The sequence below is a fragment of the Diceros bicornis genome, chromosome 7 (assembly GCF_020826845.1).
Source record: "Diceros bicornis minor isolate mBicDic1 chromosome 7, mDicBic1.mat.cur, whole genome shotgun sequence".
NCBI classification, from domain to species: Eukaryota; Metazoa; Chordata; class Mammalia; order Perissodactyla; family Rhinocerotidae; genus Diceros; species Diceros bicornis.
Genome location: NC_080746.1, coordinates 66,466,521 through 66,527,725, shown reverse-complemented (window position 1 = coordinate 66,527,725; position 61,205 = coordinate 66,466,521). Strand labels below are relative to the sequence as shown.

General features: G+C 36.8%; 3 protein-coding genes across 4 annotated transcripts; 2 read left to right on the top strand and 1 right to left on the bottom strand.

The window, feature by feature from the left end:
• The first annotated feature begins 5,453 nt into the window (after positions 1 to 5,453).
• On the top strand, positions 5,454 to 22,099 carry LOC131408834 (olfactory receptor 5P76-like). 2 transcript variants are annotated; one of them, XM_058545894.1, is made up of 2 exons: positions 5,454 to 5,593; positions 21,295 to 22,099. In XM_058545894.1, the coding sequence occupies exons 1-2, from the start codon at positions 5,454 to 5,456 to the stop codon at positions 22,097 to 22,099; spliced, it is 945 nt and encodes a 314-aa protein (XP_058401877.1). The 2 variants fall into 2 exon arrangements, with proteins under 2 accessions (XP_058401877.1, XP_058401876.1); XM_058545893.1 differs by lacking the exon at positions 5,454 to 5,593 and having other exon boundaries at positions 21,155 to 22,099.
• Positions 22,100 to 27,623: 5,524 nt separating this feature from the next.
• On the bottom strand, positions 27,624 to 28,589 carry LOC131408830 (olfactory receptor 10Z1-like). Its single transcript, XM_058545890.1, has one exon. The coding sequence runs from the start codon at positions 28,587 to 28,589 to the stop codon at positions 27,624 to 27,626; it is 966 nt and encodes a 321-aa protein (XP_058401873.1).
• Positions 28,590 to 44,041: 15,452 nt separating this feature from the next.
• On the top strand, positions 44,042 to 44,989 carry LOC131409140 (olfactory receptor 5P76-like). Its single transcript, XM_058546298.1, has one exon. It carries the CDS (start codon positions 44,042 to 44,044, stop codon positions 44,987 to 44,989), a length of 948 nt encoding a protein of 315 aa, XP_058402281.1.
• The last annotated feature ends 16,216 nt before the right edge of the window (positions 44,990 to 61,205 follow it).

The window sequence follows — 61,205 nt, the reverse complement described above, 5'->3', positions numbered from 1 at the left end:
CCAATGCCAGTCTCATCATTTTCTATTTTTTCTCAGACAGATTATTTAACATCTCTGTGTTTACCTCATTTTGAACACTGCTAGGTCTTTTTGATGTGTATTAAGCATATATATATATATATATATAGTCTGTCACAGGAAGGTTTGTGTTTCTGAGTGAATTCAGAATGCCATGACATAAAGTTACTTATTATAGGAAGCGGCCCTGTTTATTTCCTACATAGCCACTGCAATTGATCATTATCTTATTATATATTTGTTTATAGTTTACTATCTGCCTTGCCCACTAGAATATAAGCTCCATGGGGGGAGGAACTTTGTCTAGTTCACCATATTGTTTCCACTACCTGGAAGACAGTCTGAGACACTGTTAATGTTTAATATATATCTGTTAAATGAATTAATGAATAGAGAAAACTACTTTTCCCATCTATCAAATTTCTTCATAGTCCACCTCAAGTATCAGTTGCAGACTTTTGGACTATAATCATAGCAGGTGAGTAACACATATATCAGAACTCTCTCACAGTTTTCCCTCTGAAATAGTCATGAAAGGGTGAAAATGGATTTACGAATCCCATTAGCCTGGGGGAGTGATAATTTTGGTCAATGATCTTTAACTTCAGGAGGAATTCCTACTAACTAAACATCTGAGACAGACCAGGGGGGACTCTGCACACAGTGATTTTCTGGCTATGTAAATTGAAATGGCAAAATCAGTGATTTGCATCATTACTTGCATATAAAATTACTTGAGGAACTTGTATTAATCCCAACCCCCAGGCCATTCTCCAAATCAATCAAATTAGAATCCTTGGGATGAGATTCAGATATGAGCATATATTAGTTTTCCAAGTGATTCTGGTGTTCAGTCAAGGTTGAGAACACTGAAGCAGTCATTTTCAAATTTTAGTGTACATCAGAATCATATAGAGGGTTTGCTAAAATACAAAGAATGTTCCTGTTAAAAGGGGATAGGAGCCGGCCCCATGGCACAGTGGTTAAGTTCACGCAGTCTGCTTCAGCAGCCTGGGGTTCACAGGTTCGAATCCCAGGCGCAGACCTACTCACCACTCATCAAGCCATGCTGTGGTGATGTCTGATATACAAAATAGAGGAAGATTCGCATGGATGTTAGCTCAGGAACAATCTTCCTCATGCAAAAAAGAGCAAGATTGGCAGTAGATGTTAGGTCAGGGCCAATCTTCATCACCCAAAAAATAAATAAATAAATAAAACGGGATAGAAGCTAGAGGGGCTCCAGACAACTAACAAGTGTATAAGTAATGGTCCTTGGGGAGGGAAGCTAGGCTTGCTTACTCTTATTTATAGCCTAATATTTCTTCCAAAGGGAGAGATAGCACTGATTGAGGTATATGTCTCGAAACAAGAACAGTTCTTTGGGAAGAGGCAAGGGAAGGCAGTAAAGCCCAGAAGACAAGAAGCTGAGGTACAGTGCCTGGCTAAACATCTTGCACACTTCTCCCTCTAACTGAAAACAGAGAAGGATACCACTACCTTTGTATCTCTCCTTTGTACAAACAGAATCAGTAGGCAGTTGAGCATAAAATCTCTATTTTAAAGGTGTACTTATAATAAATACTCCCAAAATATTTTAGGATTTCAGAATCACTCAAATGCGACAACAAATTCAAAAGACAACAGAACATAAACTCAAAGAAATAGAATTTGTAAAGCTATCATAACACGATGCTACATTAAAATAAATGTAATGCATATCTTTAGCGATTCAGGAGAAAGTACTACACACATTAAACAAACACAGAAGGTCATGAAATATTAACAAGAAGTTATGAAAAAATTCATTAGAGGTTTTAGAAAGGAAATATAAGTATATATCATGGACTTGTTTCAGAGGCTCGACATAAACAGCAATTTCATTGCTTTGATGGCTACATAGTAATCCATAGAATTAAGGCGTCATAATTTTTGAACCATTCCCTTATTAATGCACACTAGACCCTTTGAAATATTTCTACTCTGAACAATAATGTAATGAACATATTTTTATATGTCTATTTATATTCTCAGGTTATTAATATCTCTAGAATAGACTCCTCAAAGTGGAATTTAAAGAATAGCTTTAAAAATTTTAACAAATTTTTCCAGAATATTTCCCCCAAATTTCTAGCAAATCCATAACTTTACCACAATAGATGAGAGTACCCTTTTCTCAGACACTTGCTAGTACCAGATATATACAATCGTTTTATTGTTTACTTACTCTTCTCTAGCCTCATTGGCTCCTTCCACTCATGGATTTTTAAATTACTCTCAGGAATCTGAAGGGAGTAAAAGTTACCTGAAATCCTCTTACCCAAACCTTAACTTGATTTGTTTGCTCACTTCATTCAGTTATGTCATTTATTATCTGTCTCCCAATGCTAGAATACCAGAACGTAAGTTCTATGAGGTAAGGGATAGTTTTTCTAACTTGTTGGAAGGTAGCAAAGTGTCACCAATCCCAAGTAACTTTGAAATCGAGCACCACAAATCCGCTAGATTTCAAAGCCTAGGAATAATCCTCTGTGGCTCAATGCTGCACCATCTATGGCTCCACCCCGTGGTCCTGTAGGTCAGATCTCTGTGAGCACAACTCGTTGCCTCTTTGCCCACAGCTCTTTACCCTGGACTCAAGGCTTCAGTTTCTGGGCCAAAGTTTCTTTCATTGAAGACAGCCTTCCAATTTCTTGAAGGATAACACATATTTAAACTGAGTATTTTTATCAGCCTGCTTCCTGCCTACAGAATTTTAAGAGTCTCACAACTTGCTTTCATTTAGTTCTGTCTCTGTCTCTTTCTAAGTGGCCAGGTTTCTAATGGCATATTATTCTAAAAAATCTTTTGGCTTTCCTATATGTGTTATGGTATTGACAGCAGTACACAAGAGGGTCGTCCTCAAATCTTCCCTGGATAATCCCGTCTCTATTTCTGACTTCTGAGATGGTTGAGGAATTCATGCGTCACATGCCTAAACTCTTCAGCACCGGCAAAGCATTTTCCTACCACACCCTAGGATTTCTCCTTAGTGCATACTTTCCAAACAGTGAATATCACAATTTTAGCAACTTTTGCAATCTAGATAAACTGAGATTTTCCCAAATCATCAAGTCTTGGTTCCTTTTGCTTAACTGTTCTTTCTTAAATTATCTTTGCCTTCTCACATTTTGCTATAACCAATAAGAAGAAATCAGGCTGCACCTTCAGCACTTTGCTTGTAAATCTCCTCAGGTAAATATCCAAGTTCATCACTTACGAGTTCTGCTTTCCACATAACTGTGGGACACAACTCAGCTAGGCCTCTTGCCACTCACTATATAACAAAGACTACATTTTCTCCAGTTTCCAAAGATATGTTTCTTATTTCTTTCTGTGCCCTCCTTAGTAAAGTGGATTAAAAAACATAACTCCCCTATGCTATTTATAAGAAATTCATTTCAAATATATAAATTCGTTGAAAGTTAAAAGATGGAGAAAAATATGGAACGTAAATATTAATTGAAAGAAAGGAGGAGTGGCAAATTTAATGTCAGATAGTGTAGTCTTTAGCACAAGGAAAATTGCTAGAGACAGAGAGAGATATAACAATGATATAATTCGTGAAATGATAAAACTACCAAAATGGAGAACAGAACATGTGTTACAAGAAATAAGGAGGGGTTGGATACGGGAGGGGAGTCACTGTGGCTATAACAGGTCACATGAGCGATCTGTATCTTGACTGTATCACTTTCAATATCCTAGTTGTGATATTGTCCTATAGTTTTGTAAGATAGTACCATTTGGAGAAAGTCAGTAAAGTGTATAGGGATTTTTGTATTATTATTTCTTACAACTGCATATGAATCTATAGTTATCTCAAAATACAAAATTTAATTTAAAAAAAGGTGCTATCATCTAGAACTATATAAAAAACATAAGCTCTTATTTTTTTCCAGAAAGATTTCTATTTTAAAATGAAAATCTGTGTGCTACACTATGTTTATTCTTGTGAGTCCCAAATCAGATGGAACGATTTTAGCAATCCTTCAAATTTTTCATTTAAAAAAACGAATGCACACACACAAAATGTATTTGTGGGCAGGACATATTTACATGAGCATGTATACATGTAACTTTCTCCATCTTGTGGTTTTTCAGCGGAATTTTCACAAACAAGCAATGTACTCAAGGTCTTATATCCCAAAAGACCCCAAATCTCACAAATGTAGCCTTGCTCTCCAGTGACAATTCTTGGGCATTTGTTCTTATTGTTGAGGTACAAACATCTGCAGGTAATAATTTTCCTTTTGTATGGATAAAGAAATGTTTGTTTCTCATTTTTGTATTAAAATTTAAGGTTTGGTTATTCTAAGGAAATAATCACTTCTTGAACATCCACTTCCTTCTGTGAGCCAGGCTTGGTGTTATCACATACATCATTTTATTCAAACCAAGAATCCTATTAGATATATTTTTTTAACAAATAAAGTAATGAAGGTTGAAGAGTTGATGTAAATTGTCTAAGATTCCACAGATAGTCAGTGGCAAAGCTAGAATCTGATCCCAGGCCTGCATGGCTCCAAAGCTCAATACATTTTTGTGTGTGTGTGTGTGAGGAAGATCAGCCCTGAGCTAACATCCATGCCAATCCTCCTCTTTTTGCTGAGGAAGACCAGCCCTGAGCTAACATCTTCAATACATTTTTGCACAACACTTTGCTTCCATACCCTAATGTCACTCATAACAACGCTGAATTTGTGTCATATGAACCTATTTTCTTTAAAATTTTAAGCTTTCCTTCAGTCTTGAGTCCATGCCTAGTTAATAAAGTTCCTAGCTGTGTCCTGAATAAAGATAAAGAAGCTGGCACTTTGAAGTCCAGACACTTAATTACATGCTGCTCATAACATGGCATACTATTGCTCGGTTAATTCACAATACCATTATTCAAGCATTTTTGTTAAGAGTAAAAGCGTGACATGTAGCTGGCTGTGAATATATCTGTGATGCTGGTGTGTGTGTGTGTGTGTGTGTGTGTATTTATGTATGCATGTGTTGCTGGGGTGTGTGTGTGTATTTATGTATGCAAGTGTTCAATCTTCTTGACACTGAATATTTGAAGGAAAAATATTATTCTGAAATTTTAGCTGATCTCCATTGTTCAAGGAACTCCTAAACTAACAATGTGATGCAAATATGAGTTAAGTTTCTTAAGTTAAAACATTTTTTTCTGAGTATTCCTGGCCTTATGTCAATGAACATATATACTATCAAGTTTTACGTGAGGTATGATGTGTAAAAGCATTTCCTAACAAATTTGCGCTCAAGTGTCTATGTTTTTGTAATTTTTATTATATACCCATTGTAAAAATAAGTATATGAATTATAATATTTTCTTCCATTCTTATATCCACTTGTTTTTCTTTCAGTGGGCACCACTCCCAGTATAGATGGGGACTGGAAACCACAAAACTGTTACAGTGTTCATTCTTTTGGAGTTAACAGAGGATACTACAGTTTGTGCCATTTTATTTATTGCGTTTCTAGGAATCTATCTGGTCACTTTAATGGGCAATGTCAGCCTAATCAGGTGAATCAGAAGCAGCCCTCTCTTGTGTCTCCATTCTTTTCTCAGTCCTAAAGATGCACTCTACTGACGGGCAGCACAAAGACTTCTCTACCTGCCTGTCCTACCTCACAGCAGTCACTCTGTCCTATGGGACCATTACATTCATTTATGTGACACCCAAGTCCAGCTATTCAACTAAACAAAACAAAGTGGTGTCTGTGTTCTACATGTGGTGATCCCCATGTTTAACCCTCTCATCTACAGTCTGAGGAACAAGGAGGTTAAAGAGACCATGAGAAAACTGATGGTTAGTACACATTGGTGGTTCTAAAGCAATCTGATTTTAATAATAAACACTGTATGATGAGGACCTTTTCTGCAGATGAATGGAATAAATTTCAGTGTACATTCATAGTATTCTAGACTTACAAATTTCATTGTGTTATTCTCAAGAGAATTTTCAGTTTAAAGAATAAATATGGATTCACTAAGATAGGAACATCTAGCAAAAAAAATTTGCTTTATCCTTACCTCACCCACCATTTCTTACATGTATAAGTACAAATCTTTTCAAATAAGTTCTGTGCTGTTCCAATGCCATCTTTGGAATTAACGGCTGGAAGCATCTGAAGCATTTTGAATGGGAAATAAAGAGTAGTGTTGCCATCCAAAATCTCATCATATTAGAGTTGGTGTCCATGCTGTACAGATGATATAAGGACTGAAATCAGTGATGTCGGTAGTTATGAAGCTTCTGTTGTCTTTTGATCTGAGCCTGACCAACAGGATTCCTCCCACAGTACCTGTGCAGGTGAGCCCTGTGAAACCAACTCAGAAGATATGGGAAAGCTCCATTTAGCTACTGGTTCTTCCCTTTCAGGAATACGTTACACAAAATACATTCAAGAGTCTCCAAAAGAGAGCCTACTAGGGACTAATGGCATGACCTGGCTCCTCTCTAGATGAAGAAATAAGATTTCTTTTTTAGGTTGTTTCAATCTTGCCAAATGTATGCTGCATACTTCTATAATGTATGTTAAACTATTTCTTTCCCTCCTAGTTCTATTGCCTCTGATACTGACATTCTCAGATTTCTTGCACATAATTTCACTGGAACTTCTGGAACAATTCTGAAAATGCTCTCTCTAAACCAGACCTAGTTTCATTTATAGAATTAAAAATTTTTTGTATTATTACAGACCTCTTTGTGTTTCTTCTTCCAGTTGTTTTTTCCTATGTGAATATTTTATTAATAAAAAAGGGATAGTATTTTTAAGATGATTTTTTCCTTTAATAAAAATGTAAGTATCAGATTAATCTTAGTACAAGTTATATTATGTGATTTTTGTATTTAATCATCAGCAATGATTCTACTGCCCAAAGTATTAAGTCCAGAGTGACATCAGCTTCATGGCTGTATGAGGTGTCCCTCCTTTTTGTCCCCTTTTTAAACAATTATGTGGGCATCCATCCACATACAAAAGTGCCTCAGGGGGAGTTGTGAGACCCAGCACCATATACCAAGGGATCTGGGAGGAGTCTCGCCCACCCATGCATCTAGTAATAGGCAGAAAGACCTCAGTATGGGTTGCAAAACCAGCAGGAGACAGTGAACCTGCCTCAACCCCTCTCAGCCGTGATCAGGGAAAACCTGGAGAGTGCTGACTTGGGCAGAAACCCACAGATGAGAGAGATTTTGTAGAAGTCCAGCCTTCCAGAGGGCGACTACAGCATGCTCTTAGAACAAAAATAATGTATGAGTTTGGATGCATTGGAGACTATAAGAGGAACTTTGCCAGTGCCAGCCCTTCCCCAAGGTGTTGCTGGTTGGGGCTGAATTAGCTGCCAACCCATTTAAAAAGAGTTACTTAAGCAGGACCTCCATGACTGGGGGGACAGGAGGAGATCCGGAAACAGGCAGATACGAATATTAAAGGGATGCAGTTGAGCTGACTGTGCTCAGTACTTCAGTAGCAAGTCCACCCATGAGCCTCTGGGAGAACCTCATCTGAGGATCCCATCAGTGGGCCTGTGGGCACCCTCAATACCCCATGTGGTACACCCACTTCTACCCCAATTCTGCAGCTAGCTTCTCGTGTGCTCTCCTGAGTACAACGAGAGCAAGCTCTAGTAAATGATGTGCTCTCAGAAAACCAGAACAGGGTCAGTAGGCAAGGAAGAAACCACAAACTTGAACTGTAGTGCTACCTTCTCGAAAACAAAAGAGAGGTTTTCAGCATCCAGCTTGGTGAGTTGTAATAACCAGAGAAAACATAAAAACTTAAGAATTCTGTCTCAAGAGGGAGCAAAAAGTGTGGAGCAGGTGTGTCCATACAAGGTCAAAGAAAACCCCAGATATAACAGAAACAACAAAGAGTATATCCCAGCTGAAGGCAAGTAGTAAAGATACAGGAGGTGTCTGCTACTTCAAATGTGAAGGCAGCAACATAAAACCACAAGGAACATGAAGAATCAAGGAAATATGTCATCACCAAAAGATAAAAATAATCCTCCAAAAACCAAACTCAATGGCACAGAATATTGTGATCTAACTGATAAAGAATTCAAAAAAGCTGTTTTGAGGAAACTCAACAAGCTACAGGAAAACACAGAAAGACAATTCAATGAAATCAGGAAAAAAAGACATGAAAAAATAAGAAATTTAACAAAGAGATATATATCATATAAAAGAACCTAACACAAATCTGGAGCTGATGAATTTAGTGAATGAAACGAAAAACGCAATAGAGAGCATCTATAACAGAGGCAAGCAAATAGTAGATAGAGTAAGTGATTTAGAGAATAGGAACTTTGAAATATCTCAATCAGAGGAGAACAAATTAAAAAGAATGAAAAAGAGCAAAGAAAGCCTATGTGATTTTTGGACTCCATCAAATGTACAAATGTTAGTTTTCCTGAGTTACAGGGGTGAATTCTGATAAGAAATTTAACAAATTTTACATAAACTAGAGATTCATGTTTTCTTCTGATTGTAAATGGTTTTCCAGGTTCCCTGTATATATGTGAAAACTATTTCCTTAGTTTTTTCTATGAGGCTGTATTAGATCCAGCAAAGGAATCCTTATTGCTTTTGTAAATCACAACTGCATAATTATGAAATCAAATGGTCACACTGACTGGCCAAAGGGAACATGGAGGGAAACACACAAAGAATCAAATTACGAGTTGTTTACAGTGAAATTTACAATTAAATTGCACATGAAACTACAGAAATGTAGGAGCATTATGTATAAATTTTTCATACTCTTTCCTGCTACATTCTCTTGATACAACGAAATCACTGAACTAGTCTTGAGATTAGATCTGGAATTACACTGGACTCTATTTTTTAGTGTGACATGGGATGGGGCAGAATTAGAGAAGGCTGTGTTCAAATCCAAGCTCTGTTTGTATTACATACATTTCTGCAAGTAATTTAATCTCCCTGATAACCATTTTTCTCCTCTGTAACACGGCCCTAAATACACCACCTTGCAGGGTGACGATGCTGTGCATAAGACTTATCAGATAATAAAAGTGCTCAGTACCTGCTAGTCCATTCCCATTTGCTAAAACATCACATGGTTTATAGACAACTTTTCCTACAGGTGCTCAGCAACACCTGCCTGCTCACAAGATGCCTGTTTAACACTGTCCTGCTCTTCTGCTTGGTTGGCTATGCCAAGTCCATCCCTGTTGGCACATTTATCCTTGGTGTGCAGTTTGCAGTCCTATTCTTGGTTTTCAGTTTGCTAGCCTCCTTTCAGTGCTGTTTTCTGTGTGCCAACTATGCCAGGAATAGGAAAACAACAATATTTATGTCTGTCCAATTGTACCCTTAGTATTTTCAGTACCTCCTCTCTGTTAGCCCCAATGCTAGTTGGTTATTAGTGGGTAGAGCACAATGTTCATGTAAATAGAAATATAAAATAAAATTACCACTTTATGCCAAAGAAGAATCACTTCCAACCTCTTAAAAAGAAGAAAAAAATAAGATTTATGAGGAACTCACAGCTCATGTACAGTTTTCTATAGTTCTTTCTATAAAGTCATTTAGGGATGTTTTTAAGGCACATTGTCCTTTCAATGCCTGTGTTGAGTTTACTCTATGTCTGAAATTACAAAGTCTCTTAGAACAATACAGTAGAGTCTTCTCTATTCCTTATGGCTGAAACTGAGTTCCATGTACATTCCAATGAGAGTTTTGTGAACACCTGAGGCCGTTATCCCTTGACACTACTTGGAGTTTTTTCCCTTCCATTATATACCAAGAGGACTGTCCTCTGTGGACCTAGTACAATTCATTGTGGTGTTAACAAAGCATTGTTTTTGTTCTGACATGGCATTGTGATTATTCAGTGATGTTTGTTTATCTGAAAAATAAAATCTAGTAATTCAAGTTCAACTTGTTTAAATACATTTTGTAATGTGGTTGATTCCCTCAGGTATATTTTACTTCCTACTCAATACCATCCATTTTATAGTTCTGAAAATTTGCCACATCCCACAGGTCTTCTGTCCTACATACAGAGCGAGGGAGAGGGCTATTATATGAAGCTGTTGCCCAGGCAATCAGTCAGAAAAAAACGTAGAAAAGAAAATGGACACACAAAATGATTGTGTGACTGCTTTCTCATGAAGTAACTCTTCTGTGGAAGTCCTTCCTGAACAGGAAAATTCATTGTAACTGAAATTCCCAAGTACTGCTCTGTCACTTAAATTTTTTTTCTAATATTTCATTGTGAAATACTAAAAACATAAAATCCTGCTGAAACAATTATACTGTGAACATCTGTATGTCCACTACCTAGATTACTCTGAGTATCTACAATTGTATAATGAATTACTCCAAATCTTAGTGGCTTTAAACAAATATATTCATATAGACAAGTCTCAGTAGGGTTAACAGAGATATTGAATATCTTGTTCACTTTCATGTCTGGTCATTGATGCTGTCTGTCGTCTGAGATCTTAAATGGGTATTTAGCCTTTCAGTGTGGGCATAGTGACTGGGTTCCATAGGTTAGCATTCTACGAGAACCAAGTGGATGCCATATCAACTTTCATGCCCTTGATGGGGAATTTTATTTGTCAACTTGACTGGACTAACAGATGCCCAGCTAGCTGGTAAAGCATGATTTCTGGTTGTGTCTATGAGGGTGTTTCAGGAAAAGATTAGAATTTGAATCAATAGACTGAGTAAAGAAGATCTGCTCTCACCAACGTGGGTGAGCATCATCCAATTCATTCAGGGCCCGAATAGAACACAAAGGCTGAGGAAGGGGGAATTCTCTCTCTTTTTTTTAACTTGGAGGTCCATCTTCTCATGTTCTCAGACATCAGAAGCTCTGTTCATGGGACTTCAGACTCAGGGACTTATGCCACCAGCCCCTCTGTTTCTCAGGCCTTTCGCCTCAGATTAATGAGAGTTACATCACTGGCTCCTTTGGTTCTCATGCCTTCAGACTTGGACTGAATTATACCACTGGCTTTTCTGGTTCTCCAGCTTGTAGACAATAGATGGTGGGACTTCCCATACTCCAAAATCATGTAAGCCAATTCCTATAATAAATCTCCTCTTATATGCATTTCTATATAACCTATTGGTTCTGTTTCTCTGGAGAAGACTAACTAATGCAATGCCTTACCTAACTTGCACTGCATTCTTTTGTTCAGGCCACCTTAAAGCAGTGCTCAGGTTCTAGGAGAGGGAAATAGATTTCATCTTTTGATGGGACAGAGACAAAGTCCTAGAAGAGTGTGTGGGATTGTAATTATTGCTGTTGTCATTTTTGGAAAATACATCATGCCACTCATTAAGATTTTTCTGTATTTGCTTTATCACATATCTCTTTGTATGTTATCCATCCATTACTCTATCTTATTTTATGATCACATCAAAGGAAATTGCAGATATCAGTATACTTCATAAATACTTCTGTACATGTATCAATAACTAGAGTTCAATACTCTTAAGTGTTTTATTCTATGTAATTTTCTGAAAATTTACATAAACTGAAATTCTCAAATCTTGTGTTCGATCATTATGTATTGATAAATACATTAACTTGTGTAACTCAATCACCTCTCATCATCTAGAATATAATCATCATCCCAGGAACTTCCCCCATACCCATCCTTAGTCAGTGCTAGCTCCCACCATAAAGGCATCCATTGCTCTAATTATTTTTTCACCATGACTTAGTTTTTCAGTTTCCAAAATTTCATGTAAGTAGAATCATATAGTATGTTCTTTGTTTTTGTAAGGTTTCTTTTAGTAAGCTCAATGTTTTTAAAATGTATTTATATTGTTGAGTATGTCAATGGTTTATTTCCCTTTATTACTTAATAGTATTTCATTGTGTGAATATAACAGTTTGCTTAACTATACTTCTAAGAAAGAAAACCTGAAATGTTTCCAGTTTGTGAGTATTAATAATAAATCTGGATTAGGGTTGAAATTAATGACATAGAGAATAAAAAAACAATAAGGAAAGTCATTGAAACCAAAAGCTGGTTCTTTGAAAAGATCAACAAAACTGATAAGCCTTTAGCTAAATAGACCAAGAAAAAAAAAGAGAAGAAAGGTAAAACTATGGAGACAGTAAAAAGATCTGTGGATATTAGGAGTGGGGTTGGGGATGAATAGGTGGAGCACAGAAGATTTTTAAGGCACTAAAAATACTCTTTATGATACTATAATGATGGCTATATGTCATTATACATTTGTCCAAACCAATAGAATGTACAACACCACTGTGAACCTTAATGTAAACTATGGACTTCAGGTGATCATGATGTCTCAATGTAGGTTCACTATTTGTAGCAAATGTACCACTCTGGTGGGGGATGTTGATAGTGTTGGAGTCTATGCATGCGTAGTGCCAGAGAGTACATGGGAAATCTCTGTAACTTCCTCCCAATTTTTCTGAAAACTAAACCTGCTCTAAAAAAATAAAGTCTTAAGAAAAAGAGAGAGAAAAGACTCAAAGAGCTAGAATCAGAAATGAAAGAGATGACATTAATACCATCCTACTGAAATAAAAAGATTAGAAAAGAAGACTGAAAAATCGTATGCCAATTGATTAGATAACTTAGATGAAATGGACAAATTCTTAGGAAGTCGCAAGATACCAAAACTGACTCAAGAAGAAATAGACAGTGTGGATCAACTTAAAACAAGTAACGAGACTGAATTAGTAATCTTAAAAAAAAAAAAAAACTACCCATAGAGAAAAGCCCAAGCACAAATGGCTTCACTGCTGAATTCTACTAAACTCTTAAAGAGTTAATACCTATTACTCACAAACTCTTCTAAGAAGTCAGAGGGAATGGAACACTTCCCAACTCATTCTATGAGGCCATTATTACCCTGACACTAAAACCATGCAAAGATATCAGAAAGAAGGAAATTACCCATATGAGTATGTATGCAAAAATCCTCAACATAATACCAGCAAAGTGATTGCAGCAACCTGCAAAATGAATTATGTACATGACTAAACAGGATTTATTCCAGGAAAACAAGGTTGGTTTAACATCTGGCAATTAATTACGTTGATTATATATACACACACACACCACATATATATATATATATATACACACACACATATATATATGTAGTAATAAAAACCATATGATCATCTTAATATAGGTAGAAAAAGCATTCCACAAAATTCAACACCACTCATGCTAAAATCACTCAACAAACTATTAATAGAAAGGAACTTCTTGAGCCTAATAAAAGGCATCTATGAAAGACCCATAGCTAGCATCATACTTAATGGCCAAAGACTGGATGCTTTCCCCTTAATATCAGGAATAAAGAAAGGATGTCTGCTCTTGCCATTTGTATTCAACATTGTTCTCAAAGTTCTACCCAGGGCATTAGGGAGAAAATGAAATAAAAGTCATCCATATTGGTAAGGAAGAAGTACAACTACCTCTACTTGCAGACAACATGATGTTGTATGTAAAAAATAAATACATATAGGAAAATATAGAAATACATGAAAAACTATAAGAACTAATAAACGAGTTCAGCAAGTTTGTAGGATACAAGATAAATATAAAAATAAATTGTATTTCTTTGCACTACCCATAAACATTCCAAAAATGAAATTAAGAAAACAATTTCGTTTACCATAGCACCAAAAAGAGTAAAATATTTGGGAATAAATTTAACAAAAGAAGTGCAAAACTTATACTCTGAAAATTACAAACATTGCTGAAAGAAAGGAAAGAAAACTTAAAAGAAAAAACTCCCATGTTCATGGATCCATAAAATTTAGGTGGTACTATTTCCCAAATAGACCTACATATTTAATACAATCGCCATCAGAATCCCCGCTCACTTCTTTGTAGAAACTGACAAGACGATTTTAAAATTTATATTGAAATGCAAGAGACGCAGAATAGTCAAAACAATCTTGGGAAACAAGAATAAAGTAGGAGCAGTCAAACTTCCCAATTTCAACAGTTACTACAAAGCAACAGTAATCAAGACAGTGTGTACTGGCATAATGATAGACAGATAGAACAATGGAATATAATTGAGAGTTCAAAACAAATCCATGTGTTTATGAGCAACAGATTTTCAACAAAGATGCCAAGAACATTCAATGAGTAAAGAACAGTGCTCTCAATAAATGGTGCTGGGTCAATTGGATATCCACATGTAAAAGAGTAAGTTTGAACTCTTACCTCATACCATATGCAAAAATTAATTCACATGGATCAAAGTCCTAAATGTAAGAGCTAATACTATAAAGCTCTTAGAAGAAAGCATAGGGATGTCTTCATGATCTCGGATTTAGTAATGGATACTTAGTTATGACATCGAAAGCAAGAGCAACAAAAGAAAAAGGGATAAATTAGACTTTATTAAACTTAAAATTTTTGTGCATCAAAAGAAACTATCAAGAAAGTGAAGCAACAACGCACGGGATGGGAAAAAATATTTGCATATCATATATCTGATTAAGGGATTGTATCTAGAATTATAAAGAGCACTGACAATTCAATACAAATAACCCAAGTAAAAGATGGGCAAAAGACTCAAATAGACTTTTTCCAAATTATGTATACAGATGACCAGTAAGTGTATGAAAAGATGCTTATGTCATTAGACATCGTAGAAATGAAATTCAAAACCACATTGATAGTCCACTTCACACCCACTATAACCATGTGGACAATAACCCCAAAATTTCTTGACCTCCCTACACCAGCAATCAACCTGGCCAGAGATTCCAGAAGCCTCTACCAACTCTATCTCCCAAGGGGGAATCAGACAGCTGTGGGTATTGTCTGCTTGCTCTGTGCTGGGGGAGGTGAGGAGGGTATCCACCAGCCCAAGCTGCCGCCTTCATTCTCTTCTGGGCAGCTAGGCTGTACAGGATCTGTCAGAGCTTCAAGACTTTGGGAGACAGATGTTAGCTCTTTGGGAAGCTCTGGAGAAGTTGGGGCACTGGGCTCACGAATCAACTCTTTTCTTCTCCAATGGGAAGCTGCAAGCTGGGATATTTTGTCCTTTCTGCTCTGTACCGGGCAGGCGGAAGAATCAATGGTGTCTACCAATCCAAGCCGCTGTCTTGTTTCTGCCCCCAATGGCTAGACTGTGACTGACCTATCAGAGTGCCAAGACTGGCAAGACAGAAGCCAGGCCTCTGGGGAGACCCCTCAGAAAATTGGGGTGCTGTGTGCCCGAAACAACTCCCTCCCTTCTCTGAGTGAGACTGGGCGCTAGGGGGTCCCTTCCTGATCCTATGGCGCTGTGTCAGGGGCAGCACCTCTGATGACAGGTTGTCCCGAATCTCCCTACCAGCTTCTGGTGAATCTGGTTTTTCGTTTTCCCAGGAAGCAGGAGCCTTTCAATTAGTTTCTAATTTCTAACAAAAGTAATTTGTCTATGAAGTGTTGCCGAATTGATGTGTCGAATTGGTGTGTTTGGGGCGGGGCTGGGGGGGAGTGGTAAAGAGGATCTGTGCTTCCGACTCTGATGTGTTGCTGACATGGCTATGCAGGGTTTTGTTTTGTTTTGTTTTGTTTTTTAACCTTTTCTGAAGTAAAATAAACACATCCATTTAAAGTGTAGATTTGCCTATTGTATACAGTTATGAAACCACAACCACAATCAAGCAGTGATTCCTTTGCCTTCCCATTGATTCCTTCTGCCCCTTTGCAATCCTTCTTCTCTCTGTCCCTGGCCCCAGGCAACTAGTGATTTCCTTTCGGACAATACAGATCAGTCTGCTTTTTTGTAATTTTATAAAATGAGAATGATACAGTGTATGCACACAATTTCATCTGACTTCTTTCTCTCAGCATAATTATTTTGAGATTCCTTCATAATGTATCTGCTGTTTTTTTTTCTTTCTATTGCTGAGTAGCATTAATTATTTAAATATACCAGTTTTTTATCCACTTGCCAGTTGGTGGTCTTTGGGGTTGTTTCCAGTATTGGGCTATTGTGAATGGAGCTGCTATGAACATAGGAGTCATTTCTTTTTCTTTTTCTTTCTCATGTGATGAGAACATTTAAGATTTACTATGTTAACTTACAAATATACAGTACAGTTTTATTACCTATAGTCACCATGCTGTACATTACATCCCCATGACTTATTCATAATATAGTGGAAGTTTGTACCTTTTGACCACATTCACCCTTTCCACCCACCCTCTACCTCTGGCAACATATAAGACATTTCTCTGTAGATATGTATGTCCGTTTGTCTTAGGTAAATGCTTAGGAGTGTAATTGCTAGGAGATATGGTGTATAATTTCTGGGAAATATGACCTTTCCTCATGCATGCATCCAGAGAGAGAGAATGAGCTCTCCGGTGTGTCTTCCCATAAGGGCACTAATCCTGTCAGACCAGAGTCTCCATCCTCATGACCTCATTTAACCCTAATTACCTCCCAAAGCCCCATATACTCCAAATACTGTCACCTTGGGGATTAGGAGTTCCACATACAAATTTTGGGGGTACCCAAACATTCAGTTCACAACAATCAGTATATCCTTTTATTTTTTACTTTTTTGGTTTGTAGTTTTTGTGTAATGTTTGAGAAATCTTTGCCTATCCCAAAATGCAACAATTTTCTCCTATATTTACCTCTAGAAATTTTATTGTTCTATCTTTTGCATTTATGCTATGATACATTTTGATTTAATTTTCATATATGGTGTAAGTAAAATTGGTATTATTTTTTTCCATGTGGATATGCAATTGTTCCAGTAACATTTGTTGAAAACACTTTCTTTCCTCATTGAATTGTCTTTAACATTTTTCTAAAATCAAGTGACAATATACTATATATTTGTGTCTATTTTTGGACTATCTTTTGTGCTCCTTTGAGCTGTATGTCTTTCATTTCACCAGTATAACACTGTCTTGATTATGGCAGGTTTAGGCCAAGTCTTGAAATCATGTATTGCAAATACTTCAACTTTGTTCTTCCTTTCTAAAATTGTTTTTCTTATTCTAGACAGTATTCATATCTATATAAATTTTAGATTTTGTGTATCAAGTCTGCAAAAGTCCTACTGTATTTTCACTGGTATTTCATTTAATATATAGGTTAGTATTTGAAGAATTATCATAGGTATATAGATATCAATGTCCTCATAAAATAGGTGGTCATAAGATATTTTCAATAATTAAAGTACAATAATTAAATGTAAAATGTATATTACATAAAATTTCAACGTTTAACAAAACACAAAATCAAAATATAATTATACTGAAAGAACGGAAGTAGTGGAAGATACACGAGTGTGTGTGTGTGCGTTAATGTGAATGGTGGAGGAGTGCAGAATGTCAATAGGTGAACATATAAAAATTCTGAATCAATAAAGAATGGTATAAGCTATAGAAATCCAAATTTTAAGCTCCAAGGTATTTAATTCAGCCTTGATTAAAATTAAATTACAACCAGAGGACTTAAATTAACAGCTGGAAACTTGAAAGATTAAGAAACTGAATTTTTAAGTAACATAGACTGAGATGAGGATGAACTGAGCTAGCCATTACATCTTGTTTTATAGGTATGAATAAAATGTTGGAAAATATATATGATCATTATTTAAAGAAACTAAAATCATGTTTTTTGGAGGGTAAGGTTTATGTTTATTCTCTACTTTCGTAGAATAAAATTGAGTAGCTTATTTGTAATAAACTTGCACGTGAGATTCCACTTGAGCTCTACTTGTTTAACGCAGTATATCTTTCTAACTTGATACCACCACATTCCATTGTTTGTTAATTGTGAGAAATTAGAGATGCTTAATTTTTATATTATATTTGCAATAGAATACTGAATTAAAATTTATTCTCTTTCTTGATATTTAACCCATTGATATTCTGTTCTGACCTTGTTATAAGAAATTCAAGAAAAATATCAGTAATCCTCTCAGAGTTGGAAAAACCACTGGTTTTCTTCTTGTATTAATTATGTTCAACTCAAATAAAAAGGAAAAATAGCAGAAACCCCAGTTTTCTTGAGTAAAGCATATTATTTTACGGATACTGAGGTGTCTCAATCATGAAATAGTTTAAAGAGTCAAATGTGGTTACCTGCAAGAAGTCAGACTTTAGATCTGTAAAGGATGGAGCAATGGACTGTTGTTTTCTCATATGAGCCATTTTAACCAAATGCGTGATATTCTTTGATAGTGCTAAAAATGACAAAAATGAATATGAAATTCTTTTAATAAATAACTCAGTCTGGCTGTTGTGTGGACAGTCAACCATGCATATAGGAAAATCAATTAGGACAGCTATTGCATTGCTGAGATGGAGAGAAGTAGACATATTTGATAGGAATTTGGAGATAAAATCAACAGGAGATGGTCATTGGTGAACACATGAGAGGAAATTAGAATCCTGAATACTGGCCTGGTGCTCAGGGCCAGACTGTAGGCCCAATCAGTCTTAGGGAATTAGGCAGAGTGTTGAAGGTAGGGAGAGGAAACTGTGAATCAGGGACTAGTTGAGAACCAGTGGTCATCCCTTAACACTTACGTCTTCAAGTTGACTAGACAATAGCAGTAGTGAGGAGTACACATTCTAGGATTCAGCCTGAAATGAATTTTAAACCTGGATTTAATTTAACCAGTTGAGCACATTTTGACAAGTATCTCTAACTAAGCCTCCATTCCCTCTATGTGAAACTAGGATAATAAGAATACTTAGCTCACCCAATTGCTGTGAGGATTAAATGAGAAAATGTCAGTCAAGTGTTAAGTGCAGCGCTTGGCAAAGTGTTAGGCCCGAATGAAAGTTCGTTGGTATTATTAGTGGAAAATCCACCCAGGAGAGCATCAGAAGAATGAGACAGGACTTTCTATAATTAGAATTAGCAAGAGAATTAGATTGTCTTCAGGTTGAAGATAACTCTGTCCACCATCATCTATCTGGTCAAATAAGCCACTAGCCAGTCATCAACCCTTTGAGGCATGTAGAGTAAGCCTGATCAGAAAGTCATCCAAACTACTTTTGACTTCCCAGTTCTCTATCCATACAACTTGAAAATATACATGTATATATGTCTTAAATAATTGTGTTATTTAAAATTCAACTTTACATGGCATTATATCCCATTCCCTAAGACACCTAATTGAGTGCTTACATATATCACATAAAACACTTATGAAATGAACACATGTAGAGTGAAAGAAGCTAAGGTTACTCTTTTATATGTGAACTTTAGTATTCCTTAACCTGAAATATCAAAGTAAACTTAGAACCAATATCTAGCTATGAGATGTTATATTGTACTATACTCCCAATAATTATCACATGAAAGTCACCAACACTTAGACAAAAAGAAAAAAACTGATCACTTGAGAATTGACAGAACCCTTAAAAATTAGTTATGTTTGTGTGAAGTGAACTGCTCAATATTCACTTGAGAATGTGTAAAGATCGCTGGTGATTTTGAATGCACATTTGAATCTCTAGAATCTTCAGAGATTTATCCTCAAAGGCAAACAATAATAAGATAGCATAGCTGCTATATAACAACAATGACTTTGAATTTATTGCTGTAAGATGAATGAATTCTTATTTCAAGAGGTGAGTTTTGGCTTTTGTGAGTTAATCTGATGTGTTGATTTTCATTTACCATTTGAGAAGACTTTATTCTCTAAAGTTGTATCTGTACTCACAGTCATAGTTGAGAAACAGGACAAATGTAATCCAGGGTCAGCTAGCAAGTAACCCTAGCTAAATTAGCCTGAGTTTCTACAGTTTATTTAGTGTGTATAAAGAAGCATAATTCAAGATACGAGGATTCCTCATTTTTACACCCATAAGACCAGAAACTCACATGGTCTTTCACACTATCTATTACTTGGCACTCAGCCTTAATGGTAATAAATTGACTAGCTTTGAGATGCTTTGGGGACTTACTGTTAGTAAACATCTTGTAGAAAGACTTCTTTTGTTTATTGTTCTGAATACTTTAGCTTACAGGCAACCAGATACTTTGGACAAAGTCGAGAATATAAAGTCAGAAAACTTGGAGATGAGGTTCAACCTGGCCACTCGCTGGGTCAACCTGGGTAAACTTAACTTTTTAGACAGGAACTTTATTCAGCTCTATGTTATGTTGAAACCAATATTATTTCATTCTGTAATATTCCAATTACAAAACTTTGTTACATTAGAAAATGATTTGATTTGTTTGAATAAATGTAGTTTACTTATGTCCTAGATATTAATCATATACAACTAAAATTGTATTTCTCCTTTTAAAAATGGTCTTGATTTACTGACAGAAATTGTAAACTTTGTGGTTAACAAGGAAACTCTTTTAAACATCAGCTGTCACAAAGTAGACACGGTAATTTGTTATCCTCCCATTTCCATGAGAATTGACTTCATCATAAGTACTATTTAATTTCACTTATAGCATAGTTACTAAAGAAATTGACTGGATTCAAACTGCTTGTGATTTCACCACTTGCTATGTAAACTTAGGCAAATTATTTAACATTTTATAAATCAGATTTCCAGTCTATAAATAAAATAAAACACTGAGTATTATTTCATATAAATTAAATAGACCCAATATATAAAATTCTTAACATTGCGTCCTCCATTTATTAAGCATTAAATAAATGTTAGCTATTATTGTCTCCATTACATAATCCTATATTTATGCATTTTTTTCTTCTTGTTATACTTAGCATTCCTTTTTGTTATTCTCATAAGTCTTATGTTTTTAATCTTTAGCTTTAAAACCACTTTAAATACATTTTATAGGAATGTAATATAGAGAAAAAAACGTACACATTATTTCAAACAGATTTTCTAGTGCTTTTGCTGAAAATTTATACAATATAGAATATTCATTATACATAAAAGTATAAACTTTTTTCTCTAAAAATGTAAGTAAAATAAAAAACATAAATTTTTTAAACTAACGCCAAAAAAAGCATTCTAAACTAAACCGAATAATTTATTTGTTTATAAGCTCTATGTGTTAACAAAAATGAAACAATCAAATTTATAATTTATTTAATGTAGTCTTTCATCACAGGCTCATTTTGGTAGCAGCTATGCTGTATCATGGATGTCCTGGTGGAGGGGAACCACACTGAAGTGACAGAGTTCATTTTATTGGGCTTAACTGACGACCCGATCCTTCGAGTCATTCTCTTCATGGTCATCCTGTGTATCTACCTGGTGACCATATCTGGCAATCTCAGCACAATCATTCTTATCAGAATCTCTTCTCAGCTCCATCATCCTACGTATTTTTTTCTGAGCCACTTGGCTTTTGCTGACATAGGTTATTCATCTTCCGTCACACCCAATGTGCTTGTAAACTTCCTGGTGGAGAGGAATACCATCTCCTATTTGGGATGTGCTGTTCAGATGGGTTCTGCTGCTTTCTTTGGGACAGTGGAGTGCTTCCTTCTAGCTGTCATGGCATATGATCGCTTTATGGCTATCTGCAGCCCACTGCTTTATTCCACCAAAATGTCTACACAAGTCTGTGTCCAGTTACTCATCGTGGCTTACATAGGTGGTTTTCTCAATGCTTGCTCTTTTACTATTTGCTTCTATTCTTTCCTCTTCTGTGGACCAAATCGAGTCAATCATTTTTTCTGTGATTTTGCTCCTTTAGTTGAACTCTCCTGTTCTGATGTCAATATCCCCACAGTTGTCCTCTCTTTTACCTCTGGCTCCATCCTTGTGGTCACTGTGTTTGTCATAGCCGTCTCCTACATCTACATCCTCATCACCATCCTGAAGATGTGCTCCACTGAGGGGCGCCACAAGGCCTTCTCCACCTGTGCCTCGCACCTCACAGCGGTCACTCTGTTCTATGGGACCATCACATTCATTTATGTGATGCCCAAGTCCAGCTACTCAACTGACCAGAACAAGGTGGTGTCTGTGTTCTACATGGTGGTGATCCCCATGTTGAACCCCCTCATCTACAGTCTCAGGAACAATGAGATTAAGGGGGCTCTGAAGAGAGAGCTTGCTAGAAAAATGTTCTCTTAGTGAAGCCTATTATTTTGTAGAATTTGAGATAATAATATACCATAAATATTATAATAAATGAACAAAGAGTGCCTGTGGTCAAAACATTTATGTCCGTATGTCATTAGCCAGTGTGGAAGCTTTTAGTAAAGGTATGGGGTGGATTTTCTGATATCAAATTGTAAGTCAGAGCCCCATAGTTACTTACATTTTATAAAATTAAACTAAATTTATAATTAGTTTCAAAATGGCTCACATGAAAATATACTTAATCTGCTGAAAATCATTTTAAAATTTTATTCATATCTTTTTAAAAGTTGTTCTCTGCTGTAAGTTAAGGTTATTGTATATCCAAACCTTTAAGACTGTCCATTTTCAATAGCAGCTTATCCTGAAGTGAGCATGATAATTACAGTTATGACTGAGTACATTCTGAGAGGAAATGACCAAATGGAACCAGACAGTAAAATGACTGGAGGCATTGTTCTTGCAGGAAGGTCATCTGCTGACGATAGGCTTTTTGAACCCATAAATTCTGAGCAATGTTCCTGGTATCTGGCTCTAGCCTAGTTAAAAGGGGCCCCACAAAGAACAGGATGAGATGCCCCTGAACAACCTGTGAATTCTTCTGTCAGATCAAAACAGGTGACTTCTCTGTGGGAATGAGCAGAGTTCCCGAACTCCTCAGGGACTGGGTGGAACAAATGCTTGGAGTGACTTGTTTATGGTCAGCCTCGCATTCTGTTAAGGAAGCTTGGGGGAAATGGATGGTGTTTCCTCTGTGAAGCTTAATTTGCCTCTATATCCTGATGACTACTATGTTTATTTTTTATTCCTTGTCCTCTATTGAGTGCTTTACACAAAAATATTTTTGTGTTTTGAATCTCAAGCAGAAATTACCTAAAACTAATTATCTCCTGTCACCCCAAACTTGCTTCTCTCTGATGTTCTGTATCCCAATGAGGCACCATCATTCAATCAATTTGTTGATTCAGAAACCTGAGAGAATTTGTTTGTTTCCCCCCCTCCATATGCCTACATTCAATCACAAAGTCTTGTACATTCTGAGTCCAATATTTATTTCCTATTTCTCTTCATTTTCATTGTCAGTACTTCTGTTTCAAGCTACTAACTCATACATTTATTTTACAATAGTACTCCTGTGATAGCTAATTTTGTGTGTCATCTTGACAAGGGAATGGTGATCAGTTGTTTGGTCAAACAGCAGTCTAGATGTTTCTGTAAAGGTATTTTTTAGATGTGATTAACATTTAAATTAGTAGACTTTGAGCAAAGTAGATTACCCTCCATAATGTGTGTGGCCCTTGTTTAATTTCATAAGTTGAAAACCTTAAGAGAAAAAAATGAGGTCTCCTGAAAAAGAGACATTCTTTCTCCTGGATGCCTTTGGATCAAGACGGTGACATCAAGTCTAATCTTCCACTCACATGCATATAAATTACCTTTGAGTCTTTTGTTCCAACTATGGCAGGCTTGGTAATTTTAATCAATCCCATGGTGAGCACAACTAAAATAAGTGATAAAATGGAATTTCCAGTCTGTTGGAGTGCCCTGTGGAGTTTGGAAATGCCACCACCCACTATTGTGTGAGCCAATTCCATAAAATAAAAGAAAAAATATATACTGTATTTCCTAATGGTTCTGTTTCTCTGGAGAATCTTGACTAATACAACCCTAATCAGCTTTCCTCTTCCCTCTTTTACTCTCTTCTAATTCTTTCTCTATCCACCAACCATTGCCATAAATCTAAATAGTCTAGTCCTTCATTAATGTGCCCCAAGGATCTTAGAACAAAGGCAACAATTCTTAATATGGCTTGCAAATTCCTGAATATGACTTCTCTTTTATTTCTCTCTCTGACCATTCTTCCATCAGTCCTCAACCCCCCAAACTCTTGGAATCAATCATTGGTCTTCTTTTAAATCCTTAAACATGTCCGTATTCTTTGCCACCTCAGGATCCTCTCACACGCAGTACCTCACCTGAATACATTTTGCCCTCACCTGGGTTACACTTCTTGTGCTATAGGTACCAACCTAAATGTTGTTTCCAATCCTCTTGGAAGCCTTCTTGATGCTCTAGACCAAATTAAGGACAGCTGTTATCTCCCCATAGAATCCTGCGTATTTTCTTTGGAATATTCAGTGCATTTGTAGTTACAGAATCAGTATTTGTTTTCTCCACAAAGCTGAAAGCTTCGTAGAGACTACAATATCTTTTGTCTTTCCCCATGCATCTAATTTTCACACAGTTTCTGGAACATAGTAAGCATAAACACATATTTGGAATGAATGATTGAGAAATTAATAAATTAATGGATGGCTGAATGAAGTTTTTGCTCTGGCACGAACCACTGACTGTGCTGTCTTTGAATCTGTTGAGTGTCAGCCTGATTCAAGTGATTGAAAGTTTGTGTCAGACCCTGCTACAACTGTGACAGGCTTTTACACAAACCCATGCTCTCCACAGTTAAGCCACTGCCTCGACACTGTTTAACTCATATTGTCAACTAGAATCCCAGCCTAATTCAGTAAGTTTTGTGATCATCTTCTTCTGAATAATGTCTCCCTTATATATTTGAGTGGTTGGAAAGTTAGAAGAGCTAGAAGCCAAATGTTAGAAACAGTAGTAGTAAGAGCATTAGCAATAGGAGATATAATATGAGATTGCTCACTACATTCCTGGTACTGTTCCCAGTAATTTACAAGTATTGACCCAATGAATCCTCAGCATAACCCTATAAAGTTTGTTTTTAATCCATATTTTTAGAGGATGTAATTGAGGCACATACACATTAAACAAAAGCTTAAGGTCACAAATATCCTCTTCATACTTTGACATCTTTTAGGAGATATACTCTCTGTGGAGGGGCGGAGTGAGGAGCTTTTTGAGAATACTTCACCGTTAGAGGACTTTAATTTGTCTCTGACACATTCCATCCTAGCCAACCCTTTCTTTTCAAAGTAAACCTGGAGACTTCTACAACTGGATATGTCAGGCTAATTTGTATTAGACTAAGTTTCTGGCACAAAATAAGTTGGAAGCTGGATAAATATCTTTAAATGTTTGAAGACGTAGACTTCTGGTTCCATTGAAGATGAAATAGCTCCATTCTTCTACGTCCTCCTTCTTATTACTAACATTGCCGCTAGATGTGACAAAACAAAGAAGCATAGGAAGACTCTGAAAGGAGGAAAAAGGAGGCAGACTCCTAGAAACTTCAGGACCTGAGGAACCACAGAGTGGTGGGTCCTTGTGTTTCCCTGTTGCTTCCATATATCCTGGACAGGGTGATGCAGAAACCTCCAACCCAGAACCTCCAAGAGACACAGACAAAAAGAACTCTAAGAAAAGCCTGTTCCTTCTAGCCAAAGAACTGGGAAAAGGTTGGCCTTAACAGAACAGACAACCTTTTGACCACACCTGCCCTACTCTAGACAAACATCAATGGAAAAATCATACCTGCTTCTTACCCCCAGGTTTCAGTGGGGCCAAGCAGGGAGCTGATCTTCACCCCACCCACTCTCCAATTCCCCAGCCAGGGTAGTGTCAGTGGGTTCCAGAAGGAAAACGAGCCTCCACTGTCACCTGGCAGCAATGAGACTTAATGAGGGAGTGTGAGGTGGGGCTAATGGTACTCTGCTCCCCTGAAATCCTCCTCCCTCTACTGAGTGGGGGCCCAGTGGGAGGCTGAGCTTCCACCTCCACCTGCAACAGCACAGCACTGTGAAACAGTTCTCCACTTCCCCCTTCCCTAGTGGCATTGGGGCCCACCCAACAAGGAGCTGAGCTTTTTTAGAGGCAAGGAGGCATGCAAGTCATGGTCAGGCTGTTGCTGGGAAGAAGACAACAGGGCAGGGAGGGAGCTGATCTTCCATCTCACTCATCTGCAAGGAGGCAGTGTGAGTCAGCACTCCCTTTTCGCAGAGTTGTGTCAATAGTGCTGAGCAGGAAGCTGAACACGCATACTCACTGGTGGGTGCAATGACACCTCAACAGGGGGACTTCCTTCTAAAAAAAATGATTGAATATGATCCAGAGTCTCATAATATAATATCCTAAATGTCTACTTGATATAAACAGCAACAAAAAATAGATTGGAAAAAATGGAACAGAGCTATAGGGATCTCTGGAACAGTAAACAATGAGTTAATATTCACATTTTGGAAGTTGCGGAATGAGAAGATAAAGAAAGGGAGCCTGAATAAATACTAAAACTTCCCAAATTTTGTGAAAGACATAGAACTACAGATTCAGGAGGCCGAGCAAACATCAAACAAGATAAACCCAAAGAAATCCATACCAAGACACATATAATTAAAGTTCTGACAATTAAAAACAAAGAAAAATATTGAAAGTACCCAGAAAGAAATGACTCATTGTTTATTCAAAAAAGCGATATGAAAGATAAGTTTCTCATCTGAAACCATGAAGGACAGAAGGAAGTGGCAATATTTTTCAAGTACTAAAAGAAAAAAAATTTTAAATGTAAATTCTGTATCCGGCAAAAGAGACTTCAGGTATGAAAGAGAAGGAAATTTCAGATATAGGAAAGCTAAAAGAATTTGTTTTCAGCAAATCTATCTTTAAGTAATGACAAAAGGAAGTTCTCTAAACAGAAAGTAAATGATAAAAAGAATACTTGCAACTTCAATATTTAAAAAATACTTAGAATAGAATGAAAATTTTAAAAGACAGCATAAGAAAACATGTGATATGCAGGTAAAGCAGTGCTGAGAGGAGAATTTACAGCACTAAATGCTTACACTACTAAAGAGGGAAGGTCCTAGAATATATAAAAGACTCCTGGAAGAGAAGAATGATGTGGGAGGAATCACTCTACCTGATTTCAAGGCTTACTATATAGCTACAGTCATCAGGACAGTGTGGTGCTTGTGGAAGAACAGACACACAGATCAATGAAGCTCACTGGAGAACCCAGAGAAAGACCTACACTAGTATGCCCAACAGATTTTTCCAAAAGGTACAAAAACAATAGACTGAAAGAAGGAAGGCTTTTCAACTAACAGTGCTGGAGCAATTGGACATCCATGGAGGGCAGATGGTTAAGTTGGTTAAGATGGTTAACTCAACCTTAACCTCACACCTCATATAAGAATTAACTCAAAATAGATCATAGACCTAAATGTAAAATGTGGAACTAAAGACTATAAATTTTTAGAAAAATATAGGATAAAATTGTTAAGATATAGGGTCAGTCAAAAGTTCTTAGAATTGACGCTAAAACTACAATCCATAAAGAGAAAGATTGATCCAACTACTATCATGAAAATGCTGTGTTCCAAAACGTGTTTTGATTCATTTACTGCATGCATATATGTAGATATAAATGCATATATGCATGCACACATACATACACACACATACTAAAAGTATTTTAAAACTGTGTCCTGTTTGTACTAGAAAAATAGTGATGCCAGGACATAGCAGGTAATTATATAACACTTTAATTACTTTGTACTCAAAGTGATGATTTTTATTGAAAATACTCCATGTAAATTTTTTAGATGTTCAGAGCTCTTTTATTTACCATCTGATGGATAAATCTATTTGCATTGTCTAGTACCTTCCTTAAGGCTATCTGCATTTCTTTGTTTCTTAGACTGTAAACAATGGGATTAAGCAGAGGTGTCAGCACTGTATATGTCACAGCCATAAGCATATCTTCATGGAATGAGTCACTGTACTTGGGCCTCGAATAAACAAAGCAAGCAAATCCATAGTGGATGCACACTACAGCTAGGTGAGAGGAGCAAGTTGAGAAGGCCTTATGCTTCCCCTTTGCGGAAGGCATCTTCATAAGTATGGACCCAATGAAGACATAGGAAATCTTAATTAAAATAAAGCTGCCCACCAACACAAAGGCAGAGAGCACAAAAATAGCCATTCCATGATACAAAGTGTAATCACAAGCAAGGGAGACCACAGGTGAGATGTCACAGAAGAAGTGCTGGATGATGTTGGAGTCACAGAAAGACAAGTTGAATACAATGATAACAATACACAGGGAAACCAGGAAGCCAACCATCCAAGATGCCATCATGAGCTGAAAGCAGATCTTGTGGGTCATCTGGATGGCATAATGTAGTGGGTTGCAAATGGCAGTGTAGCGGTCATAGGACATGGCAGCCATGATGAAGCAGTTATTGCCTCCTAAGCCAAAGAAGATAAACATCTGTGTGGCACACTCAGGAAGAGAAATACTCTTGCTGTCTGATAGCAAGTCCACTAACATGCGAGGGAGGATTATTATAGTGGTACAAGTTTCTGAAAAGGACAGGCCACAGAGGAAAAAATACATGGGGGTGTGAAAGTTGTGACTGAGTTTGATGGCCACAATTATGGACACATTTGCAGCTAGGATGGTCACATGGGAGAAGAAAATCACCACAAAGAGGGGACTCTGCAGGTCTGGGAAACTGCAAAATCCCCACAGAAGGAATGTGCTCACTGTGGTATGATTGCCCATCCTCCTAGTGGGCACAGCAACTTTGCAGCAAAGGTGCAGAGGTTCTTGAGGTTAATACTGGATGATTGTAAAAAGATCCTTATGCACTGATGTCACCTAGGCTTAAATCAAGGACACCAAGGCAAGTTTCAGGCAACTCTAATGGGCCTGAGAAAGGGACGTTTAATGCAGCCACTGAAGTCACGTTCAGGAGTCAGAGCAATGAGAATGATCCTAGTATGAGAATCTGCATAAATGACATAGAGTGGGCCCAAATATCTTCTTAGATTCTACTCACAAATGCACTCTTTATCTCATTCTTTTCCAAGCAGGATCTGCATGTAAGAGGAAAAATATGAATAAAATTGCTTTATTCTGACCCACTGGATTTTGTGATGCCACATTTTTCAAATACATTTTGTGATCTAATGGTACCTTGGTACTCTGGAGTGTTTAATAAGCTACTGTTTGAATGAATAAAATAATTCAATCCGTTTAATCATTTAAAATGAATATGCATTTGTTATCAGAGGTTCGGGGATTCGATCAGAGATGTAAAAGACACTTTCCACTCCAAACAAATGGACTGAAGGTATATTTTATTATATAGAGGATAGTAAAGGTGACAGTCTGTAAACAGATCTAGATAGGTCAAGTATTAGAAGGGAAAAAACATCAGCCCGACTGGAAAGGGAAAACACCCACATCGGCTGAAGAGAAAATGACACAAATCAACCAGAAAGAGAAACACCAGGTTGACCGAAAAGAGAACACATCAAATCAATTACTTCATATCAAATCAATTACTTCACATCAGATCAGTTACTCACAACATCCACGCCCCACTGCCGGGAGAGCCCTGTCAATCGACGCGGCTGGGCAAGGATCACACGTCCTGGGCAAGGTGTCCCTTCCACAGGTGGAACTCTCCCCGGGTCTCAGTTTCCAGCAGTTTTTATACCATCAGTAATTTTCAGAGTAAGCAATTACAGAGTTTGCAGAGCAAGCATTTAGTGTTCCCATGCACAAAATGATTATCAGTGGCGTACGTGCACTGAGCCCCCTGGCTAACGTCCCAGCCCAGTAGTTGTGTACGTGCATTGTTCTCTTTGGTTATCGTCCTAGCCCGGCACAGATGGCCAGTCCATCCCATGCTACGACGCTCCAAGAGCCTTGAAATGTTACAACTTGCAACTCTCTCCGTGGGAGAAAGGCCAGTTCCCGGGAAAAGGCCAGTTCCCACCACACAGAAAGCAGCTTTGTATTTCTTTTTGTGCTGGTGGCTGTAGGTCAATGGAGCGGCCAAACATGGCTGTACTCATGTCAAGACAGCATTTTACAAAATTTAGGTAGATCAGTGAAACTTTCCAAATGAACTTTGACTTTTCTTTCAACGTAATCCTCTTTTCATCAGTGAACCACCATGAAGCGGCTCCAAAGGTGATAATTGTGACAATGACTAGACCACATAAATGAATTTAATATGTTGCAACTTCTCCTGTGTTGCCATCCATGGCAGTATTTGAAGCTTGAGATACATAATATCATCAGTTATTAATACATATCAATAATTTTTAAGTTTTTAAGAGCTTCTCATTGAAGTTCTTCTCCAGATGCCTGATATAATATAATAGACTTACTTGGAGTCAAAATGATTTTGGAGGTACTGTCTCATTCTGGAATGACATATTCTGGTCAACTATGTTCTAATCAACTTTTTAGCTTTTAGCTAAACCTCCAGGACATTTTCGAGCAGGTATACCTGTTATGTGGTTTGCTTTGAAGTACAGAGGTGAATAGAATCAAGCCACATTCCTCAGATAAATTTGGCAAATCATATTTCCATTTTGATTGTTCATAAAACGTCTAATCTTGTAGGAGGTGAGGGAAGAAAAGTAATATGAAGACACTTCATAGAATTTTTATTTCAATTTCAGTCTGTTAAAGGAAAGAGAAAAAAATAGCAAGGAATCAGCAGTGGAAAATGAAGGAGCGTGCAAGAGAAAGAGAAAATAAACATTGTAAATTATTCTGTAGTATTCACAAATATTAAAAACAAAAGAAGACAAAAACAAAATAAATGTATTGTTAGTGAAGAGTTGGTATTTTCTATTTGCATTCTACTTATGGGCAAAGAATACAAGAGGAGTCAGGCCAGATAACCAGCACCTACTTAATACCCGTAATGTGCCAGATCATATGCTGGGGTTAGACAGAGCTGTCTCATGTATTCCTCACAAGTCTGTGTGGCAGGAATTTTCATTCTGATTTTATAAAAGATAAAGCGAGGTACAGAGTGGTCAAGTGACTATCAAAGTTGTGAGATTATTCAACACGTATTGACTAAACGCATGTGATGTGCCAGGCTTTTTCTACATGGGAAACACAACACGGAGCCAGACACGTAGGATCTCTGTGATGTGGGAGAGTGACCACCTTTGTTTGTGGAGTCGGGGAGGCCCTCTCTGAGGAGGTGACATACTTAAGTGGAGAATAGAATGGCAATGAGCAACCAACAGGTAAAGATCAGGGGAGAGAACATCACAGGCACAGTTCACAGTGAATACAAAGGCCCTAAGGTGGGAAACTCGTCTACTCAAGAAATTCAACCAAGACCCATATGGCTTGTATTGGAGACCCCTCCACACTCTTTCCTCTTGAAGCTATCCCAGTCTATTTACCTCTAAAGGAAACGTTTTTCCATTCTTATTGCTTCAGCTACCACTTACCTTGTGTGACTCTCCAATTCCTCCTCTACCAAAAAGGAACCTCCAATTTCCTTTGGCACATCTCCACTGCTGGAATGACCTCCAATAATTGGATGTAATATTTTCAGAATAGAACCGGCCATGTTTCCCCACATGTCAGAGTTTCCTCCTGTTCTTCCTATTTGAGTTAGTTAAAGTCATCAGAGAGCCATCTCTCCATTTTTCACTCTTCCCTCATCTTTTTATGCAATAGTCACTTCCAAAATTCCAGATGTCTGTTTGACAACATCCTTGTTCTTTTTTGGTATTCCCTCTGCTATTGTCATCAACCTATCCCACAGGGTAAATATGGTGCCTCCTCCATTTTTATTTTATTCACCACATTGTGACCAGGTGTTAGATTTCTAAAAACAGCATGTATTCAGTCACTGATAGTGTCAGAAATAGTGAATGACTACCCACCGCTTATAGGAGGAAACCCAAACACCCCAGCGTGATATTCGGTGCTCATCACAAACTGATCCCTAGACACTGCTCCTGGCTCAGTCTCCACCACATCTCTCTCCCTACCCTACACTCAAACAATAGTACCCTCTATTTTCCAAGCACATCATGATCCTTCATGCTGCTGTGCCTTTGCATGTGATATTCCCTCTGCCTCAGTTTCCTCTCCTACATTTTTTTCTTTCTTTTTTTTTTTACTTCTTTTCTTTTTTACTTGTTTTTCAGACCCTCACTTGGATTTGACTCTTCATCCTCTGTTTGTCCACATTTTACAGATTCCAGGATCCTAACAAAAAATGTCTCCTGCATTCTTCTCTATTGCTTATCCGGAGATTGCAACAGCCTTGTCTTTCCCTCTTGCTGTCCTATCCTTCACCTACTACCAGCTTTTCTATGTTTAATCTACAATCATGCTACACGTCTTCATTATAGATTTTTAGATACCCTTTGCTTACACACTAGATAATTCTAAAATTTATTGCATGCTTCAGTTATATTATCTCACATATTGTCATAGCTATCCTCAGAGATAAGTGCTATTATTATGACCATGCTTGTAGTGAGGAAACTATGGCTTAGAGAGTTACTTAATTTGCCAAATGTGATACAGCTGCTCAGTGTACATGCACAGTATATCTACAGCAAGGCAATGAGTGTCTGGAGACCTGCTTGCTTGCCTGGTTGATTATAAGGCCTCCCTCGGTGCAAGTGCCCTAGCATGGCATTCAAGGTCTTACCTGTCTAGCCTCATCTCCTGCTGTCAATTTCCTGTATATGGGGAACATCCCACTGTTTCCAAAAAAATGGTATATCCTTCATGACTCCTTTATTTTGCACATGTTGTTTTCTATAACCTGTAGTGTTCTTCTTGCCTTTCTCTGCTTGATAAAAACTTAGCTCTCTTGAATGGACAATTCACATTTCACTTCCCTCAGAAGCCTCCTCAAATCTCCCTGGTAGTGTGAATCATTTCTTCTTCTAGATTCATCTCCCATTTTATTGTGTTGAGATGTGGGTTTTTAAAAATTTGTTTAGCTTGACTCACGTACTAGACAGACCAGAGATTTGTTTTAAAATTTTGTATCCCCCAACTTGCAGCCTGAGCCTAATGAATGTACCATTTTTACTAAGACTAGTTCAAAGTCTGTAGGAAAAAATGGAATCCCATAGTCTCCAGAAAGCCTCCATGGTTATTACTTCAGTATATTTATTAATTACTCTTCAATACATTACTTGCTCGATTTAGTATTTATTTTATTTGGACACGTACTGAAGATAGTTGGTTGCTCTCTAAGTAGATTTTAAGAGTAATGTCACCTAGCAATGTGAAAGCATGGATAGATTCTTTCTACATTCTTGCCTAATTTAATTTACAAAAGATGAACAAACAAATAAAAAATTTTTCAAAACTCCAGCAGTGGTTGCTTAGAGCCTAGGAGAAAGAAATTATCATTTCTGAATTCTAGACATGATCCCTATTTACTGTTGTATTCAGTCACATTTACTAAATATTAGTGGTTGAAAGGGGGAGGAAGAGTATCCTCTACTCACTCTGTGTCCTTTCTGGATGGGCTACAAATTAAATTGACATGAGACTGAATACTAGGAGAAAAATCAAACAAAATTTAATAACGTGTATACATGAGAGAAACTCATAAAACAGAAACTGAGCAACTCATCATTCTGACTAAGCTGCTTGCTTAAGTATTTTAAACTAAAGGCCAGAAGGGTGTTGGGGGCGGTTAGTGATTTGGGATTTTAGAGGGGAAGAAGACAATTCACATGGAGATGGAAATGCAAATGTTTGTCTGTCAGCTCTTTACAGGGCCACCTAGAGAATGTGGCCCGGGAGAGACAGACTTTTTGATAAGATGGGCTTGTTGGTGCCTTTCCTATTGCAGCATCTATTTTACATTATACCACAGCCATCATTTGGTGGTGGCTCCTTCCTGTAACAGGCCTTCTACGTTAAATTCTTTAGGCAGTTTGGGAGGGGAAGCTCAAATGTTATTCAGAGAAAATAATCAAGATAAAGAGCCATGTTTTGGGGTGGCCAATTTTGATCTCCCACACAGTCCTCTACTAAGGGGCATATCACGATGTTCAGGCAAACTTTTTATGAAAATAATACATCTTCACACATATTTACCACAAGTTCTTGGCAAGCCTCTCCAAGAAGAGAAATATCCAGGATATGAGGGTATGTGTACTTTGAGGGTATGTACAAACTTTCTCACTAATTTTTGTTGAGAACTTTTGACTTTTATGATCCTTTTCTTTTCATATATTTGATGGTAAACTCTGTTTTTTTCATACTATTCTAGTGCAGTAGTGATAGAAGATTATGTCAGTATGGCATTCTTTCCACTCCTCTCAATGACCATGGCAGGCACTGGAGAACAAGATGCCTATAAGATTTTTTCAGCCCTCTGTTTGTTTTCCCCAGGCCTTCCCCTCTTTATTCACCTCACTTTTGCCTTGAATTTGCCATCCTATTCTCTGTTTGCATTTCTTCAAAGCTTCATCCCTATTTTTTTTCTGGATTCCATCACTATCAGGAGTAGGGAATTGACAACATTTCTTAATTTCCAGCTTATGTGTGTCCATAGTTTCTTCAATACCTAATAACAAACTATTAACACCTACAATACTTGATTATTAGAAGATATAGAATAGTGTTCATTGTAAAGAGTTAAAACTACTCTAAAATTGCCACCTTCCACAGAAGAAAAATCAACGTCAAGTTGCTTAAAATCATAAAGTAATTAAGCTGGAGGAGGAACTTACAATCTCACATCTCAGGTGTGGCTTTCTCCAGTTCTTCCTGTGATTTCATGGATCTCATAATTCAGGGACAAGTTTTAAGGCAATTTTTCCCTTTAAATGCCTGTGATGAGTCCCCTCTGACATTAGAGTCTCCCTTAACATAAAAGGTTGTGTCTTCTCCATTCCTTAGGATGGAGATCAGTAATATGAAGATTTTAATGAGAGTCCCTGGGCCACTGGAGACTATTATCTTGAGACTACCGCTTTAGAAACCGGCACTCTTGTGCTCTGTGCGTCTATCGCCCAGTGTGATGTCCACAAAAATGTTTTAAAACCCTGATACGCCACAGAGACTTTTTAGTGATATTTGCACTTATTCTCTGAATAACAACTGAAATAATGGAAATTCAACTTGTTAAAAATATCTTGGGATATAGATGATTCCCTCAGGGGTATATTACTTCCTGTACAATATCATTTATTTTATAGTTCTGAAAATTTCAAGTCCCTCAAGATTTCTCTTCCCTATACACAGGGCAAAGGAATGATGTGTCATGAGAATCTATTGCCTGGGGAAACTCTCGGAAGAATGTGAGTAGGAAGAAGATTAACACACAGTATGAGCACTGTGATTTCTTTCTCATGAGACACCTCTGCTGTGGAGGGCCTTACTGAAAAAGAAAATCCTCAATTACTGCACTGCCATTCATGATATCCACAAATGGCTCCTAATTGCCTCTCTCATCAGCTTGGCCTTCAAAGTCTTCCACCATCTGTACTGTCTTCCACCTAATGTGCTATCAAGTCTCATCTCCAATATCTGCTTTCAAAATCTCAATACTTGTGGTAAACCAGTCAATACACTGTCTCCTGATTACATTTTGCACTTTCTCCTTCTGTAGTCTGTTCTGTCTGTCTGAAAATCCCTTTTCTTGAGCTTACCCATCCAAACTCTTGCTGATTCTTCAATTTTGGGGACAAATGCCACCTATCCAAGAAAACCCTTTCTTGAATAATGTATAAAAACCAAAGGAGAAATTACAGTCATTAAGAAGGGATTCTATAAGGAGAGACATTTACTTTGGATAGCCTCAGCTGGATTCCAGAACCTCTATGCTAACAGGTGTAGTGTCACAATCTAGGTAGCTGTACATGACAGTAAATTGAGACTTTGAAAGCTAGGTAAATATTTTTGTGCCTTTCCTAGATCTCTCTTACCAGGCATTGAACACATCGTCAAGCATCTTTGAGAGCTGGCTGCTAATGTTCACAGCCGTACGTTTTTGAGAATTACTCTTCGCTGAAAGGAACATAATTGACTGGAAATATCTGGGCATGCATGCTGTCACTCCCAGGGTGGCCCATGGCCAAAAACTGAATGAAACAGTGGTTTAGAGACAACAATGACCAAAACACCCTATTGCTGCAAGGTGGGACAACATCATGCTCTAGTGCTCCCTGTGGGACCAGACTAAAGTTACACTTCAGCAGAGCCCACATCTTTATCTAACTTTTCCCCATGCTTTATCCTGCTTCTCTCTCATCCTTACAGTTTGCCCTGAGATCACTTCTTACTAAAGCACTTGCTAAATAATTGCTGTCTAAGGCTCTGCTTTTGGAGATTTTGTCATAAGACGGAGTCTCAGTGCATACACGAGAATGAGAGCTACATAAACTTTATTATGCACAATCAAAATTAAAAAAAGCAATGGAGTATAAACATCAGGTTGTGATTTCTTGCCCAGATTCCTTCGCCCTGAGGGACTAGTTATAATCCTTAACCATCATTACCAGTCATATAGTCATATAGACTGAATCTCTGTCTGAGAGTCTGATTGCATTTGTTCCTTATGGTACTAGGTTTTCTGCTTCCTGCTAACTGGCCTTAATTACTAGATATTGGTATTTTCTTCTTAGGCATCTATTCAGAGGACAGGTAGTGAATACTGAGTTCATATCATTGATTTTCTATGGATGCCTGTGATATGATCTGCAAAGACAGACGGGGCGTATGGTGCTGCTGCTCTGTGTCTCTCTACCCTAAATCATCAGTCTATCTTTGCTATTATCTTCATCCACTGCTCTTCCAAATGCAATGTTAAGTCAGTTACAGGGAGGGTAATGGAAATAACAGTTTCATTTCCTGCTATAAAGTGGAGCTTCAGACACTACCACCCCTCCCCTCAATTATGAAGAAATTTATGCACGTTACATCTTCTTCATAATACTGTTAACCATCTTCCTGGAAATGCCAACATCCAACATTAATCAATTCATTCATTCAAAAAATTATACTGACTGTCTCTTATATCCAGACACTCTCCTAGGCTATGGGAAATATGGGTAACAGCCAAAGATGTCTGCCCTCATGGAATTTATCTTCTAGCATCTCCAAAACAGAATGAGAAGAAACTATGGTCTAGCATTAACTTAATGTGTCTAAAAATTAAAAGAGGAAAGAGTATTTCAATACTCTTTTTCTTAATATGTCTAAAAATTAAAAGAGGAAAGAGTATTTCAAGCAGAGTAGTCACCAATTAACCTCTAATCATTTAAACTTCCTCTACTAGCTTTTAGAGAGGGACAGAGAGAGGAAGATGAAAAATAGAGATGTGGAAAACAAGTAGAGAGACAAAGCATAAGTAAATATGGTAGGAGTAGGAATTATTTGTTTGATTTTAAGGCCCATTTTCTTGAATGAAATAATAATTCATATGATTGATGAAGTTGTTCTGGAAGATAAAAAAATAATCTTAACTGACAGTAATGGTCCTTGTTATTCATTTAGATAACTTAAAAAAAAATTTCCATCACCCTTTAAAGATTCCTCATGTCTATTTTCAGTCAATACTTCCCTATGCCTCTGGCCCAGGTAACTGTATTTCTACTTTTTGCCAATGTAGACTAATTTGCTTTTTCTACAGTTTTATAATTTACAAACACATAAAATGTACTCCATTATATGTGGTATTTTTATATGAACATAATTATTTTGAGATTCATTCATGTTCTGTGTATCACTGATTTGTTTATTTTTATTGCTGAGTAGTAGTATTCTATTATATGGATATACCACTTTTTCATCCATTCACTTAGTGGGTTTTGAGGTTACTTCCAGTTTGAGGCTTTTGTGAATAACGCTGTCATCTATGAACGTTCAAGTAGTCTGGGCATGGATGTATGTTTTTACTTGTCTTAGGTAAATACAAAAAAGTGGAGCACGCTGGGTTGTATGGTAGGTGCATGTTTACATTTTTAAGAAACTGCAGACACTTTCCCAAAATGGTTGTATAGTTTTATATTCCCATGTGTGATGTTGAGAATTCCACTTGCTCCAAAACCTTGCTAACATTTGGTATTGCTTTTTAATTTTAGCTATTCTAATGGTTGTATAATGGCATTTTTGGTCATTTTAATTTGTGTTTCTCCAGTGACTCATGGTGTCAAGCATCTTGTCGTGTGTTTATTCATCATTTGTATATCTCTTTTTTTAGTGAAGTATAATTGACATATAATATCCTGTTAGTTTCAGATGTACATCATAGTGATTCAATATTTATATACATTGTGAAATGATCACCACAGTAAGTCTAGTTACTAGCTGTCACCCTACAAAGTTATTACAATATTGACACGTTCCCTATGCTGTACGTTACATCCCCATCACTTATTTGTTTTATTACTGAAAGTTTGTACCTCTTGATCCCCTTCATCTATTTTGCTGGCCCCCTCACCACTCTTTCCGCTGGTAACCACTAGTTTCCTGTATCTATGAGTCTGTTTTCTTTTTGTTTTGTTTGTTTGTTTTGTTTTTTAGATTCTACATATAAGTGAAATCATACAGTGTTTTTCCTTCTCTGTTTGACTGATTTCACTTAGCATAATACCCTCTAGGTCCATTCATGTTGTTCCAAATGACAAAATTTCATTCTTTTTTATGGCTGGGTAACATTCCATTGTATATGTATATATGCAACATCTTCTTTATCCATTCCTCTATTGATGGATACTTAGGTTATTTCCATATCTTGGCTATTGTAAATAATGCCACAATGAAAATAGAGGTGTATATATCTCCCTAAATTAATGGGTTACTTTTTCAGATAAATATCCAGAAGTGAAATTGCTAGATTGTATCATAGTTCTATTTTTAATTTTTTGAGGAACCTCCATACTATTGTCCATAGTGGCTGCGTCAATTTACATTCCCAACAACAGTGTATGAGGGTTCCCTTTTCTCCACATCCTCAACAACACTTGTTATTTTTTGTCTTTTTGATAATGGCTCTTCTAACAGGTGTAAGGTGATATTTCACTGTGGTTTTGATTTCCATTTACCTGATGGTTAGTGATGATGAACATCTTTTCATGTGCCTGTTGACCATCCATATGTCTTCTTTGAAAAAATGTCTATCCAAGTCCTCTGCCCAGTTTTTAATTGGGTTGTTTGTTCGATATCTCCTTTTTGAAGTACGTGTTCAAAACTTTTCCTCATTTAACAAATTAGGCTTGTTGTCTTCTTCTTATTCAATTCTAAGAGTTCTTTATGTATTCTATGTACTAGCCCTTTGTCATGTATTTCTGCTGCAAATATTTTCTCCTTTTTAGTATTCTAGATTTTTTGTTTGAAAAGCAAACATTTTAAATTTTAATGAAGTCCAATATGTCATTTTTATTTGTTATTGTTTGTGTTTATGTGCCCTATTTAAAAAAATGTTTGCCTACTCTAAAATTACAAAGATTTTATCATACATTTAGCTCTAGAAATGTTATAATTTTGTCTTTTGCATTTATATCTATCATAGGTTTTGAGTTAATTTTTGTGTAGGGTATGAAATAAAAGTTATTGTTCATTTTCTTCATAGAATGTGAAGTTTTTCAAGTAATATATGCTGAGAACTCTTTTCCCATTGAATCGCATTTAACATTAGTCCAAAATAAATTGACCAGTATATATGTGGATGTATTGAATACAATAGTGGATCTATTTTTGGTCTATATTTTCTCTTCCTTTGATAGATATGTCTATGATTTTACCACTGCCAAACTGCCTTAATTACTTTAGTTTTATGATAATTCTTGCAGTCATTTAGTGTTAATTCTACAAATTTTTTGTTTTTGTTTTTTTAAAAAGCTTTGACTATTTTGTCTAGTTTGCAAATCCACATATAAATCAGCTTGTATATTTATATAAAAGTCCTTTTAGAATTTTTATCCATATTGCTTTGAATCTATAGATCACTTTTTGGAGAACTGGTCCTTTAATGATGATGGGTCTTTCAATTCATGTACATGGTATATCTCACTTCATTTATTTATGTCTTTATTTCTCTCAGCAGTGTTCTATAATTTTTAATGAAGTATTACATAAATTTCCATAACTTTACTCCTAAATATTTATATTTTTTGGCATATTATAAGTGCTTTTTTCTGTTTTACTCTTTCCATTGTTTGCTGCTATATTTATATGTAAATATAAAACTGTTTTGTGTATTATCTTTTTATCCTGCAATCTTACTAAATAAGTTATAGTATACGTTTTGTAGATTTCTTAGAATTTTCTACATGAATGTACTTATCTATGGGTGGAGACAGTTTTACTTCCTCTTGTTTCAACTTCATTATTTTTATTACTTTTGCTTGCCTTATTTCAATACCTGGAACATCCAATATAATGTAACTTCCATAGAAGTGGTGATGATGGCCCACTTTGCCTTTTTAAGATATTTAGATGAAAGTCATTTAATATTTTACCATTAAGAATGATGCTAGCTAAAAGTTTTTCATTGATGATCTCTATCAGTTTCTGTTGTTTGTGTTGTTCCTCTCTTCCTCTTTTCTGCTACTTTTAGATGATTTGAATTTTAAAAATCCCATTAAAATTTTTCCATTGGCATTTTAGGCATACCTCTTTGCATTACTTTTTTTACTGATTGTTCTCATGATAGGAATATATCTTCCTAAATTTTCAGTTTACTTAGAGTTAATAATGTAGTAATTTATAGATAATATAGAGACCCTGAGACCTTAAATGTTTATTTTTTTCCTTCCATCTTTATTTTATAGTTGTCATATGTCTTACATACCTATCTATAAAGATTCCAGAAGACAATATTATAATTTTTATTTAGAGAGTTTTATGCTTTAAAGGAATCGAAAGAAATACAATTTTTTTAATTAAACCAGGTATTTACCATTTTAGATTCTTTTCATTCATTCCTGCAAATCAGAGATTTCCATTTTCCCCACTGATGTCCTTCTTCTTAGTTGTATGACCAAGGTCACTGTTATAGTAACAGTGGCTTGATTCTACTAAGACATGCGAGAAGCCCAGAGATTGCCTTCTAGAATTGTCCAACTGAAGGATAGGGGAAGAATGTTTAAGCACTGAATTCCAGTCTCCACTGGTTGGGGTTGCTCCTGCGGACTAAATTGCTTCCACCTTAGGATGTATTTGCCTGTGGACTGAGCAGGCTGCTCATGGCTTCCCAAAAGGTCTTAGGTTTCAGGGAGGGAATGGAGTGTTGAAGTGGAGATGTTATGGCAACACTGGAAGTGGGAAACTGAGAATGTGGGTCAGAATCACCCAGCACAAGTGACTTAATTCCTCAGTCTCAGTTCTCCCATCTGATCAATGAGGATAATACAAGTGCTTACATCATGAAATTGTTGTGAGGATTAAATATGTATAAACTGTTAAGTACAGTTCTTGGCAAAAGGTAAGCCCTGAATGAATGTTGGTTCATATCATTTTGTTGATGGCAAACCCCAGTTCCTCAAAAGTGGGGCTTCAGGGGTTGGGATAGGTGATAATAAAGTTAATATTAGCAAGAGAATTAGGGTAAGATTGAATCTTAGGGTTGAAGATACCTGTATTCCACCACCATCCACCTACACCAGAGAGCAGTTACTCAGGAGGCAACACTTTGAGGTTATCGACATGGGAGACTATTTCTTGTCTGGAAGTCATACAAACCTCTTTTTTCTCTGTAGTTCTCTATACAACTTTCAAGCCTTTTATTTTCTTACTTTTGATATTATAGTTAATGTATGTCTTAAAAATTTTATTTAAAATTCAACTTTACATCAACTTCCATCTCATATTCCCCCAAAGTAATTAATGACATGTCTTATAGATATCCATATGAAATACTTATCAATAAACACATATTGAATGGATAAAACTAGGGTTACCTTTTTATACCTGAAGTTTGGTACCAAGTATTTCTTAATCAGAAATAGTAAACTTAACTTGGGACCAATATTTACCTATAAGACAATTTATTATATTATATTCTCTAATAATTATTAAATGAAGGTTATATAACTATGCACGAACACCTAGAGAGAAACAAAAGAATAAATTGACCACTTGAGAATTGACAGAATTTGGAAAGATTAGTTGTTTTTGTGTGTGTGAATTGAACTGCTCAATATCTACTACAGAACATAATGATGTTCCGTAATGCTTTTGAACTCACTTAAATCTCTAGAATCTTCAGAGATTTATCCCCAAAGGCGTACAAAAATAAAAAATAGCTATATAACCACAATGACTTTAACTACTATTGAAAGATGAATGAGTTCTTGTTCCAAGAGGTAAGATTTTGGCTTTTGTTAATAACTCTAATGTATTGATTTTCATTTACCATTTGAGGACACTTTACTCCCTAAAATTATATCTGTACTCAGAAGTCATGGCTGGGAGACAGGACAAACGTAAGCTAGTAAGCAAGAATTGCTGTCTCCATCATCAGTTCATGTGACTATACAGGCATAATCTAAGTTACCAGGATTCCTTATTTGTCTACCCAAAAGCTGGAAACTCATATGGTCTTTCAACACTATCCAAACTCAGCACTCCCCAATAATGCTAATAAATTCACTATTTTTGATATACTCTGGGCATTTATTGGCATGTAAAGATTTACAGATTTAAATTGAAGATTTAAAAATTGAAAGATACTGTAAATATCTTTGCAGAAAGACTTACTTTGTTTATGGGGCAGAATGATTTAGCTTCAAGGCACGAACACATTAGACAAAGCTCAGGATGTAAAGTCAGAATATTTGGAGATGATGGTCAACCTGGCGACAAGGTGGGTGATTCTTTTTCAGCTTTTAGGCTATACGTTATTCAGCTACATCTTATGTTGAAAACAATCTTTTTTTTTTTTTTTTAGAATATTATTATTTATTTATTTTTTTTGTGAGGAAGACCAGCCCTGAGCTAACATCCGATGCCAATCCTCCTCTTTTTGTGCTGAGGAAAACTGGCCCTGGGCTAACATCCATGCCCATCTTCCTCCACCTCATATGGGAGGCCCCCACAGCATGGCTTAACAAGTGGTGCCTCGTGCAGGCCCGGGATCCGAACCGGCGAACCCCGGGCCGCCGCAGCGGAGTGTGAGCACTTAGCCGCTTGCTCCACCGGGCTGGCCCCAAAAATAGTCTTATTTCAACTGGAAACTCTAATTGGAAAACATCGTTACAGTAGGAAGTGATCTGATTTTTTCAAATAAATGTATTTTAATTTTTTGAATATCAATCATGCTTTTTGCATAGTGATTACATTGATATTTCAAATTACTTTATAAAATAATGATTATTTGAATTACACATATTTTTTAAATAGCCGATAAATTTACAATAGATGAACTCATTGAGAACCCTAATTTGAAATTCCTTTGTGGATTAGTATCGAGAATAATTTTATTTCTTCTTTTAAAAAAATGTTATTTAACTGCTTGTTGCTGTGAAATATGTAAATAACCAGGTGCCTCTTTTATACATAACTGCCAGAAGGCTTAAGGGATAATCTGTTGTCCACTTATTGCCAGATGTACTTCATGGTAAGTTTATTTAGTTTCATTTCTTTCATAGTAGCTAAAGCAGCGGGCAGTCAGACTTTCTGGGCTTCATATTTTGACTCCACCACTTGCTGCGTAACCTTGTGCAAGTTACGCGACCTCTTTCACACTCAGTTAGCTCATATATAATAATAATGAGAGTAATTAATACTATTTTATGGACAATGAAATAGACTATATACATATATATGTACAAGTAAAATTCTTAGCCTGATGCTTATCCTTTAGTAGTGATAGTGCCAGCTATTATTAAAATCTGTATTACAAAATCTTATATATGTGCATATAAAGTTATATATATTTGTATGCATATTTGATATAGTCACCAGTCTTATTTGTAATTTTCATCTCTTTGACCTCAAAGCCACATTAAGTGCACATGTGGAAACAATATAATATAAAAAGAAAAAGTGACATGATTTGAATGAAGTTTCTGGGTTTCTGCTAAAATTAAGTCTAAAAATACAGAGCCTCATCAGTGCATGTAAATATGCACTGATGACTCAATACCTTCATTTATAATGACTTCCCATACGTGTATAAATGAAATTGGAACCATCAAATTTACAACTCTTTAATGTAATGTTTTATCACAGGTTCATTTTGGTAGCAGCTACATTGTGTCATGGATGCCCTGGGAGATGGGAACCACACTGAAGTGATAGGGTTCATTTTATTGGGCTTGACTGACGACCCAGTCCTTCAAGTCATCCTCTTCATTATCGTCGTATGTCTCTACCTGGTGACCATATCTGGCAATCTCAGCACAATCATTCTTATCAGAATCTCTTCTCAGCTCCATCATCCTATGTATTTTTTTCTGAGCCACTTGGCTTTTGCTGACATGGGCTTATCATCTTCTGTCACACCCAATATGCTTGTAAACTTCTTGGTGGAGACAAATACCATGTCCTATCTTGAATGTGCCGTCCAGCTTGGTTCAGTCATTTTCTTTGGGACGGTCGAGTGCTTCCTGCTGGCTGCCATGACATATGATCGCTTTGTGGCAATCTGCTGGCCACTGCTTTATTCCACCAAAATGTCCACACAAGTCTGTGTCCAATTACTCATAGTGACTTATGTAGGTGGTTTTGTCAATTCTTGCTCTTTTACTATTTGCTTCTATTCTTTATTCTTCTGTGGCCCAAATCGAGTCAATCATTTTTTCTGTGATTTTGCTCCTTTAGTTGAACTCTCCTGTTCTGATATCAGTACCCCCGCAGTTGTCCCCTCATTTACTTCTGGCTCCATCATCGTGGTCACAGTGTTCGTAATAGCCGTCTCCTACATCTACATCCTCATCACCATCCTGAAGATACGCTCCACTGAGGGGTACCACAAGACCTTCTCCACCTGTGCCTCGCACCTCACAGCGGTCACTCTGTACTATGGGACCATCACATTCATTTATGTGGTGCCCAAGTCCAGCTACTCAACTGACCAGAACAAGGTGGTGTCTGTGTTCTACATGGTGGTGATCCCCATGTTGAACCCCCTCATCTACAGCCGCAGGAACAAGGAGATTAAGGGGGCTCTGAAGAGAGGGCTTTCTAGAAATCATTTTCTTAACTAATGTGTCATTTTATGGTATTTGATGTAATATCCCATATATAATAATAGAAGGACAAAGAGTGTCTGTGGTCAACATATATAGGTCCATATGTCATTAGCCAGTGTGCAGCTTTTTAGTAAAGGTAAGGGGCACATTTTCTGACAACAAATTGTAAATCAAAGGCCTATCCTGAGTTATCATTAATAAAATTAAATTTATAATTAGAAACACACATTGGTTCACAAAAAGAAAATCTAATCTGCTGAAATCTTTCAAAAATTGTATTCATACTTTTTGTCCTATAGCTGTTCTATGCCATAAGTTAAGGTTATTTTCCCTCCAGCCTTCAAGACTCAGTCCGTTTTTTTGACAGCAGTTTATCCTGTAACGAGTGTGATAATTATAATTACAACTGAGTACATTTAGAGAGGAAATGACAAAGTGGAACCAGATATAAAATTGGAGGAGATGTTTTTCTTGCACGAAGATTATCTGCTGAGGATGGGCTTTGTGAACCCATAAAGTTCTGGCCTGTGTACCTGATCTCTGGCTCCAGTCACCATATAGGGATCCTCGGAGAAGAACAGGATGGATGTCCCTGACTGACTTGTGAATTCTCTCAGGTTAAAACTTCTCTCTGGGAATGAATGGGTTCCTCAGGGACTGAGGGACTGAGTGGAAAAAACTCTTGGAGTGACTTGTTCATGGTCAGGCCCACGTCCTGCTCAGGAAGCTGGAAGGAACTGGATTGTCTCTCCCCTGAATTTGTTACTGCCCCTTGGAGAGGCTTAACCAACCTCTATATGCTGATGACAACCATATTTATTTACCTTTCCTGTCCCCTCTGAGGTGTTTCAGATACAAATTCTGTCTTTTTGCTAACAGACTCATACGCCATTAATCATTTTATTCATTCATTTGTTCTTTCACACATTCAAAAATTATACTGAATTATTCTTATATTCCAGAGATTGTCCTAGGCCATTGGAAATATAAGTGATAAGAATCTAATATATCTGCCCTCACGGAATTTATCTCATAGCATAGGAGATACAATTAAAACTAACAAGTTAGTGATTCAAACTATTCCAAAGGGATACCTGCTATGGAGAAAGAAAAAGCAGAGAAGAGTAATGGAGATGATCATACTGGGGCAGGGAGTGTCAGTGCTGGCCTCACTGGGAAGATAACATCTGGGCAAGGATACAGGAGGGGAGGACACTCCCTGTCGGATATGGTGTTACCTGTGTACATTTGTGCAAGTCTAATCTACCACTCACATGCATATAATTTACCTTTGAGGCTTTTGTTCCAACTATGGCAGTCTTGGTAATTTTTAGTCAATCCCATGGTGAGCACAAGTAAAACAAATGATAAAATATTAAATATACCTTAAATATCACATTAGTGCTTACAGGAGAATAAGAAATTGCCTCATGAGAAACTCTGAGAACCCAGAGAAGTAGACCCAACACTCAAAAATGCTTTTGCCGTGAGAGAATTTGACAAGCCAGACGGAAGTGTTCCCAACTAGGGCAGTTAATTTATTGTTCGTTGGGACGAGAAGAGCCTATGTCAAAACCTAGAACATGTCCAGGTGAGAATTCTGACTGATACCCCTCATATATATCCTCAGGATAAGGGGAAACCTTAAGGGACCAAGTCTTGCCCGGGTGTGCAGCCCTGGAGATCTAGAGAGTTTCAAGACTTGAACTTGAGTATAAGATGGTCAAATCGGGTGGTGCCTCAGGGTCAACTTTATAAGCAAATAAACAACTCAAGCCTCAATTATTCCTACCAACAATTATTCAAATACAATAACCAGCACTCAGTGAGAAATAATGACTAGACACAAGGAAACAAATATCAAAAATGGGAGCCAGTGGAAACAACAGAAACAGAACCACTATGATTTAAGATACGGGAATTAATAGACACAGACTATAATATTACTTCGTTTAAAAAGACAAAGGACAATTTCTGAAAATATATCCAATCACAGAAGACCAAAAATAACAAGCAACGTGTGCAGAACAGTCATATAGAGCTTCATAACTGAAAAATTCACCGTGCCAGCAGTTATATCACGCATTTTTCTGTGGCAAGCGTAATCCTCACAGGTTTTCACACTGGATCCCAAGAGACAGCAAAAACATATGCTGGCTTAGAAGCCTCCTGACCATAATTGGAACTAATATATCTTAAAATACTGTCAGGTATAGTTCCAGGGTCTCTACAAGCATTGTTTCCAGTTATCAGAATCACTGCCCTCAAGGAAGCATAAAGCATAAGACAGAATATATTTCGTATATAACCCTCCCAGTCTAGATGCATTTTATAGTTAAAGAATTGTTTTTATTATAAGCAGTGTTGCATATAACATAGCTGACGTCCCATTTTTGTCAGGATATAGGCAAAATAGAAAGTTCATTAAGGTCAAATTTCTCCTTAGAGAAATCAAAGGATTTTGTTAACCCTTTACCATAAAGAGGATGACACATGTCATCTGGGATTTTAACTGCCATGTTGTCTCCATATAGAATTCTGAACAAATGCACTGTTTAGGTTTCTGTACTGGATCATAGGCAGAACAGAAGGACCTTGTGGGGTGGTATCTGAGAAATGGGCCACATACCCTGCATTACACATACAGAGTTCTCAGAGAAATTATGAAACACCTTTGGATTTTATAAAGAGGCACTACTACGTAAAAACTTTGACAATTTTCTAGTGTTTCTTTGGCAAAGTTGTCAAGTCCTTTGCCAAAACTACATACCTATTTAAGGTGAGCCTACGCGGAAAATATAAGTTTAACAAAATAATATTCTTTTGGTTGGTCTTGGTGGTTTTTATAACAGTTATTGGGGATGTCTACACAAATGTAATTGGTGTATGTTAACCTTTTTTGTTAAGGAAAAAACAATTAATGGCTGTGGAAAAGTCTAAAACTCAGCTCTTAGCTAAACCTAATGAAAAAGTAAAAACCTGATTTTTCACAATGGATTTTAACACCACCTTCTTAAGTAGTGTGATGTGCAAAATCTGAAGCACAAGGTTGACAACACTGAACACATATAGAACATACATGAACACAACAACCAGCTGCATAAAATACAACATTTTTCAGTAAGCAGTATATTTTTTAAAATTGAGCACATATTAGAAAGTAAATCTTCCTCTACCTATTTTCAGTAGTTTTCATTTTCATAAAATATCTTCTCTAAATATAATGCAATAAACCTAGAAATCAATAACAAAAAGATTACTAGAAAACACATATATTTGGAAATGAATTGATACACTATTAAATAACCCATGAGTCAAAGAAAAAAATCAAATAGAAATTAGAAAACAACTGGATGATACATATAAAAATTTGTGCTACAGGCATATCAGTTCTTGGAAGGAAATTTATACTAGAAATACTAGAAAATGAAAAAGGCTAAAATTAATAACATTTGCATTAATTTCAATAGGTAGAAAAGAACAGTAATATAAAACCCAGGGTTGTAGAAGGGAAAGAATTACAAAGTTAATAGCAAATATTGATCAGATAAAAAAATCAACACATAATAGGTCCAAAAATGACAAATGTTTGTATTTTATAGTGATTTTTATTGGATGTATCATAAAATTTTTAAAAAAGAAAGTCCAAATAACTAACGTGAACAAAGTAAAGATGGATATGATAACAGATTTGTGGATATAGATAAAAATATAACAGTAATTATGAATCCCAGAGCAATTAGGCAAGAAAAAGAAATAAAGGCATCCAAATCAGAAAGGAAGAAGTAAAACTCACTCTTTGCAGACGACATGATAGTATATAGAGAAAACCCTTAAGACTCCAACAAAAAATAGTTACAACTAATAAAAAAATTCAGTAAAACTGCAGATATAAAATCAATATACAAAGTTCAGTTTCGTTTCATTTCACTAATAATGAACCATTGAAAAGAGAAATTAAGAAAACAATGCCATTTACAATTGCATCAAAAAGAATAAAATACGTGGGAGTAAATTTAACCAAGGAAGTGAGAGACCTGTACATTGAAAACTATAAGACATTAATGAGAGAAACTGAAGAAGAATAAATGGAAAGATATTCTATGAGCATGGATTAGAAGAATTAATATTGTTAAAGTGTCCATACACCCAAAGCAATATACAGAGTCAATGCAATTTCTGTCAAAATTTCAATGGTATTTCTCACAGAAATAGAACAAACTATCCTAAAATTTTGTGGTATGGAACCACAAAAGACCCTGAATAGCCAAAGTGATCTTGAGAAAGAAGAACAAAGCTGGTGCATCATGTTTCCTGATTTGAAACTACATTACAAATTATAGGAATCAAAACAGTATGATATTGGCATAAAAACAGACACATAGATCAATGGAACAGAACAGAGAGTTCAGATATAAACCCACATATTTATGGCTAGTTAATTTATGACAAAGGAGCTAAGAATATACAATAGGGAAAAGACAGTTTCTTCAATAAATAGTGTTGGGAAAATCGGACAGCCCCATGCAAAAGAATGAAACTGGACCCCTAGCTTACACCATATACAAAAGTTAACTCAAAATGGACTAAAGACTTAAACATAAGACCTGGAACCATAAAACTCCTAAAATAAAACAAAGGTGGTAAGCTCTTTGACATTGGCCTAGGCAATGATTTTTCGGATTTAACACCCAAGGTGAGGCAACAAAAGCAAGGATCAACGAGTGGAACTACATTGAACTAAAAAGCTTCTGTATAAGCGAAACCATCACCAAAATGCAAAGACAACCTACTGAATGGAGAAAATATTTGCAAACCATCTATCTGATAAAGGGTTAATATACAAAATATATGAAGAACTCATACAACTTAGCAAAAAAGAAACAATCTGATTGAAAAATGTGCAGAATTTCAAGTGTGAACAAGGCCTAGATGTCAGAGAATTTAGAAAGTGGGCAGAGTATCTGAATAGACATTTTTTTGAAAGAACACATACAGATGGCCAACAGATACATGAAAAGGAGCTCAGCATCACTAATCATCAGGGAAATGCAAATCAAAATAACAATGATATATCATCTCACATCTGTTAGAATGGTTATTATCAAAAACACAAGATATAACAAGTGTTGGTAAGGATGTGAATAAAAGGGAACACTTGTGCACCGTTGGTGGGGAATGTAAATTGGTACAGCCTCTGTGGAATACAGTAGGGAGGGTCCTCAAAAAATGAAAAATAGAGCTACCATATGATCCAGCAATTCTACTTCTGGGTATTTATTTGAAGGAAATGAAAACACTAACTTAAAAATATGTCTGCACTCCCTTGTTCATTGACACATTATTTACAATAACTAAGACATGGAAACAACCTAAGTGTCTCCCAATGGATGAATGGAATATTATTCAGCCATAAAAAAGAAGGAAATCTTGCCATTTGTGACAACATGGATGGATCTTGAGGAAATTATGGTGAATGAAATAAGTCAGGCAGAAAAGACAAATACTATATATTTCCCTTATATGTGGAATCTCAAAGAAAATGAGCTCATAGATACAGAAAACAGACTCATGGTTACCAGAGGTGGGGAGTGGGAGATGGATGAAATGGGTGAAGAAGGTCAAAAGGTGCAAACTTCCAGTTATAAGAAATAAGTCATGAGGATGTAATGTACAGCATGGTGGCTATAGTTAATAATACTATATTGCATATTTGAAAGTTGCTAAGAGATTAGATCTTAAAAGTTCCATAATAAGAAAAGAAATTATAACTATGTATAGTGATATATGTTAACTAGACTGTGCTGATCATTTCACAATATATTCAAATATCAAATCATTATGTTGTACACTTGAAACTAATATCATGTTATATGTAAATTCTACCTCAATTAAAAAGAAAACCAAAAAAAAAATTCCAAAACATAGATATTTCACAGACAGGATATACTGATGGCAAATAAGCTCAGGGAAAAATGTTCAAAATCCTTAACCATTAGGGAAATGCAAATTGAAATCACAATGAGAGATCACTAAACAACAAACCAAATTGTTGGCTGAAATAAAAAAGAATGAAAACACCAGATCCTGGCAAGGATGTAGAGAAACCGAATCACTCATACATTGCTGGTAGGAATGTAAAATAGTGCAGCCATCCTGAAAAACAGTTTGGTATGTTCTTATATAAAAACTGAGCATGTAATGGTTATATGATCCAGCAAATGCATTCTGACATTTCTCCCAGAAAAATAAAAACTTATGTTCACCAAATACCTGTACATGAATTGTTGTAGCAGCTTTATTTGTAATAGCCAAAACCTGGACACCACACTGACGCCCTTCAATGAGTGTGTGATGAGACAAACTGTGTTCTATCTATACCACAGAAGGCCATTCACTAATACAAAGAAATGAAATATTGATACGCACAACAACCTTGATGAATCATCAGGGAATTATATTGAGTGGAAAAAGTCAATCTCACAAGGTTACATACTGTATGATTCCATTTATGTAACATTTTTAAAAAGACAAAATTTTAGAACTGAAGGAGAGATTGGTGGTTGCTAGGGGTGAATGACTGGGCCAGAGGCATGGGGTGGCAGGGAAGGGGAGGGAGGAGGATATGGTTATGAAAGGGCGACGTAAGGGAACCTTGTGGTGATGGAGGTGTTCCGTATCTTTACTGTGGTGGCTGTTACATCAACATACACATGTGATAAAATTGTTTAGAATTAAATACACTCACAGACAAATGACGAATATTACAATGGGAGATCTGAATGAGATCATTGATTATATCAATGTCAATACCCTAGTTGTAATATTGTGCTATAGTTTCACAAGATGTTCCCATTAGGAGACATTGATACATAAGAACTCTGTATTTTTTCCTACAACTGCATGTGAATTGACAATTATTTTGAAATAAAAAGTGTACTTCAAAAAGAGGAGCCAGGTGAGGAAGACACAGGCACCAGGGCGTTCTGAGAAGCCATTCCTGCTTATATCTACTACAGCAGTCGCCAGTGGTCCTTGGGGTAGGGGTAGATTTTAGTCACAAGGAATCTATCTATCCATAGAGTTTAGCCCATTCATTGCTTAATAAATGCTTGTAAATAAGGATTACAGGGAGAAGGCAATTCTAACCAAAGGAAGTCATTGCTAAAAGTTGAATAGGTATGAGTTGGAAGAGATGTCTTTGGGGGAGGAGGAATGGACAATATCCTCATTAAAAGTGTTGAAGGCATAGAAGAGCTACAAAGGCAAAGATGACTTGAGGTTCCAGAATCCTGGAGAGCAAAAAAAGCCCATATTGGGAGCCCACCATTTTGTATCACTTTTTGTCTTGAGGAATTTGCTAAATGAAAAGTAATGTCTGAGAGGCTAAAAAGCAGATAACCCAGATTCTTTGCTGATAAACCAAACAGAGATTTTTGAAGCAGTATGAGGCTGGGAAACAAAAATTTTAGTTCAGGGTCAAGCAAGGAGAGAAGGCCCTAGTAAAAAATCCTATGCTTTCAGTTGGAACACCTGAAGAGAAACACACTCAGAGAGCAAGGGCAAATAGGAAGTAGTCCAGTCATCACAAAGACTAAAACTCAACATCCAACAATTTCAATATCATTTTAGATAAAGGTGTTCTCCTCCATCCTGAATACCTGCCAGAAGCAAAAATAATCTCTGGACGAAATTTAAATCATCCATATTCTCAAGTTTCCTCTATGATTTTTTTCAACTTTATTCAGGTATAATTAACAAATAGGAATTGTATATAGTTAAAGTTTACAACTTCATGTTTTGATATACACATACATTGTGAAATGATCACCACAATCAAGTTAATTAACATATCCATCACCTCCCATAGTAAATCACACATGATTCATTTCTTTCTCTTCACATTTATCTTCTCTCTTTCCATGGTTCCGTCTCTCATCCCTCCTTCCTTCTTTCCTCCATCCCTCTTTCATTGTACTATTAGAGTCAACTGATATAAAACTACTGTTAAATTGTTATTAATTTTTATAAATACCAATTCTCAAAATTCTCTGTACAAAAACCAGGACTCTTTATAGGACAATCATCCTCTCAGCTAGAAGTCATAAAGATAATTGGGGGAAAATCATCGTGGGGAGTGGGCCCTGGATTGGAATGTTCTGTACAGAGGCTAGGGTGTGGAGTATCTAGGTTTATGGCTCCTCCAGTTATTAGCTGTTCTAAACTGGGCAAATTGTTTGACCTCCTGAGCCTTAATTTGCTTATATGTAAAGCAAGAATAATAAAAATAATTCCTGACCCTGGTGCCTGCCCCAGGAAGGGAAGAGGCATGGTTACCCTGGGCCTATCACTTCTGCCTAGGTGAGGGAGGGTGGATGCTTGGGGTGGAGGGTGGGGTAGTAATAATTCCTATAGGTTCAATGTAAGGATTAAATTGGGTAATTACAATCACGAGAACTTAGCCTGTGGTCTGGAAAGTGACAAACAAAAAGGCAAATATCCTGGATGTGGGGTCAAAAGCGTTGCGAAGGTTAAGGCGTCAACAATGGATTTCTCTCTTTTCTTACCCTCCACATTTATTTTTGGATATTTCCTGGCTTCTTTCTTCCCTCCCACTTCCTTCTTTCCTCCATCCCTCTTTTCTTATTTTCTCCCAACTTCATTGCCGCCTAACTTTCTGCTTTCCTGTTTTACTACCCTGAGAATATTACAGTCTTGTGGGGACACAGACATGTAAACAAACGTCATGCCATGAGAGGAGACGAATTGAGATGCAGGGAAAGGAGATGGAGAAAGAGGATATCAATGGCAGTGAACTATGAATTGTGGCTACCGTTTAGTCCTTGGAACAACAGAAAATTTGGTTTTGTGCATGAAAATACATAACAATGGCTACTGATTGTCCCTACCTACTGAGCATTGGAACTTCATTGCCCTCCAAGCCAAACAAGAAATTCTTAAATTTCATTTATTCTTTTTGTGAGTCCTCTGATCTCCAGAGCCTGCTGTGCTCCAGTTCTGTTCAGACATCTCCCTCACCTGTCATTGTAAGTCACCATATATATATATATATATTTTTTGTGTGTGAGGAGATCAGCCCTGAGCTAACATCCGCCAATCCTCCTCCTTTTTTGCTGAGGAAGACGGCCCTGGGCTAACATCGGTGCCTATCTTCCTCCACTTTATATGGGACGCCGCCACAGCATGGCTTACCAAGCAGTGCGTCGGTGCGCGCCCGGGATCCGAACCAGCGAACCCCGGGCCGCCGCAGCGGAGCGCGCGCACTTAACCGCTTGCGCCACCGGGCCGGCCCCAAGTCACCATATATTTTGAAACTGCTAAAAATAAAATTTATAGTTTTTCAAGATACATCTTGGACTCAAAATTTGGGGGACGAGGGGTATAGGAATATATTTCTGTGATTCTAAAAATGCAGTGTTGTGACTTGAAAAGAATGGCTGAGTATAACTTAATACCCATTTCGATATACATCTTTTCCACTTAATTAAATACGCTTAATTAGTTGCAACACAAATCAAAGATTTACTGGAAATTAGTACAAACCTATAACATAAATCTTTTATTTTAGTGTAAAAGATATTTTAATAAAATAATTCTAAAATTTTTCTTTCAAAACAGTATAATCTTCTTTATATATAAAATTAACAAATGAAGCACCAGAACACTACCAAGAGATTCATTTTCCTCATGGCTCTGGTTTTTAGCCTTTAGAGAATTGGACCTTGATGCAGATGTAAAAATCTTAGATATGGTTCAAAATGAGCCTTGAAACAATTAATGAAATGAAAAAGTTAAAAAAATTATATGAGGAGGTTGAGGACTTAATGCTTAGCAGGGAATATTTATGAAAATGGAATGATGAAGTTTATGAAATGGGTAGTCAGAGAACCTCTAGCCAAATTATAATGCAACATTAAATAAAGAGAGACCTGGAGACCCCAAAGGCTCTGACACCATCCATAATCAATGTAGCTGTGATTTGAATCCCAGCTGCACGCTGTTTGGCAGCTCTCTTCAGCTGCATTCACTCCAGCACAACTCTATGCATCCTCTCTTGGGATTCTTCTTTCTTTACGGGGGTTTCTCCTAAGTTGTTTTTACTTCATTCTGGAATCTTCTCTGCACTCCGTGCATCAGCTTTTCACAGAGTACATTCTCTACCTCTTCATCTAACTAACACTGGTTGACTGAGAAGGGCACATCTGCTTGTCAGCTCTATTGAAGAGAAGTTGCTCACTGCCCTATTCTACAGGCACCAGCACACAATGTTGACATTCTCCTAACTTCTTACCATATTTCTAAATCATTTATTTGCATGTTTAGGACAAAACATTTTAGTAATTGATGCCAATATTATCCAGCTATGAAACAATATACTATCGTCCTCAGAGTCCCTTACTGACTACCCACTTTCTTCTCATTTATTAAAGACTACGTTGTATTTTCATTTTCTTTTGTCTCCAGGTATTTTTTTATTTCTTCAATGCTCCAATGGGTGTTCAGTAGCACGTTGTTTAGTCTCCACATATTTGTGACTTTTACAGCTTTTTTCTTGTAGTTGATTTCTAGTTTCATAGCATTGTGGTAAGAAAAGATGCTTGATATGATTTCAATCTTCTTAAATTTTTTGAGGCTTGTCTTGTGTCCCAACGTAATGTCTATCTTTAAGAATGTTCCATGTGCACTTGAGAATAATGTGTATTTAGCTGTTTTTGGATGGAATGTTCTATATATATCTGTTAAGTCATTCTGGTCTAGTGTTTCATTAAGGCCACTGTTTCCTTATTCACTTTCTCTTTGGATGATCTATCCATTGATGTAAGTGGGGTGTTGAGGTCCCCTACTATTATTGTGTTGCTGTCAATTTCTCCCCTTAGGTCTGTTAATAGTTGCTTTATATAATTTGGTGTTCCCGTGTTATGTGCTTATATTTTCATAAGCTCTATGCCTTTGTGGTGGAATGTCCCTTTTATCATTATATACTGCTCCTCTTTGTTTCCCATTGTCTTTTTTATCTTGAAGTCTGCTTTGTCTGATATAAGTATGGCAACACTTGCTTTATTTTGCTTACCATTTGCTTGGATATCATATTCCATCCCTTCACTCTGTGTTTGTCTTTAGAGCTGAGATGTGTTTCCTGGAGGCAGCATATTGTTGGGTCTTGTTTTTTAATCCATCCAGCCGCTCTGTGTCTTTTGATTGGAGAATTCAATCCATTTACATTTAGAGTGATTATTGATATACGAGGGCTTAATACTGCCATTTTATCTCTTGTTTTCTGGTTGTTCTACATTTCCATTGTTTCTTCTCCCTTGTATTTCTGACTGCCATTTTGGTTTAGTGGTTTACTGTGATGGTTTTCTATGTTTACTCTTTATTTATGATTTGTGACTCTGCTCTGATTTTTCATTTAGTGGTTACCATGAGGTTTGTATAAAAGATCTCATAGACGAGATAGTCCATTTTTGATAGCCTCTTATCTCCATTGGCCTAAGCATGTTCCATCCTTTTCCTCTTCCCTTCTTGTATTATTATTGTCACAAATTATTCTTTTTTGTGTTGTGAGTTTGTGACTAAATCAAAGTGTTTCCAGTTGTTTGTGATGCTTTCTTTCCTTTTGTCTTTTATGTGTTAATTGTTTGCTAACCTATTCTGATAGAGAGCTGCAATTTTCTGATTTTTGTCTATTTACTTCCTTCCTCAAAGCTTTGTAAACCTTTGCCCTTTTATTTCAGGTAGGAGGACTCCCTTCATCATTTCTTCTAAGGCAGATCTAGTGGCAACAAACTCCCTCAGCTTTTGTTTATCTGGGAAAGCTTTTATTTCTCCATTATATCTGAAGGATAATTTCGTTAGGTAAGGTATTCTTGGCTGATAGTTTTTATCTTTCAGTATTTTGAATATATCATTCCATTCTGTCCTAGCATGTAAGGTTTCTGCTGAGAAATTCACCAAAAGCCTAATAGGGGTTCCTTTGTAGGTTATTTTCTTCTCCCTTGCTGCCCTTAATATTTTTTCTTTGTCATTAACTTTTGACAGTTTTAATATTATATGACTTGGAGACTGTCTTTTTGCATTGATGTAATTAGGAGTTCTATTGGCTTCATGGACTTGTATGTTCAGTTGCTTGCCCAGGTTTTGGAAGTTCTCAGCTATTATTTCTTTGAACAAGCTCTCTGCTCCTTTTTCACTCTCTTCTCCCTCTGGAATATCTATAATCCTTATGTTACTTTTCCTAATTGAGTCATATCTTTCTTCTAATTGACTCAGAGCTTTCTTGAAGAATTTCTTCATTTTTCTTTAAATCTTAGTTCTCTCTCTTCATCCACATGAAGCATTTCTAGATTTCTATCTTCCAGGTCACTAATTCTCTCCTCCATAAGGTCTGCTTTATTTTTTATGTTTTCTACATTATTTTTTATCTCATTAATTGTGTTTTTCATATCTGGAATTTCTGTATGGTTTCTTTTTAGGGCTTCAATATCTTTGGTGAAGTGTTCCTTCTATTCATTAATTTTATTCCTGAGCTCATTGAACTGTCTTTCCGTGTTTTCTTGTAACTCATTGAGTTTCTTTATGACAGCTATTTTGAATTCTCTGTCATTTAGACTGTGGTCTTCTGTTACTTCAAGTTTGGTTTCTGGAGAGTTGTCATTTTCTTTGTTTTGCAGTATTACTGTAGTTCTTCATGGTGTTTGGTGAATTGATCCTCTGCTGGCACATTTGTGGTGGTAATCACCACAGGTGTCACTGTAGCTGGCAGGGGTCTGGTGACTTTATATAGTCCCTGTTGCTGGTGGAGGTGGTGTCAGGGTTGCTGCCACTGGGGGCTGGGTCACAAGTTCTGCTGAGGTTCCTGTTGCTTCTGGTCACAGATTCCACCTGCCACCACTGGGGCTGAGGGAGGAAGGGGCAGTGTTTTCTGTTCCCATCCGTTTTTTCATAGTTGTGCTGGTTGGGCTACTCTGTGTTCATGTAGGCTGCCCACAGGCGTTTGATGGTTAGCGCTTACGTGTGCGGTTGCCTTTGCACAGGCCAGGTCACTGTATTCGGTGGGTAGGTCCAGCTGGGTTGCTGCGATTGGCAGGAAGTGTGCCTTCATGTGGGCTGAGTCACCACCACTTGGTGGGGAGTGTTTGTGCAGGTGGGGCTACCACGGTAGGAAGGTGCTCCCATGGGCCAGGCTACCACTCCAAAAGCATTCACCTGTGGGCCAGGCTGTCCCCGTCTCCACTCACCTTCACACCGGTTGCTGTGTGAGGATCCACAACCTGGATCTCTGCTGCCAGGGAGGGGAAGAGGTCCGTTCTATTAGTTCCACTGGTTCCCAGGGGTCCAGTCCACCCACCTCAGATGTATAGCTGCATGGATCTCTCAGGTATCCTGTTGTGTTGTGTAGGTAATCCTCCGCTGGTTAATGGATGTCCATTTATTTGTAACTTAGAGGGGAGAGACAAAGGGAACAACTCACCCTGCCATGATGCTGACATCACTCTCTAGAATAGTTTGTTGTGCAGCATAGAACACCAGAACAGAATTTGACACCTGAAAGTGAGGTTTTGCTGTATGAGAAACCAAATCCATGTGACATTGGCTTTGGGACTGGACATTGGGTAGAAGCAGAAAGAGCCTTGGGGATATTTTTAGTGACATTTGGAAGGTTCTTAGCAAGGGCTTGAAGGATAGTGAGGAAAATATTTTTAAGAGCTAAAGAAAAGAAGTAGTGCTGGAAAGTTTGCTAAGTAGTGGTGAAAAGTTTGTCACCTGTGATAAAATGGAAAATAGGAAGAGTATGTAATATGTTCTTGGATTTGGCTGAGAAGATTTTTAGGAAAAATTTAAAAAGTACTATGTCTAGTCTTATAGCTGCCTCTGCTAAAATATAAGAAGGGAGATGTAAACTATGGAAAAATTTACTTAGTTTTTGTGAAAAACTGAAAAAATGTAGGGAAGCCAGATCTTGCTGGGTTTGAAAATAAGGCTATTTCTCGTTCTCAGTATTTTCCACAAAAGATTCTCAAGGTAAGAAATGGCTTCAGATCAAATTCAGACTTAGGGGTAAGATCTTTTGTTAAGACTTTAGAAAGATCTAAGACCTCATTGACACTTTCATCTAGACAAAAGTCATTCTAAGAATGTTAATGGCATGCTTCTTAGAACCTCTCTTTTTAAAACACAACGCTTTGAAAAATCTTAAGGGAATTTTCTCACAGCAGCTTCACAATGCTCCAGAGAAAGAGTTATCTGGAAGAGCTTTATGGATGTGGAATTTGTCTAATTGCGTAGATTATAATGTGATACACAGGAGGCCCACAAAGTTGTTTTTAATTGCTTTATTGAGATATAATTCACATACTATACAATTCACCCAATTAAGTTGTACAATTCAATAGTCTTTCGAATATTCACAGATATGTGCAACTATAACCACTGTCAATTTTAGAACATTTTCATCACCTCAGAAAGAAATTCTGTATTCTTTAGTATCACCCGACATGGCCCACACTCCCCCCAGCCACAATCAACCACTAATATACTTCCTGTCTCTACAGATTTCCCTATTATGAACATGTCAAATAAATGGAATCATATAATGTGGTCTTTATGACTAGTTTCATCACTTAGCATAATGTTTTCAAGCTTTATCCATGTTGTAGCATGCATCAGTACTTCATTCCTCTTTTAATGGCTTAAAAATGTTTCATTGTATGGATAGACTCCATTTTATTTATTCACTCTTAAGTTGATGGACATTTGAGTTGTTTCCACCTTTTAGTTGTTATGAATAATGCTGCCATAAACGTTCGTGTACAAGCTTTTGTGTGAACATATGTTTTCATTTTCTTGGATATATAATCTAGGAGTAGACTTTCTGGGTCATATGGTAGCTCTACTTTTAAAAGTTTGAGCTACTGCCAGACTGTTCTCAAAAGTGGCTGCACTGTTGTACATTCTGACCAGCAATGTATGAGAGTTGCACTTTCTTTACATCTTCAGCAACAATTGTTATTATCTGACTTTTTTATTTTAGCAATTCCAGTGGGTATAAAAATGGCATCTCATTGAGGTTTTATTTCCATTTCCCTTGTGACTCCTCCAAAGTTTTTGAGAAAATTATATAAGCTTGGACAACAAGGGACTGTGTAAAGTGAAGAGGTCTTTGGATTCTCAACATACAAGGAAGCAGGAAATAGGCCAAGAGAACATTTCAGGTATAACGTGGGCTATTTTTTTGTCTGTAACAAAAGGATTATTCAGAGGATGGAACCAAAAGCCCAGAAGACAGAGCCAAGAGCCATAGAGATTTATTAGTAGGAAGCAGGACTAGACCTTGATCAAAAAAATGGTAACATGTCTGGTTGGATTTTGGAATTTCTATAGACCAGTGTTGCTATTTGACTCCTGTATTTCCCCTTTATAAACAGGACTGTTTACTGTAGTTTTTCTACTTCTGTATCAACAGTGTCTAATAGGTGTGTAGGGATCATATGACTTATCTCTTTAGTTCCCAGGTCTTCAAACAAAGAGGGACTGTATTTGAAAAGTTGTGCCCAAAGAACATCCCTCTTGCCTGAAACTGATTTAGATCTCATGATAATAGACTTAATGCTGATGCTGTAATGGCGTGGTCTTTGGGGGAAACATGAGGGGATGTGAGTGCATTTTGGCATGTGGTAAATATATAAATAATTGTAGTCATAAGGATTGTGGAAGATTGGAGATGGTTGCAAAGTCATTGCTACTTCTCTCATTGAAAGGTGCAATCTAATTTCCCTCCCCTAGTATATGGTCTGGCTTTAGTGACTTGTTTTACCAATAGGAGACAGTGGAAATGATCTTCTGATCTCCTGATGCTAAGTCATAGGAAACACTGCAGCTTCCATTTTAATCTCTTGGGACACTTGTTATTGGAGTCCTGAGCCACCATGTGAGAACTTGAACTATTCTGTTGGTGAGACCATATCGGGAGACTTTAAGACAACATGGAGAAGGAGAGGTAGCCATCGCTAAGGTGCCAGGCAACCAAGTGAAGCCATCTTGCACTCTCTCGATCTTCCCAGATGCCATCTGAATATCACTAAGTCACTCCTGTTAATGCCATGTGGAGCAGAAAAAATACTGAGCCAGATAGAACCTGAATTCCTGACTCACAAAATAATGTAATATAATAAAATAGTTTTATTTTAAGGCACTAAGTTTTAAGTGATTT

Bases quoted from the DNA above. Each gene is read 5' to 3' on its own strand.
- LOC131408830 (XM_058545890.1), bottom strand. From the start codon at position 28,589: ATGGGCAATCATACCACAGTGAGCACATTCCTTCTGTGGGGATTTTGC.
- LOC131408834 (XM_058545894.1), top strand. From the start codon at position 5,454: ATGGGGACTGGAAACCACAAAACTGTTACAGTGTTCATTCTTTTGGAG. The intron at 5,594-21,294 runs GTGAATCAGAAG...TGGCAATCTCAG, and splicing joins GGCAATGTCAGCCTAATCAG to CACAATCATTCTTATCAGAA.
- LOC131409140 (XM_058546298.1), top strand. From the start codon at position 44,042: ATGGATGCCCTGGGAGATGGGAACCACACTGAAGTGATAGGGTTCATT.